The following is a 72,089-nucleotide window of genomic DNA, read 5'->3' on the forward strand; positions in this document are numbered from 1 at the left end:
TGTGCCATACAGAGACACCATACTACAGCACACAGGCTGTGCCATACAGAGACACCATACTGCAGCACACAGGCTGTGCCATACAGAGACACCATACTGCAGTACACGGACTGTGCCATACAGAGACACCATACTGCAGTACTCTGACTGTCCCATGATGACTCCTACTATGAGATCCAGAGTTTCAAAGGAAATCTTCCATCATGATAAACCAGGGACACTTACTCATAGATCCAGGCATTGTGACTGTGGTTATCTTCTTATATTTATAATCCATGGTCTCCTTCTTTCTAAAAGCAATGTTTATAATTATGCTAATAAGCCTGTAGGGCTCCTGGGGCTGTTACAGGAGCATATCTGAGCTGCAGATTCAGAGCATGTCTTCCCTCCCCCTTGCTCTCTCAGCACTTCCCCACTGTACAGTGGGAGGAGGAAAGTGTTCCTGCACAGTATATCAACCTGTGAAGCTGCAAGTCGGAGGGGCACTGTTAACACTCCACGGTGCCCTTCGGGCTCATTTGCCTAATGAGTAAGTGTCCCGGGTTTATCATGATGGATTTTGACAGTAAACTGCCCATGTTAAAACACTATTTTTTTCCAAAGTCCATTGCATGGATGAAGATGGCCAAATGTCTTACTCATCTTTTATCACCAATAACACAGAAGAGTCTCAAGTCGAACACTGCTCCCTTCAAAAAAGGAGACAAGGTAAAACATATACCCTTAAGATCTGTGAGGTACTGCAAAATATGATGGCACTATGGAAATAATAATTTTATTATTATTATTACATTAGAGCAAAGTGCTTCTATCTTCACTTACGTTTATTAACTTTTTCCTCCATCCCTCCATTCTGCTGAATTCTGTCTTGCTAGCAAGAGGAGAGCAAATCATTGAGGTGTCAGATTACACAGGGGAAGAGGAGTGAGTCACAGCAGCTAGACCTGCTCCCACCAGAAATGGCAAATTCGGATCAGCTGGAAAATGAAGATAACAAGTCCCAGAATTACCGGAAACATAAACTACTAATTTCTGCAAAGGTTGTGGTCAGTTGATGTGCACTTTAGCCTTATACAGTACATCCTTACCCTGAACCAAACCTTTCCATAGCATGTTTATTTGCATTGTCCACCTTCACATTTTCCTCTCCGGTATGGTCCATCCTTTGACTTGTTTTGTCAAAGTAATATTCCCCTCTCAAGTGACATTTGTTAACAATACAAATATTACCTTTGCTACAACACATTAGATATGTTTTCTACCTCAGGAAACTTCAAGATACCAGCTCTGCACTTGTTGTGCTAAATAGGGGTAAATGAAGCATTAAAATGGATCCCGATTTCGAGAAATGTGCAATTAGACTAGAAGTGCAGAGTAAATATGGTCCATGTGTGTGTACAAGTGTGAGAATGACAGACTGCAGCAGCCAGCTCAGTGATCTTTGTCCTGTTTGGGAGCTCTCCGCCTCCTCATATCCTTGTCACCAAGTCAACCAAGAGCAGATTATCTGTAAGGGTCAACACATTTCAACCAAACCTCCAGAAAATACCCCTTCAATAATCAATAGTCGTACTATCATACCCCGTATTGATAGCATTGTGATCCCGGCCAGCTAATATCTAACAATGTTCCAATTCCCCAGTAAACAGATCACAGAAGGTCAATTAACTGTGTCCTGACTGCGGCTGCCAAGGAAGCGGGTCACAGCTGCTACTTTTCCCTAAACCGGAGGAGACAAAACAAATCCCAAACTATTCTGGTCAGAAAAGTGATAAAACTACACAGGAGAGCCAACAAAATTCATTTAAAGGGATTGTCTCTTATCATCTCAGCCATTTTCACCATATGCTACCTTGGACTTTCTATCTTCTTCTTAAAAACTCATCAGCTACTTTTTGGAAATTGAGACTTGATGGCTTTGGTTTAAACAATTTGTGTTTAAATTATTGAGAAGGATCACACAAAATTTTATGGAAAAAAAAATTCTACTTCTCTCCATATAGTCCCAGGGTCAACATCTGAAAATAGTTTGTATGTTCTCTCCGTGTTTGCATAGGTTTCCTCCAGGTCCTCTGGTTTCCTCCCACACTCCAAAAAATGCTGGTAGGTTGATTAGATTGTGAGCCCCATTGGGGACAGGGACCGATTTGGAAAGGCCTGAGCAGCGCTGTGTGATCTGTAGGCGCTATAAAAAATGAAGAATTATTAAAGAATTATTAAAGAATTATACCTTGTTTAGTGCTCTGGTTGGCTGAGCCAACGGCTGTCCTTAGCGGTCAAATGCACAATGACCAGAACAATGGTGCTGGAACTGGTGTAACAACTGTTGGGTTCTTAAGTGATCACAAGAACTGAAGGCTGTGAGTGATCCATGTATATAGGGAAATATGTGCACCATATTGATTGCTGCTTCGTTCTCCTCTGTCATTCACTTTTATATGACTGTTGAAACTTCCAATATATCAGTCTCATTTAAATAATTAATTTTAAAAAAAATATATATAACCCCTTTAAGGATTGTCAAATATTATCCTTTCACAGCAATAATTCACAGGTTTCGAGATCCAAGCAAATAAAAACATTCAGCAGGTTAAAACAAAGCTCTAATAAGCTGTGCATCACACAGGAGCGAAGTGTGGAAAGATCCTACATTTACTAAGCAGTCTTCGCCAGGAGACACCAGGCACCAGGAATATCATTTTTAGCTGGCGACAGGTCCCAATAACCTATGCTATGCAAATTTTATAAATGCATTTGTCATCATTCTGAATCATTTCAATAGTTTAGATAAGTTAAATTTACATTACCCTGCTCCCTTCCAGCAGCATGTGCTGAGTCCCAGGGGAGGGATTGCTGCAGCCTCTGCGTGTGCCTATGTCTGCTCATGCATTCTTCCTGTACTCCACTCCACCCCCCTCCAATGCGCATGACAGGATGGGGGGAAGGAGCTGCATGGGTGTAGGGGATTGGAGACTGAGACACAAGCACACAAATGCTGCAGCTGCACCTCCTGGGACTCACCACATGCTGCTGACAGGGAACCAAGTAAATTGAAACAATTTTTTTTTAAAGGTAACCTGTCATCAGCAACCTGGTGACAGGTTCACTTTAAGTTTCAGACCCTGTAGCATCTTTATAGCTAAGCCTCTGTCCATTTGGTACAAAGCAGTTACCTACAAAGCAGTTACCTATGAAAATACTACAACTACACCCAAACCAAAAACATTTGCCAAATATCAGAAGTTGCAAAAAAATCTTTTTTAGAATTTTTTTTTCTAAAATGGTTGTTAACCAGTGTAGAAAGCAGCTACAAAGAACGTCCTTTTAAAGATGCTGAAATATTGAAGCATTTCACATCGGTACTATGTAATACTCCATTAGCCCTGTGGTGGCGCTGTAGGGAAATGTAACCTTTACCTTCTGCAAAGAACGCAGGGAAATCTGATGATCGGCTCATTAATCGGAGATCCTTCTAACGTAAGTGGATCGTGTGATTCCAGCAACCATAATCATACTGTATGTGACTTTTCTCATTATAATAGGTACAATTGTTATTATTATTTTAATTTATTATTGGTTTATTTCAGTTTATTATTGGTTGGATTAAACCGCCGCATAGAGAAAGTAATTGTCAGATGACAGCACGTGTGTCTTGGTGAGGTGAAGGACACCATTAAGGGAGGTTCCAATGATAAAGCTCCTATGTGTTATCTCCGATACAGATAGACCTCCATATGCTGATAGGTTTATCACATCAGGTGTACAGAAGGAAGCTACTGCTGCAGAGCACATGTTAGCTCAAGATGCTGCCCTAAGTCACTAATCATCATGATAATCACAATGTGACCCAAGGCGCCTGGCGTCCAGGTCTAAGACACGACTCACCTGTGTGACATACAAAGTGAGGGACAAATATAGGGAAATGGTCACTAAGAAAGAGTGAAACAGCTGCACTTATCTCCCATAGGACACTCCCATCCCATGCCCATTGCCAAATCACATGAGCCAAGGAGCAACCAATGTGACTGGAGCACTGAGGCCATTCCCTGCAGGTAGAGCTTACCTGTCAGCTAGCAGTGCAAACTTCACAGAGGAGGACTTAGCCAGCTCCTTATGTTTTCCTGATACTCTCACAGCCATGAACACGGATGACCAGTACTACTCCACAGCCCACATCTACAAGGACTCTTGTGCGTTCCAGAGGAGTCAAGGCCAGGACTATAGCCCGAGCCCCCCAGCATGTCTGTACATGGGACGACAGCAGCCCTCCGCCTACTCCAACTCAATGATAAGTTTGGATCAAGGAAGTCCCCCAGATATCTCACCCTACGAAGTGCCACCTATATCAGAAGACCCAGTTATGCCCCATCTTCACCATCATCACCACCATCATCATCATCACCCTGGGATCCCTCACCCCCAACAACAAACAATGCCTTATCCCGAAGACACAGAATCTGGACTCTTAGATGAACGCAACAGAACCATTTTACCTTTTCCGTGGATGAAATCCACCAAATCACATACATGGAAAGGACAGTGGACAGGTGAGTGTCAGGGTGGGATGGAATGGTAGGAAAACTGTTACCGCCATCCCTTGCCACATTCAGGGGCTATATATGTGTATATAGCTGTATATACATATGTATGTGTGTGGTAACATGGCGGTGGCCATGTCCATTGTAACATTGGGCATCTCCATAAGTAGAGAAATTGGCCCCCCACACAAAATACCCAGACATTATAGATAGATAGATAGTATAGGTTTTTGTATATTTGTGTGTTATTTATACCTATATGTATACATTGTAGACCAGAATATATTGTATACACACACAATATGCACATGTGTACTTCATGTTACTATATATTACAAAAACATTAACATAAATGACAATATAATACATTCAAATACGTACCCATAAAATATATGAATACACATATATACATAATACATAAACAATTAGAACATATATATACTATTCTACACTATATACATATGAGCATATAGAACACACTTCTATAGAGATACTTGTCTACAATGTATACATATAAGTATAAAGAACACACATATATAGAGATACTAGTCTACAATGTATACATATATGAATACTGAACAGTCATACATACAGATACATATACTAGGCTACAATATATACATATAGAACACACGTATATATATATATATATATATAGAGAGAGAGAGAGAGAGAGAGAGAGAGAGAGAGAGAGAGAGAGATACTAGGCTACTGTATATATATATATATATATATATATATATATGTATAAAGCACATAAAGCACACATATATAGAGATACTAGTCTACAATGTATACATATATGAATACTGAACAGTCATACATACAGATACATATACTAGGCTACAATATATACAGATTAACATATAGAACACATGTGTATATATATATATATATATATATAGAGAGAGAGAGAGAGAGAGAGAGAGAGAGAGAGAGAGATACTAGGCTACTGTATATATATATATATATATATATATATATATATATATATATATATATGCATAAAGCACATAAAACACACATATATAGAGATACTAGGCTACAATGTGTGCAGATAGATCAAATATCGAGCACAACTATATAGATACACTAGGTGACAATGTATACAAATAAAACAACAGTCATATATACAGATACATATATCAGTCTACAATATATACTTATAGAGCACACATATATAGAGATACTAGTCAACAATATATACATATAAGTCACATATACAATATAGACTTATAAGCATAAAGATCACACATATATAGAGACACTAGGTGACAATGTATAAAAATAGAGCGGTCATATATACAGATACATATACTAGTCTACAATATATCCATATATACATAGAAGCATATAGAATACATATATATGCATAAACTAATCTACAATGCATACGTCAAAACCTAGTTATTAGAAACAAGTAAACATATAGTCATGTATACAATATATACATGTGAGCATAAAAAAATTTATGCTTACAAGCATCCAGTGTACATATCAGTACACATAATATACATAACTATGCATACTCAGTAATATATATATATATATATATATATATATATACATGCATGCCATACATAAATGAAAGGATATGTAACACATACTTATCAGTGTACATTTTATACAATAGTATGCAATACATATGTGTAATACATGTAGCCATGTATATAGTAATCACATAGGACACAAAGCACATACACAAGGACTCATATACGGTAAGTGATATACAGGCAGCATATGTACAGTGCACATGTTCCCCATGCATACAGTATATATATGTAGGGATAGTATATGATGCATAGTCATGGTTAGTCACTTCCCCCAGTATGGTAGCAGCACCCTGTATGTCCTGGCAATGCTGAGGAGTGACTGACAGCTATTGGAACAGACTCTCTCTATACAGAGGGTTCAGCTCCAGAACAATATTGCTCTATCTCAGTGTACAATGTTATCACTGGACCCATTATACACTTTTTGTCACACCTGCAAAGCAAATATTTTTTTAATCACACTGTTCAAACATAGTTTTGAAAATGTATATTCTAGTAATTTTACTGGCAGATATGTACAATATCCTCTGCCCTACAACCCTGTCTACACAACATGTACAATACAGATACAAGATGGACTGTTAGCAACACAACATTACAGAAAACATACAATGTATGTGCATTACATGGGTCATCTGAATGGGAGTGTAACAGAATGATAGCTCAGCAAAAAAATGCATACACATAGGTAGATATATGATATAGAGATAGGTAGATGGCCGGAGATAGGTTATACTGTGTATATATATATATATATATATATATATATATATATATATATACAACAAACATCAAAATTAACACTGCCATCTATACAATCTGATTTACATATATATATATATATATATATATATATATATATATATATAGTGGTAAAGACTAGGATCAGAACTTATAAATGCAACAAATAGCAATTTTTACCATATCCTCCCCCGTTATGGATTTATTTTTTTTATCATTTGGGATTTAAAAATTTCTTGAAAAAAATCAGTTCATCCAAGAAGATATAAAATAATATTATGGTACAGTAAATTTGCACAATATTCTACTTTTTTTTTTTTTAATTTTAGAAATTTTTGGAAGGTAATCTGTAGCAGAAATAAACACATACGGCATATTTATTTATTTATTTTTTATTTTTATTTTTTTAACTGTAGGCAAGTGAAATAGTCATTTAATATTTCACTTCCTTCTTGGAAGTTATAATAATGGAAAAAAAAAAAATAAAGAGCATAATAAAACTTTTATGATACCAATACAAATGGAGTAGTGGACATCATATGATAGAAGAGAGCAGACATATAGATAGAACAAACATTAGAAATTATACAAATAGAAATAAGATATACAAAAAAAATGTCATTGTTTTCTACTTTCATTATTTTTTATAATCTTTTTTATTCTTTTTTAACGGGTGGTAAGCAAATTATGTTAATTTTAGCAACAAAATAAACTTCATAGAAAATTACTTAAAATCAATTAAATCTTGCGCTTTAATAAAAAAAATTTCAATTAATATTAATGGGAAAGATGTAAATATTTCTACACCTACATCATCTGCAGTGTATGAATATACTCTTATAATGTAATGTCGATTACAAGTGAATATTGGAAACGCAAATACATTTAAGAGCAATTTTAATCACAATAGAATATATTTTTGTAATGACCAAAGTGTAGGTAACATATGGAGGACTGGGATCAAATTTTGTTAATTTGGTATTATTGTATAAAAAATAATAGCAATAATACTAATAATAGTAATAATATATGTTAATCTAATGTTGGAATTTCTATAGACAAATTATATTTGAATTTCTGTTGAATATTTTACTATTTATATTATTATTATTTATGTCCATATATTTACATATAATCCAATATATAGTAATTATTTAGATTAGCTACTATATAGCCCGTGTAAGCAAAACATTAATTATCTATTATGTTTGTTCAGTTTTGAACCATAAAAAACTTTATTAAACTGTGATAGAGAATTCGATTGATAACACGGAATTATTTTAAAAAAAGGTTTAAAAGAAATTTTCTAAATGATTTTGAAAAAAAAGTTTGTTCTAAAAACTAAGTAAACAAAATTGAGCGACTAAAAGCAATGCCAACCTTCTGCGAATCACATAAGAAAAAATCACAATGGGGCCAATTTATCAATCTACGTGTTACATTTTTCTCTGGTGTTTTAGCTAATTTTGCAGCATTTTTGCCTGAAGTATGAGCATTTTTGATCAATTTATGATTTTTTTCTGCCATCTCTGTCCAGTAGGTGCCATTTTTTTTCAATTTTGGAGTGTTTTGTAGATTTGTGTGGTGCACAGCTTAGAGTGAGATTTATGATTTGCACAAAAATTTGCAAAAACTCGCCACAGAAAACCTGACTTTAGAATACAAGACACATCCAAAATGAATCGATCAGACTCCCTGACTCTCTTGTGTAGTGTGGTCAGTTTTAGGGGTAATTACTCCTACACCAATCAGATGAATTTTAACAACAGCCGAGCAATATTTTGATAAATTAGATGAAATGCAGAACAGCCAAAAACAGCTACGTTCCAAAAATGGACATGAATAATGAAAGTAAATATATGTAATATTATTCTAAAATTCTAAGATACGCAATAATATTTAAGGTTGTATATTTCATACCTGGGGCGGCAGCAATGAAAAGGCGGCACAGAGCAGTTCCATAATATTAGTCACTTTTCCCCTATTGTTTCTCTATTGTTTTGTATTGCAAGATCTTGCTCTCAATGAAAGAGATTTATCTTTTTTTTTTTAATGCATTTTTCTTCATATGAAAAAGTCTAAGTTTTTTGAGCTGTTGTGAATTTGCACATTTTTCTGACTTTTCCATATTTGCACCACAACTCACGTTGCACCGTTTTTGGATTCATTCACTTTATTTATCTAATGAGTCCAATTGTTTAGACTAAGGTTAGTTGTATTGGCAATCTACGACTTTTGAAAAATTCGCAAAAGACTGCGCAAAAGCTCGTCTTCGCAGGAGGCAGCAGAAGAACCAATTTTTTTTTTTTAAAAGTTGCATCCTCCACAAATCCTTAACACAAGGAAAATACAACTAAGATAAATTAGACTTAAAAACTAAACAAAAAATTCTCTAGACTAGATAGAGAATATAACCCCCCCCCCCCAATTATTTTTATCCATTGAAAAATAAACAGTTTTGGGTTCCATTGTATGGGGAATAAATAGATACAAATCCCTATGGAATGAATAGGCCATTGGTAACATTACTGTGTCTATGGTGATACACCAAGTTTCTATAGTATCACAATTTGGTTCCCCAATATGATACGGAATTGCTCTGTAGAGGCAATACTGCTTGCTGAGAATACCGCTATTATATAGCATTGGAATGTCTCCATACACAAGGTAACCGTACAGTATATAGCAGTGTATAGGTACCGAATAACAGACCACTACAAAGTGTATAAAATTATTATGTGCATTCACTTCGAGCCCACTTCTACTGTCACAGGGTTTATTTTTGATTTGTTATTTGTTCTTTTGCTTTCGTTTGTTCTTCTTCAAAAACAATGCGGCCATTTTGAATCAGTTTTAAACTGCCAATAAGGAAGGGCACTGATTTTACAGTAATTTTGTAATGATCAGAGTAAATATATGTAATATTTTTATTCTAAAATGCTATGATATGCAGTAATATTTAAGGTTGTGTTTTTCATACTTGGGGCAGCAGCAATGAAAAGGCGACACAGGGCAGTTCCATAATAGTACAGTAGTTGCTTTTTCTTTATTGTTTCTCTATTGTTAATTGATGTTAATTCAGTTACTCCTAAATTCAATATTACTGCATTCACAATAATCATTTGATCTTATGGTCTTTTAGTCCTTGTGTATTTTTACATATTAGTTGTCTAGTTTTTTGACTATAACCAGTTACTAGCAGAGGGTAACATTTACCTTGAGCCACAGTGTTTATCGCGTGAATGCGACAGACCCCCCTATCCATCTTTTAACCCCCCCCCATACTATAATAACAGGGTGCTGATGGGTTACTCTATATACACCATGAACTCGTGTGTTGCATGTTTGCGTTATACTGATTGCTATGTATTCAGAATCTGTATTTTCTGTTATCTACTATATATTTTTGTACCAAATATGGAATAACCCTACATATACAACTTATGGAAAACATTTTAAAAAACAAACAAAAACTATTTTGATTTTGTAGAATTTTCACATAAATTCTCCCGCCACAAAAAAAAAAGAAGAAAATCAATTAAATAAATATATTTCCCCAAATCTGAACTTAACTAAATGAAAAATTTTCCTGCAAAAAATCATAATAATAAAGAAAATACTAAAACTAAAAAGTTATGGCTATGCAAGTTTATAGATGAAAGTTTATTGGTCTTGTGGGGTAATATTGACATTTTTTAAAGATTTGACAGGTAAAATTTCTATTCTAACCTTATGTACTTTAATAGCTTTTTCCCCATGACTTTCAAACTTACTTCAATATAGAAAAAAGAATAGAATAGAACTTTATTAATCCAAATGTGAAATTGTTTGTACATCATCGCGGCTCCAGGCAAATTTTTAATGCAGAAAGTAAAGTATGCTATAAAAAAACACAGAAAGAAAAGTACAATAACACGACTACCTGGAGCAGATGCACCGGCAGCCGTCTGGAGTTCATCACAGTTTTTGGTGGCTGTAGGTTTTTTTTATTGCTGTGCTATGTACGCCATGTTTATTATATCCCGGTGGCACAATTTAGCTTCTTTTCCGACACTCACACCTTTCTTTTTACGCTCTATTTTGGCTCGCATTTTGAATCCCAAAACTTTTCCTGCATTTCTAGTTTCCCAATACTTTTTTTGCCACAAAATAAGTACAACAATGATTATGATGCTCATTTATATATAAGACTCTCATTATATATAAGATATCCAGTCACATATGTTGCACTTCATTGTCTAAACTAGAGGCATACATCGGTACCTACAGAAATACTGAGAAATATTTTGGTTTACGCAACAAATTTTTTACAAAACTTAGACCATGTTAAATACATGAAGTAAATAGCAGATATGACTCTTAAAAAAAAGCAACTAAAATTAGCCATAAACATAAGATTAAGATCACCTCTGCGCCCAGCAGCACCTGTCCTGCCCTTCTGTTATATATAGAAGCAGCCCTTGTTATTTTTGGAAATATGATGTAAAATGTCTTTCTGTTTATGGAACCGTATTAGAATGGAATGTGAAGGAAAAACCTTCCATATTTAGTTTCCATAAACATCATCTATAACAGAACAGCCTATCAGAAAGCCTCAAAATACAGTAGATGTGAACTTGGCCTAAATCTCAAGCGACCTCCTCGTGATTCTGCACACTTGGCGATAGATCCAGTGCTGTCTGTTGGTATTTAGAGATTTATCGGCAGATGATCGATGTGACTGCCTTGTAGAATAGGATCCATTGCTCTGTTCCCATTGTGTAAATACAGGAGCACATGAATAGCACCGGAGCATAAAAAATTAACCCTTGATGGAAAATGTACTGAAAACCTGACTACAGCCATACAATTTGGTGTAGATATGGAATCTAAATGAACTATATTGTCACTTTACATTTAGGCTCATGGTTGCTGTCCTTATGTCTTGTTGGTTGCATGATACAAACCTGGATGATTGCTTATATAATGTGCAAGTGGATGCAGTTACATGGATTGGTGCAGATTTGATAGGAGTTTTAGGAGCCAAGGCCAGGGGTGGAACCTGCAAAAAGTATATCCTTCATCTAACCCATTTCTTGTGATTGCAGCCCTTAAATGCATGAGTAAGTGTCCCTGATTTAGAGAGGTAGATTTTCTTTAATGACCATTATAAACTGTACCCTAAAAAAATGTAATGGATGCAAAACTGATAAAATAACTTACTAGATACTTTATATAAATCTCTTTAGATATCAGAGATCTATCAGGGATCTAGTCCGTTTTCTAGGGAATCATTTTATAAAGGACCAAAGGATGGAAGTTAAAGATCCCATGAAACATCTACCTATATCCATCCATTACAAATAGACTTTATTGTTAAAAAATCCATTATTTTAAACCAGGGGTCCCAAACTCATTTTACGCGGGGCCCGCTGGAGGTAGAGTCTGGGTGAGACTGGGCCGCATCAGGTTTTCCACAAGAAAAGCTCTTGCAGTAATAGCCCCCAAACAGTAATAGCCCCCCACACACACACACGAAGTAATACCCCCTACACACATAGTAATAGCCCCCACACACGTAGTAATAGCCCCCCACAAGTAGTGATAGCCCCCACACACGTAGTAATAGCCCCCACACACGTAGTAATAGCCCCCCACAAATAGTGATAGCCCCCCCACATGTAGTAACAGCCCCCCCCCCCCACAGTATATCTCTCACACACTTAGTAAGAACCCGCCCCACATTCTGCAATAGCTCTCCACACTTAGTAATAGGCCCCTTAACCCTCAAAAATAGCCTTAGTAATGCCCCAAGACTCCTAAAAAACACTGAAGAATTGAAAAAAAAAAAACAGAAAATAGAAAACTCTTTTAGGTCAAAGAATTGAGGAGAATTTATTTAATCCAGAATAAACAGTATAGCAATCCAACAAAAATTATTATTTTGCAACGTTTCAGTCTTATAAATTCAGACCTTCATCAGGCACGGATTGCAAGGTATAAGTGGAAATGGTGAGACGAGCACCCATCATTTCCATGCTTTTCCTCCTTTCCATCTGCGCTCCAGCGGTCATAGCACCGCATCTCATCTCCATTTCCATTTCTATACTGTTTATTCTGAATTAAATAAATTCTTCTCAATTTTATGACCTATAAGGAGTGCCAAGTTATCTCTTTTCTATAAATACGATGTAGTAGCCTACTTGTGCACCCATATACATCGAGTGACGCATATTTTCTCAGAATTAAAAAAAAAACCACACATACCTCTCCCCTCCTGATTCTCCTCTTCTCCTCCACCTGCAGGACCTGGCGCGGTGACATCACTACATTGCGCCTCCTACTGTAATGAAGCAGGAGACGCAATGTGGGGACGTCATCTACCACTGAGCTCCTGGCTGTGCTGTATACTGCAGCCTGGTCTCTGCAGAGGAGCAGGGAGCTTTCGGCTCCCTGCTACACTACAGTAATCATCCCTATTTGTGTCCGGAAGACACAAATAGGGATGAGAATGGGAAAAGATTCCCTAAAGTGAGACCAGTGTCCCACAGTCAGGGGAGGTTCGGGGCTTAGGACAAAAGATCTAGGGTACATGGCCCGGATCATTTGACCTAGCGACACCCCTGGGTGGCACTAACATTAAACTTTGACATTGAGAAGGAACAAAAAAATACATTCAAGTCCACGGAATTCTAATGGATTTTTTTAAAGGAACCATTAAATGACATAATTATAAAATAAAAATCTTTATTACTACAGCGCTATCATATTGGGCAGTGTTGTACACATCATGGAGTACATATACAGATAACATGACATTACAAAGAAATATCAGGGTCAATGGTGACACAATTTGCACAAAAAAATCTGGATTGAAAGAAATTAGAAAAAAACAACCCTTACAAACCGAAAAAACACACTACATGCAGCATCTGCGCATCATTGGCAGCTTGTAAACCTACCTCACCAGTAAATATTTGTATGTGTACCTTTTCCGGGCAAGATGTCACTGTTTGCCTAAGGCTCTGTTCACACTTGTCTTGGCTCATTTCCTTTAGGTAACATTTTAAGGCCGTAATAAACTATTATGACATCTCACAACTTAGTAAGGAGGAGGGGGCGAGGGGAGTAGTGAAAAAGCAAAGAATCGTAATGGATTATTTTTACAAATACATTTTATTGTATGTACAATTTTACTTGTGCAAACTTTTTTGTGTTCTTACTTGCTTAATTACTTTTTGGCACCATGTTGGTGTTTCCATTGCTGACTTCTACAGTGTGCGGGCCTGGTACACAGATGTGTCACATGTCTATACTTTGAGCGGTGGTTGGCAGTCTGGGAGTGGTATAAACAATACTTATAGTACTGTGCAAAAGTTTTAGGCAGATGTAAAAAAACAGCATCAGTTCTTCTAGGTACAGTATTCACACATAGATTATGACAGAGGGGCTGGAAACTTAGGAAGCTGAGCACCTGTGCCACAAATTCGTGCAGGAATAGGAACGGCCCTATATCTTGTGGTGCTGCCGCGGCCGACTTAGTCACTGTGCAGTGAAACATGATGGGGCACATTTACTTTCCCAGTCCTGTCGTGATCCCCGATCCGGACTGTCCGACGAGGATGAAGTCCGGCGCAATTCACCAAGATTGTGCGCCCAAGATCCTGCATGTGGCACTTCCCCTCTCAGGTCCGCCGGAGTTCACCTTCTTCTTCCTGGTGCATGTAAGTGCATGGCTTGCGACACAATTAGAATTTTAAATAAGCCCCGATGTGCTAGAAGTCTATAGATGTTTTTACATTACTCAGTGAACCAAACAGTTATGTTGATGGTGGAATTGAAGGGCAGATTCATAGGGGGAGATTTATCAGACGTGCCGATGGCTCACCGATCCCCCTTTATCATGATACAATCAGGGTTAAAGTGGTGTGGCATGGGGTGAGTGACTGGACTGCAGCTCCCTATTGTACATGTAATAGGGAGCTATCCAGGAGCCAGAATAGCCGACTTTTCTTAGTGAGCGGAGCCTAATGAGCCAGTTCACTAAAAAGAGATGTAATTCCCACAACTAATCAGAAGTATCTGAGAGGAGCCCATGGCAATCAATCAGAGCTCAGCTTTCATCTCCCCACAGCTTTTTATAAAATGAAAGCTGAGCTCTGATTGGTTTCCATGGGTAACTAAAACTGTTCTGATAAATCTCTCCCATATAGATTCAGTACAAATCCTGCACCGAATCAAATCTGAAATGTTATTAAACAATTGTGCTCCAATTGTTTTACAAATTGCTATATATCCCCCTCTAGTCCTCTAAAACAGTTGTCCCCTACCTGTTTGTATCCGGGGGCCTGCTGCACCAAAATTCTTTTTTCCCATGGACCGGGTCAGGTAATCCCCTTACCATGGTCCGTGAGAAGAAAATTGGTCACTAGGGAAATTATACACAACTGGGCAGATTTACTAAGGAAAAAATACAGCAATAACAGCTATGTGCTGCACACCTCTCTCATGGAGCTACAAACAGTCAAGGGTTGATCCAGTAAACCCAAATTGTAAAACATAGAAAATGAGTTCTGACCGGAGCTCCCGGTTCCCTTGCTTCCGTGTGTCTTTCTCTTCCAATATGTCAAAATAGAGCAGTTCACACTCCTCCAGCACAAATTCCTGAATCCTCCGATAAGAATATACCGCTATTCAGACCAACACTCCTGCATTTTTCTTGTGATCTCCTCCGTATGCAACATATGTTGCCGTAGATCGCAGGAAGAAATTCACCCGCAGATAGCGTAGTACAGTTTACACTCAGGATTTATTTAGATTAAAAACATACTCACAAAAGAGCGATAAAATGCGCATATAAAACTCCAATATGGGACGCCAGCTGCACTTTCTCACCCGACCCCGGGTTTCGCCCGGTTTGGCTTCTTCTGGGGCGTTCTTCTGAGGAGGTCTCAAGAAAAACGCAGGAGTGTTGGTCTGAATAGCGGTATATTCTTATCGGAGGATTCAGGAATTTGTGCTGGAGGAGTGTGAACTGCTCTATTTTGACATATTGGAAGAGAAAGACACACGGAAGCAAGGGAATCGGGAGCTCTGGTCAGAACTCATTTTCTAAGATTTACTAAGGGTCCGAATCACGCTTTTCCGACGGGTTTCCCGAAATTTTTCGTTTTGCAGCGAATTCTGCCGGGATTTTGGCGCACGCGATCGGATTGTGGCGCATCGGTGCCGGCTTTCACGCGACAGAAATTGGGGGCGTGGCCATCGGAAAACCCGACAGATTTGGAAAAAACGTGGAATTTAAAAAAACAATTTTGTCGCAAAATCAATCACTCACATGCACCAGGAATAGGTTGGGGAACTCCAGCGGACCTCGGCGCAGCAGTGACACCTGGTGGACATCGGGGACACGACCTCAGTGAATCGCCAGAATACCCGAATCCTTGTTGGAGAACGCTCCGATCCTGACAGGACCGGGTAAGTAAATCTGCCCCAATGATGTCACTCACAGTAATAATATAGTGATGTCACAGTAAGACATAATACACAGAGATGTCACAGCATAGGGATAATACACACAGTGGAGTCATAGTACAGGGATACTATACACAGTGATGTCACAGTACAGGGATAATACACACAGTGATGTCACAGTACAGGGATAATACATACAGTGATGTCATAGTACAGGGTTTATCCACACAGTGATGTCACAGTACAGAGATAATATACACAGTGATGTCACAGTACAGGGATAATACACACAGTGATGTCACAGTACAGAGATAATACACACAGTGATGTCACAGCACAGGGATAATACACACAGTGATGTCACAGTACAGGGATAATACACACAGTGATGTCACAGTACAGAGATAATACACACAGTGATGTCACAGCACAGGGATAATACACACAGTGATGACACAATACAGGGATAATACACACAGTGATGTCACAGTACAGAGATAATACACACAGTGATGTCACAGTACAGGGATAGTGCACACAGTGATATCACAGTACAGGGATAATACACACAGTGATGTCACAGTACATAGATAATACACACAGTGATTCCACATTACACAGATAATACACACAGTGATGTCACAGTACAGGGATAATACACACAGTGATGTCACAGTAAAGGGATAATACACACAGTGATGTCATAGTACATGGATAATACACACACAGTGATGTCCCACTAAAGGGATTATACATGTAGTGATGTCAGGTTACAGTAATAATATAGTGATGTCACAGTAAGACATAATACACAGAGATGTCACAGTATAGGGATAATACACACAGTAATGTCACAGTACAGGGATAATACACACAGTGATGTCACAGAACAGAGATAATGCACAAAGTGATGTCACAGTGCAGGGATAATACACACAGTGATGTCACAGAACAGAGATAATACACACAGTGATGTCACAGAACAGAGATAATGCACAAAGTGATGTCACAGTACAGGAATATTACATACAGCGATGTCACACTACAGGATAATTTACACAGTGTAGTGGCACTGGTGGAAATTGAAAATAATGTACAGCCCATTTATAGCTATAACACTGCAATACTGCATTCAGGGATATCACAATGAAAGCTTAGACATATACATTGTAAGGTGAGAGTGTGCAGTGGTGTTAAAATAGCAGGTTAAAAGGGTTTTCCCACAAACCAAGCTAACTTGCTGATTGGTGATGACACCCCCACAGGTAACAAAAAAGAGGGGTCCAAAGGGGTCCCAGGAACCTCAGTCAGACCCCCCATCAGCGCCCACCAAAGCCACCCCCCGCGCGCGCTTGGCCGTCTGCTCCATTAATCTCTGGGTGCAATGAGGGGTCCGACTGAGACAACTGGGGCCCCAATGGACCCCTCATGATCTGTGGAGATCTCATCACTGAGACTTGCTTTGGCAATAACATTGCATTTACATAACATTTACATTGCATTTGCGCAAACATTTCCTTTACATTGGGGGGCATTTATTTATTTGGGCACAGGGTGGTGCAGGAAGCGCACTATATTTTTAAGTGTGATATAAGTTTGTGGCGCAAGGGATTCATGATTTGGCGCACACACCAAAAGATTAAGAACTGTCTCCCCATTCAGGTAGGTGAAATAGAACTCCTTAAACTTGCTTTTAGCTGCTCTAATTTTGTACCACAAAACTAGTCGGAAAAATAGAAGAGCCGGAAAAGTGTCAGATTCACAAGCGGCGACAGAATTTTGTGCGAAAACACAGAACAAGGCATGTGTGTTGGAAAACAACCAAATGTGGCGCTGACACTTTATAAATAAGGCTCAAGAGGCGTAGCAAGGGGAAAAAAATTCTGCCAGTGCCCGACTGAAAGTCAATAATAAACTGCCCCGATTGGGGCACATTAACTAAGAACAGTGCAAACTGCAGTTCGCCTGTGTAGTGTGCACCAGATTCAGGATTTCTGGCGCACGTTCTTCATGAATCTGGTGCCATCTGCGCCCAAAAACAGAACAAGTTGTGAGTGTTTCAAAACCACAAATATTGTGGTGCTGACAATTTATAAATAAGGCGCAGCAAGGGAAAATACATTTCTTACAGTTTTCCGCTTAAAAGGTGATCATAAATGACCCGCAATGTGAATATAAACACAATAGGGCACATTTACGAAGGGCTTTGCGCCAGTTTTCTGTCGGACTTTGCATGTTCTTTGTAGTGCAGGTATTTAAGAAGTGTCCGCACCACTTTTGTGTTGCATGTGACCCTTTTGTGGTGCAGCAGCACTAGTCATCATGCGACAAATAAGGGGGCGTTCCAGTACTCAGTCGGATCGTGCGCCAGATTTATCATGCAAAGTCTGTCATCCGCACCATATTGCACCGCAAAAAATTTGGTGAACTATGTCTGGCCAGTGCAGGGAAGAGATAAATGATTTCTGCCACCTGTACTTCTAGAATCTGGTGCACGCTGCACTATACACAGGCAGACCGCATTTAGTGCAGTTTGCACCACTCTTAGTAAATGTGCCCCAATAAGAGTGATACTAATCCTACTTAGTAATATGATCCAATAGAAAATGATGAAGTAGTTACTTGAGGCCATTTCAATGGTAAAATGATGAAATTTTACATTTTAAAACTTTAAAACAGTTTTCATTTGGGAAGAGAAGATCTTTGTTTCCGGTAATGAAAAGGGAGGGTTTTTTTTCAAGTGCAGCTGCTCAGAGCAGGTTTTTTCGCAACTTTTTAGGCGCAAAATAATGATAGATGTAGAGCAAACATCTGCAGAACACCCAAACACTATGACAAATATTGCGCAGAGACTCAAAACCACTAAGTGCCATAGCTTAGCCTGCATCCAAAAAAAGTTGCAAATTAGAGACAGATCTATTAACTGCACCAAATTGCACAAAAACACACCAAGAATGACCAAAAAAATTATGATAAATGTCCCTCATAGGTTTACATTTCAGTAATATCACGTTTGCCATAACACTGGCCCACATTTATTAAAGCCCCTGCGCCAGTAGTCTGTCTGACTTTGCACATTCTTTTCAGTGCAAACTGCTTGTACAGGTATTCATAAAGGGCTGCAACACATTTGTGTTGCGGCTATACTATACCCGACGCGACACAAAATTCTGCACTGAAAGGGGCGTTCCAGTGCACAGTCTGACTGTGCAACACATTTATCGTGCTGTGTCCAAAAGAATTGTGTTGCATGCCCCAGCAGGGCAGGAGGCGCCAGATTCATGAAGAATGGGCGACACAGTTCATGGATCTGGCACCCCCTGCACTATACACGGGCAAAGTGCTCCTAGTGCAGATCTTACTGGTTCTGATAAATGTGGGCCACTGTATATGAGTGTAAAATCATCGAATTGTGTGAAGACGGCATCTCGATAAGCATAGAGAGATCACACTGTGTACTCCACAGTAGCAAATCTGACATTGTCTTCAGCTGATTGTCTGAGAAGATTAGCATAACACATTCCCCCTCCTCCTCCTGCTCCAGCACCTCATCTCTGACAGTGGAGAGGATCACAATGGTCAAATACTGGGACTGATATCTCAGCAACCATGGGGGCTAGACAGAAACATTTGTGATCTCCACATGTATGAGTTGGTGAAAGATCCTCATTAAACTGCACCTAATTTATCACAGTGGCCGATGGTTAATGATAATTTTGTGTGTATCTATATCTCGTACATATGTGCATTCAAGGATCCATCGCATGGCAAATACGGCATGGATTACTATTGTAAACACTGGATAGCAGGAATGAAGAGGACAGAGGACTTGTTTTAGTAATAGTTCCCACTTATACTACAAAAAGGGCTTCTCCTGGATCCAGAACAATGTAAAGAGGGCTCAAAGATGATTAAAAGTTTCATTAATGGTCAAGACAGAGAATAACCTAAATGGTCTAAAGACTTTCAAGAAACTTTGCAAAAGCTGGTAGAACAAGATTAAGTAAGAAGCTCTGTAGTATCAGAGATAAAGATTCCTTCCTCCATTCATGCAGCTGAAATTTCTGTTACTTTATCTTACTATCAAAATGAGAGCTAATAGAGGTACCAGATTGCATAGAAGTCTATGGAGAGGTAGGGGGGAGGAGTAAGAACTGAGAGAATGAAGAGATACACAGCTGGAGCTAAACAGGAAGTTTCTCTCTGACCCAAAATGCTTTACTCACATCATTACATTACTTCTCTATATATATTTATGTATATTTATAGATATAATACATATGACCCTGTTGATGTCACTGAGTGAAAACGACATGCTTTACTTTTGGGTCAAGATTGTAGCTTGAAGGGCTTTAATTCCCCTGTGATCTCAGATGTTTCTCCGGCTTCTATAGCCAGGCCTGGGAAGCAGGTTTAGAACCAGGACCAGTATTTTGGTTGAATAAGTGAGATACAACCTAAGGGTGCATTCACACAGCCGTCTGGGGGGATGTATTTGCACCCCCAAATTTGGGGCCGCATAAAAGTCTGCATAGACGGCAATGGTGGCACCGATCCGCACCGTACACGGGGAAAAGATAGAGCACACGATGCGAGAGTATGAAACATGTTGGATGCATCATGCTCTCTAGTGTGTAAGGGGCCTAACATTTCAGCTAAGCCATGATTACCATTCATCGCAGCTATTTACAGATCCGAAACTTTATGGTAATCAAAGGAGGAACTAGAAGTAATGTATGTCGCCCAGGGGCCTACTGAAACCTAGAACTTCCATACATTTGGTGTAGAAGGGACCTCCATCCCTTTGATCACCAATGTTCTGACCCCAATCGATCATACTGTTATCCCTTATTCAGTGAAGATAACCTAAATTTACCAAAATACCTATTTAACTCAGAATTGAGACCATAAAATGCTGAGGCTGTATTTTGTAAGGCTCCACCCCTGATCACACTTTAGTTAGCATTGCATTTCCTGAGCATTTAGTAAACATGCGATCGGGGTTGGAACATGGGTGAATGAGACCTCACAAGTCCCATAGGGTAAAAAAAATGAAAAAAACAGATGAGATCTATGTAAAGTACCTGACGTCAGATGCCTATGCTGTTTACTTGGCACGGCTCAGATTAATAAGTCTCCTCTTTTCCATATGGGAAGGGGGGGGGGATTTATTAAAGGGGTTGTCCACTTTCAACAAATAATTAATATCGTTTTTGTAATGAAAATTTATAGAATTTTCCCATATAATTTCTGTATCAATTCCTCACGATTTTCTAAATCTCTGCTTGTTGCCATTCTGTAGGAAGCTTCATTGTTTACTTCATGTGGATACACACCGGTGCCTGGTCATGTGATGTCACACAGGTGCACGACTCGTTATATCCCTGGTCATGTGATGTCACACAGGTGCACGGCTCGTTATATACCTGGTCATGTGATGTCACACAGGTTCACTGCTCATTATATCCTTGGTCATGTCTTGTCGCACAAGTGCAAACCTCATTATGTCCTCAGTCATGTGATGTCGCACTGATGTAGGGTTCGTTATATCCCAGTACATGTGATGTCACACAGGTGCACGACTCATTATATCTCTAGTCAAGTGATGTCACAAAGGTGCTCGGCTCGTTATATCTCTGGTCATGTGCTGTGACAAAGGTGCACGGCTTGTTATATCCCTGGCCATGTGATGTCACACAGGTGCACGGCTCGTTATATCTCTGGTCATGTGCTGTGACAAAGGTGCACAGCTTGTTATATCCCTGGCCATGTGATGTCACACAGGTGCACGGCTCGTTATATCTCTGGTCATGTGATGTCACACAGGTGCACGGCTCGTTATATCTCTGGTCATGTGATGTCACACAGGAGCACGGCTCGTTATATCCCTGGTCATGTGATGTCACACAGGTGCACGGCTCGTTATATCCCTGGTCATGTGATATCACACAGGTGCATGGCTTGTTATATCACAGCTCTAATTGGAAGTGGAACTTTTTCATGTCTTGTACAACATAAAACTGTGCTATTATGCCTAATAAATCCTAGGTGATAGACGTTGCTGTCCTGTGATGGTCAGATGTGGTTGTACTATGTTTATTCTAAAATTCTTGAAACGCAAGACACTGTCATACTTGCAATTCAGTGACCATTAGCTATAACTGTGGCAGAACAGCAATTCTAGGCAATTGATGCCGATTCCATCGTTTTCCCGATACTACGTGAACTTTCATGTTTTGTGTCATTGACTTTTCGAAAGCAAATCTAATCAAACAGAAGTCAGACCTGACAAATGATTATTGCATGAGCGTCGGGTTTTATTCAGGGACAATCAATAAATTCTAAAGTTTAATTGCTTAACATGAGAAACAAGATCATACAGGCTGGGCCGGACACCCGGAAGGAGCCAAACGGGAAAGTCCAAGGTCCTACAAGACGTATTGATTGTGAATGATGGGAACTCTGATCAAACTCCTGAATTCGTTTACATGTAGCCCCTCTAATAGCCTACAAAAGCCCAAAATGTATCTAGACATGGCTGCTAATCCACACACCTATCCACTGGGATGGGTGGGAAAAACTTGTAATTTCTGGCCTGTGTGCCAAGAATTGCAGCTTTGTCATCCGTTGGTCAGTGCAGTAATACAGTATATGGTAGAAGCAATCAGACCCCCAAAGGTTAAACTACCCTTGAGGTCTACTAAATACTAAAAATATAAAAAAGTTAAAAAATGAAATTAAAAACTCAGAAGTTCAAATCATCCCCCCTTTCCCTAGAACTGATATAAAAATAAACAAATACAGACGGCCCCCTACTTAAGGACACCCGACTTACAGTCAACCCCTTAGTTAAAGACGGACCCCTCTGCCCACTCTGACCTCTGGTGAAGCTCTCTGGATGCTTTACTTTAGTCCCAGGCTGCAATGATCAGCTGTAAGGTGTCTGTAATGAAGCCTTATTGATAATCCTTGGTCCCATTACAGAAAAAAATGTTGAAATTCCAATTGTCACTGGGGCAAAAAAATTTTTTTTTGCCTGGATCTACAATTCTAAAACATACAGTTTCGACTTACATACAAATTCAACTTAAGAACAAACCTATGGAACCTATCTTGTATGTAACCCGGGGACTGCCTGCAAATGAGAGGTATCCTCCCAAAATCCCAAAATGCCATATTTGTCTATTCGAATATAAAACGCTTATTCCCAGTGGTGAACCCTGTAACAGAAAATAGCACCAACATTTCTGAACTGCCACTTTTGCACCATTTCACAACTAATAAAAATGTTAGTAAAAAGCTATCAAAAGATTACACAGTCCGTAAAATGACGGCAATGAAAATTTCATCTCATTTTCATTTCAAAATTTGAGACCATACACAGGTCTTTACAGTGTAGTAGTATGAAGTTATTGGCATCAGAACAGTGGGAAAGAAGAAAAAATTGCATCCAAAAGTTAGAATTTTTAAAAAATCTATTGAAACATAATAATACCTGAATAATATGAATTTAGTATCTCTGTCATCATACTAACCAAAGGAATCAGCTCAGGTCAACTATTTTAAGAGACTGTAGCTTTATGGCAAATCTTCAGTTTGTATCCATCAACCTGACTTTATCATTACAAGTACTGAGCTGTGTCCATACATTACAGGATTGGGGTAGTAGTACTGAGCTGTGTCCATTTATTACAAGATTGGGGTAGTAGTACTGAGCTGTGCCCATATATTACAGGATTGGGGTAGTAGTACTGAGCTGTGCCCATATATTACAGCATTGGGGTAGTAGTACTGAGCTGTGTCCATATATTACAAGATTGGGGTAGTAGTACTGAGCTGTGTCCATATATTACAAGATTGGGGTAGTAGTACTGAGCTGTGCCCATATATTACAGGATTGGGGTAGTAGTACTGAGCTGTGCCCATATATTACAGGATTGGGGTAGTAGTACTGAGCTGTGCCCATATATTACAGGATTGGGGTAGTAGTACTGAGCTGTGTCCATATATTACAAGATTGGGGTAGTAGTACTGAGCTGTGCCCATATATTACAGGATTGGGGTAGTAGTACTGAGCTGTGCCCATATATTACAGGATTGGGGTACTAGTACTGAGCTGTGCCCATATATTACAGGATTGGGGTAGTAGTACTGAGCTGTGTCCATTTATTACAAGATTGGGGTAGTAGTACTGAGCTGTGTCCATATATTACAGGATTGGGGTAGTAGTACTGAGCTGTGTCCATATATTACAGGATTGGGGTAGTAGTACTGAGCTGTGTCCATATATTACAGGATTGGGGTAGTAGTACTGAGCTGTGCCCATATATTACAGGATTGGGGTAGTAGTACTGAGCTGTGTCCATATATTACAAGATTGGGGTAGTAGTACTGAGCTGTGTCCATATATTACAAGATTGGGGTAGTAGTACTGAGCTGTGTCCATATATTACTGGATTGGGGTAGTAGTACTGAGCTGTGCCCATTTATTACAAGATTGGTGTAGTAGTACTGAGCTGTGCCCATATATTACAGGATTGGGGTAGTAGTACTGAGCTGTGCCCCTGTATACAAGATAGCGGTAGTAGTGCTGATCTGTGCCCATATAAACAGGGCAGGAGTAGTAGTACTGTGCTGTGCCCATATATATGAGGATATAAGTAGTAGTACTGTGCCGTGTCCATATGTACAGGATAGGAGTAGTAGTACTGTGCTGTGTCCATATGTACAGTATAGGAGTAGTAGTACTGTGCTGTGCCCATATATATGAGGATAGGAGTAGTAGTACTGTGCTGTGTCCATATGTACAGGATAGGAGTAGTAGTACTGTGCTGTGCCCATATATATGAGGATAGGAGTAGTAGTACTGTGCTGTGTCCATATGTACAGGATAGGAGTAGTAGTACTGTGCTTTGTCCATATGTACAGTATAGGAGTAGTAGTATTGTGCTGTGTCCATATGTACAAAATAGGAGTAGTAGTACTGAGCTGTGCCCCTGTATACAAGATAGCGGTAGTAGTGCTGATCTGTGCCCATATAAACAGGGCAGGAGTAGTAGTACTGAGCTGTGCCCATATATATGAGGATATAAGTAGTAGTACTGTGCCGTGTCCATATGTAAAGGATAGGAGTAGTAGTACTGTGCTGTGTCCATATGTACAGTATAGGAGTAGTAGTACTGTGCTGTGTCCATATGTACAGGATAGGAGTAGTAGTACTGTGCTGTGCCCATATATATGAGGATAGGAGTAGTAGTACTGTGCTGTGTCCATATGTACAGGATAGGAGTAGTAGTACTGTGCTGTGCCCATATATATGAGGATAGGAGTAGTAGTACTGTGCTGTGTCCATATGTACAGGATAGAAGTAGTAGTACTGTGCTTTGTCCATATGTACAGTATAGGAGTAGTAGTATTGTGCTGTGTCCATATGTACAAAATAGGAGTAGTAGTACTGAGCTGTGCCCCTGTATACAAGATAGGGGTAGTAGTGCTGATCTGTGCCCATATAAACAGGGTAGGAGTAGTAGTACTGTGCTGTGCCCATATATATATGAGGATATAAGTAGAAGTACTGTGCTGTTTCCATATGTACAGGATAGGAGTAGTAGTACTGTGCTGTGTCCATATGTACAGTATAGGAGTAGTAGTACTGTGCTGTGTCCATATGTACAGGATAGGAGTAGTAGTACTGTGCTGTGCCCATATATATGAGGATAGGAGTAGTAGTACTGTGCTGTGTCCATATGTACAGGATAGGAGTAGTAGTACTGTGCTGTGCCCATATATATGAGGATAGGAGTAGTAGTACTGTGCTGTGTCCATATGTACAGGATAGGAGTAGTAGTACTGTGCTTTGTCCATATGTACAGTATAGGAGTAGTAGTATTGTGCTGTGTCCATATGTACAGGATAGGAGTAGTAGTATTGTGCTGTGTCCATATGTACAGGATAGGAGTAGTAGTACTGTGCTGTGCCTATATATGCAGGATAGGAGTAGTAGTACTGTGCTGTGCCCATATATACAGGATAGGAGTAGTAATACGTGATCATAGCAACCCAAGAAATCAGCTTGGATCAATATCTAAAGGGACTGTAGCATTTATAGGAGTTTTATAATGGTAGGGCTCATTATTGCAAATGCAGAACAAACATAGGGGCTTATTTACTAAGGGTCCGCGGATCGCACTTTCATTGGATTCTCAAAGTTTTCAGGATTTTTGCGCCGCTGTGACAGGTATTTAGCAGAGGATTGTCGCACGCGATCGGATTTTAGCGCAGCTGCGCTGACTTTCATGCAACGGAAATCAGGGGGCGGGCCGTCAAGCGACCTCACTGATTCGGACTGAGCACGGGATTTAACATTAAAATGTGTCGCAAGACATGCACTCACATACACCAGGAAGAAGAAGGTGAACTCCGGCAGACCTGAGCGGGGAAGCGACACATGCAGGATCTCGGGCGCACCATCTTAGTGTGCCTGAATTTTTGAGTAAGGCTACATGCACACTATGTGGTTTTACATGGACGTGCCTCATCCATATTTTATAATCTTTATTTATATAGCGTCATCAGATGCTATAGCGCTTTGCAAATCATAGGGGACGTCTAATATATAAAGCTGGGTGTATGTGTGTGAATGTATGTATGTCCGCTAAAGGAAACTGTACAGTCGCGTTTACAATCACCATTTTGCACCTATTAACCAAACCTGATACGGCGCTGTGCGCTATACATCGCTATGGAGAGGGCCGGGGGTGAGCAGCTCTCACCCCCTCTTCCTTTCCTCGGCACCGCTGTGTGCCCAACATGGTACAGTACAGCTGACACAATGGGGGTCATGTGTTACCCGAATATTTCCGATTTGCGCCGATTTTTCCTGAATTTCCCCGGGTTTTTGGCGCACACGATCGGATTGTGGCGCCTTGGCGCTGGCATGCACGCAACGAAAATCGGGGGGCGTGGCCGAACGAAAACCCGACGGATTCTAAAAAACCACCGCATTTTTTTAAAAAAAAGTGTCGCTGGACACATGCTTACCTTCACCCAGCAATGGATCGTGAACTCCGGTGGACCTCGGCAGACTTCAGAGCAGCAGCGACACCTGGTGGACGGCGGAGGAACTGCCTTAGTGAGTTGCCGGAAGACCCGAATCCACCGCAGAGAACGCGCCGCTGGATCGCGAATGGACCGGGTAAGTAAATCTGCCCCAGTGTCGTGTGAATGTAGCCTAAGACTGATCTTCATTGAGCCCTAAGTGATGTTTAGTTGCTAAGAAAAAGATTGTATCAGGTTTGGTTAAATTTATGAAAAATCCCTTTGTTTGGAAATATAGAAACGGACAAGGTTACAAGCTCAGTCCTCTCTGGATCACTTCACGTGACGTGATACAGAGCCGCAGTGTGGATTCGAATGGGTCCTGCATGGCTTTTGCATGCAGATGGAATCACTATGGCGGCTGCCACATGTGCATAGTCCTCATAGCATGAGGTTTAAACCACAGCATTATCAAGTGTTATATGCTGCAGATCTTTTTACATATAGGCGGTCCCCTACTTAAGGACACCCGACTTACAGACAACCCATAGTTACAGACGGACCCCTCTGCCCCCTGTGACCTTTGGTGAAGCTCTCTGGATGCTTTACTTTAGTCCCAGACTGCAATGTTTAGCTGTAAGGTGTCTGCAATGAAGCTTTATTAATAATTCTTGGTCACATTACAGCCAAAAGTTTGAAACTCCAATTGTCACTGGGGCAAAAGAAAAAAATTTGTCTAGAACTTCAATTATAAAATATACAGTTTCGACTTACATACAAATTCAACTTAAGAACAAACCTCCGGACCCTATCTTGTATGTAACCCGGGGTCTGCCTGTATATGGGAATGTATCATTCTAGTGACATACATTTGGGCAGATTTATTATTGTATCTGCGCCAAAAAAGTGTTGGGAACTCAAGTGTTTTTTTGCGCAAAAGTGTTGCGGATCATTTATAATGCGTTTGCGCCAGAAAGAACAGATGTTCCCAACTAGTGGGTGTGGCCTAACTTTTCCACATTATCCATCACATGTATGTGTATTTTGTCTGCATTTTTGGCGCAAATATTGGCGCACAGTAGACCAGGAATAGACCAGAGAGCAAAATGAAGACGCAGTCCATGTAAGATTTTGGCGCACATTTCATTACTGCGCCACTTTTATGCATCGGGCTGAGCTTTCCGGAGACTGATCTCCGATGCCGACAGTTGTGCTTGCACCACAATTAGTAAATCCCCCCCATTTTTTTGCCCAGAAATACATACATTTTTGCGACTTTTCTCATTCAATATTTTTATTATTGAGTTACAAAACGCCAGTTACATAATAAGCAAGTAATGTAAAACTCATTTTTTTACATTAATTTGCACAATTATGTTTGGTTACATATTGATAATAAGTAAAGTTTAATAAAACAAAAAGGAGAGGGAAGAAGAGGGAGGGTTTTAGAGGGTCGAATTTGCCACCAGGGGTTGCATGCCGTAAGGTTAAGGTCTCTATGCTTCAGATTATAGGTTGATTGCGACTTTTGACAACCCACTCGACTTTTTTACCTAACTTGCCCGATTTACCAAGCAAATCCAGACTGGGAGGTAGTAAACTTGAACACATTAAATTTCCCCATAAGGCACTTTAAAACAGACCCGTAATATAAAACAGAGTTATAAACTCTAACAAACATCCCCACCAGAATAAAAGGCATTGAGGCTTCCTGTTGGGTGTAAAAAGGTCACAGCTATTTATTTTTTAACAATTTAACAAAACTCCAAAACTTAAACGGCAATGTTATGATGTTCATTCTGGTGCCAAAACCGCAGCTGCCCGAAGCGGTTTGCTCGGCCGGACTCCCGGCCAACACTGCGTCTTCCGGGCAAATCTCGTTCCATATCTCAAATCTCCACCAATCTCTTCCTTTTTTACCGCCAGCTGTGACTTCACAGTATGGAATACAAAAGAGAGACATCAAAAACACCAAATAGTAACTGTAGGGAGGGAGGGAGGGACAGCTTCACCGGTGGCGCGGGCAAGAGGAAGCAGCACACCCAGGCACCAGCTTATAAACCCAAGGGGAGGGGAAACATCAGGGAGGGGGAGGAGAACCCAACAACTGAGCACTACACCCCTTAAAGTGCAAACGCCACAAAAATTCTTAAGTGCAACTCCTGGACACCCCCAGTCAGAGTGCACCCTCCATATTCAGTCGGGGGTACCCTGCAGATCTATGACACCTAAATTTTCAAGAAAGGCGTAAATGTTGGCACAAATCCTCTCCCTCCCCAGTGTAGGAAATACTAAGGATTTAGTTGCACCAAAATATACAACTTTTTCACTGCAGACATTAACGCCCCATGGGCCAAACTTTTCAAGGAGTCAAAGCTACTATGATAAATGTAATGTTCAAGATGGGTACCGACACAACCTTCCCCCATAGAATCCCTTAAACTGTGATTATTGGTGAGGCTGATTACACCTCACCAATAATGGGAATGGGGGCCACCCTCTTCAGTTTGGAGTAGTAGACAGAGCAGGCTGCTCCATTCATCCTCTATGGGACAACTAAATATTGGCAAGTATTGTCTGATATCCCTAGCAGTCCCTTACAATGAAGCAGCAGCCCACATGTTTGTTGTAGATCCCGTTCTTGTCAGACTCTCTTCCAGTCAGATATTTATCCCTTATAACGTGAAACACAGAGTAACAGTCTTATTTGAACTTAGCCATATCTGACCAACACAACCCTAATGTTTGTCAAGGCAGCTTGAGATGTTTGCAGATCTTCCAAGAATTCTTGCGCAATTTTTCCTCAAAAGATGTCAACATGAAGCTGAGGTCTAATTGAATACAATGTACTTATTACACTTTGTATTTTCCATCGCAGGTGGTTCGTATATGATGGAACAAGAAGAAAACAAGAGAACAAGGACAGCCTACACCAGAGCGCAGCTCCTGGAGCTGGAGAAAGAGTTCCTCTTTAACAAGTACATCTCTAGGCCCCGGAGAGTTGAGTTGGCCGTCATGCTGAACCTGACCGAAAGACACATAAAGATCTGGTTCCAGAACCGTAGGATGAAGTGGAAGAAGGAAGAAGACAAGAAGAGAGGACGAGGAAGTGATCCCGAACAAGACTCTGTGGTGTCCTCCGCTGATATTATAAAGGATGAGTCTCAGTGTATGGGGAACACTCCCCCCACCAGGGACTTAGTGTTATCACCTCCTCTGCCAACCTCATCATCCACACAAGCCGGCTCTATGCCATCCTCCAGACAAGCTGAGAAGCGATAGAGATAAAGCATCCCTGGTGACTCTGAAGTATTACAGTATATTGAACTCAATAGACTTGGCTAACATAGATCAGCCTATGGAATGGCTATGACTTGTACATGTGACCTATAGTTTGTGTAGTAGTTATTGACAATGTATCACCTTAGACATATTGAAAGTGTTTGGCAGTACAGTACGTAGCACATGGAAGAGGCACCATCCTCCATCCGGATAGAGACTATTATTCGGTATTAGCTTTTATTACAGAGCCCATTATTAATGATAGTTTGTATCCAAGCATAGGTATACCATACAGCACCTGGGGGTGGGCAAGGGGTCCTGGTAAACTTGGTCTAATTCAATTACAATATACATGCCATAGGTTTGGACTGGTCCATCATAGTACCACAACATCCTCCAGTGGGTCCAAGTTCTAAAACAATAGAGTCCAGCAGAAGATAACCCGATTTAGTTCTGTTTCTTAGGCACTGATGGAAGATGGATCCCCAGACTTGTTCTATCTGGTGGACCAAGAAACCCCCTTTCAACACTGGTACATACATGGTACATGTATGTACTGGTACATACATTGGTACATACACTGGTTCCACACCCAGAAGAAGAAACCTGAAGACCATGCTGTCCTAGGACAGTATACATGAAGTATCCATCAACTGTATCCCCAACTGTATTCTACTGAATCCCCAATTGTGTCCCTCCCCATAAACCTAGTAAAAGTATTATATGAGCAAAGGGGGTTTGTAGCAAGTGACTCAGGGAAATGATATAAGCAGTTGGCTTTGTCACATAGAAAGCTGAATTTTGCAGTACAATTGCCTAGTACGGGTTCACGCGTTTCAGTGCTAGTGATCACATGTGTTTGATCTGTCTCTAGCTAATTGAAATGGAAACATAATGGATCCCACTCATTCTTACCAGATCCTACAGTTCTCTGTTTTTATGGAGTAGCAGACTACTGTTCTGCATGCGAAACACGAGGGAAATCCATCAGTATGGTTCTGGATATAGAAATCCCAATGAAATTTATGAAGACAATAAAGGGATCCCTACAAGCCATTCCTACTTTGATGTACTACAGAAAAAGACCATATAAAATGGACTTATGCAATAAAATTGATGTATGAAAATTGGGTCCCGAGTGCCCATTGGGAATTATCCGACCACCTAAGTGTCCTACTGAGCCAACCCTACAGTCTGCAGATTGATGTGGATGATTCTACCAGCATATTTCACACTCCACTAGAAAGTTTCTAAGTTGGTACTTGGCAAGTGAATTCTTCCTTGTGTGGACACAATGACCAGGGGGATAGTCTGGTAACGCCCAGTGGACACTTAAGACCCAATTTATGCGTAGTGTGGGAATTTATCTATCTTTTTTGAGTACATTTCCAGCAGCAAAACTACGAAGTAAGATCTGTGTAGAAGAGTTTTGTCCTAACATAGAGCTTAAAGGTTTGTTAACCCTTCCAAATTGTCTATATTTCTGCATAAATTTGACCTAAAAACAACATCAGATTTTCACAAAAGTCCTAAAAGTTAATGAAGAAAAACTAAATCAAGCAGATAAGTCAAAATATTAGACTTGGATGATTTTTTATTAAGGAAACTGATCCATGCTCATAAGTTTACGTAAAAACTTTTGAAAAGTTCACAAAGTTTTTAGCAGTTTTCTGAAATGACAGAACACAATAATATAGAGTCAAATGTGAATGTGCAGCTTACTTTATTGTTGCCCCAGCTTGTTCCTAACATTTCATTGCATATGTAATGCCTTTATTTTCAGTGACCGTCAGACCAGCGTCATAACACTAGAGATTAATGTGAGTGTCCCAAGTAGTGACTGTGATACCTGTGATTGGCTGGGATCAGTCTTGCATCATGATCTCCTGTCCTGGACCTGAGCGGAGAAGAGATTTTCCATGGATGAATTCCAGTAGTATTTTCCACTTGCCATTATATGACTGTATCGTATGACTAGGATTAGTGTGTTGCTTTGTGGCACAATATTTGTAAATTGACTATGAGAATTAAAATGCTATAAATGATAGTAACGTCTGTATTGTACTATGACTGTGTTATGTGTAGAGTGATGAATGTGCATTATAAATGTGGGGGCGGGGGGAAAAATCAGTCATTGAAGATCCAAAACAAACACGGCCGATATTACATTATGTTGGATCATACTGACACATGTGACATCATTGGACCGGTGACATATTTAAATAGAGATATCAATTACATTGTCACAGACCATTGTGCGCCTGGGGGATGCAGAGGTTAATAAGGAACCCATTATCTAGAACCAAATGGGACCCATTGCAATTCCACAGAAATGTGACACTTGGTATGTTATGCTGCCACCTTGTGTTCAGAATGTATAGCAATGTGTAGGTCCATTGAATGAGCTGGTGGGCACATATCTTTATCTCAGAGCCCGGTGAAATCTGCGCAGCAGCCAATAGAAATACTTTTCTATCCTGCTTGTCAGGACAGGTGCAAAACCTCTACAGTCACGTGTTAGTATATCTAATGACAGTTCATGGAAATTGTATGCATGGCCGGCGCCAGCACCAGGACTACCCAGGCAAATGTCAGGGCCCAGAGCTACTGGGGGGCCTACATGGCCAAATCTCAGTCCCCAGCAGCCTGGCAGTGCCTGGTGAGGGGTAAGTGGGGGCTGTATATAAAATAACCATCTGGGGGTTGTTTGGGATGATAAACTAGGGAACATTTTAGGGAACATGAGACTGTTTTAGTTTCTCAATGCAAAGGGGCCCACTGAGGCTCTGTCACCAAGGGGCCTACTGAACCCTGGACCCGGCTGATTGTATGCTACTATATTCTCATATTCTACATCTCATACATGATGAGAATCAACGACGATGAGGTCTGTAAAAGAGGCACTTACATTTTGGTTTGGGTTCTCCCCTTTCCTCAAGAACTTTGACTCCAGAAACAATACTCCCTCAGTATATAGAAGTGGTGACATCACATTGACCACATGTGACAACTGCAGCCTATCAAAGGCCTTATAGGATTTTGGCTTCAGTTTCCAAGTGCCAAAAATATGTCACAACTGCAGTCTAGCTACAAAAGCCTAGACAGGCAGGGGCAGGAGCTGCAGTGATGGAACAGAGGGGAGAAAAAAGTAGAATATAAGTTTAGATCATTTCTGATTTTTCAGACTTACTTGCATCTGGACAGAAATATCTTCATCTAAAATAACCCTTTTAGGACTGGGTAATAGAAACACTAGAGGAAACGTGATGATCTTAGTGATCCCATTGTTTTTATGAGATTGTTTGTGGCATCAAACTTAAAAATGCTGCACAAGGCAGAAAATGTCATCCATTGTTGAGGTTTAGGACTAAATTAAAAGGGACCTGTCACTGTGATTTGAGACTCTCAACCATATATAGATCCTTATAGATCTTGGCTCCATGAACCCAGAGTGGTGCAACCTTGTTGTTTTGATAGCAGAAACAGGCACAGAAAGCACCAGAGTTGAGTGTATAGGTCACCATAAGACTAAGGTAAGAATATTTTTTTTTTCAGAGCAATTATTGTGACACTAAACCACAGATCTGTAGTTGATTTAGTGTCCCAAAGTGTCCTGACAGATTCCCTTTTAAACTGGCCGGACACATTATATCCCAGCCTTTTATAAATAGTAGAATAACGGCACCTAGTGGTCATTTGTGACAGTGCGTTCTGTAACAAAAAGGGGAGCATTTAGAACAATTTGCTAATAAAAACCAAACAAACAAACAGAATGGGGCACATTTACTAGGGGCCCGAACGCAACACTTTTGTCGGGTTTCATGATTATTTCCGTTTTGCGCTGAATTGTCCCGCCAGCTTGCATACGACAGAAATCGGGGGGGGGGGGGGGGCGTGGACGTCAGACAACCCGACGGATTCGGACAAACCGCGGAATTTAAAAACGGAATTGTGTCGCAAGATCAAGCACTCACATGCACCAGGAAGAAGCAGGTGAACTCCGGCGGACCTCAGCGCAGAAGCGACGGATGCAGGAACTCGGGCGCACGATCTTAGTGAATCGCGGCAGACCCAAATCCTCGTCGGACAACGCACCGCAGGATCGCGACAGGACCGGGTAAGTAAATCTGCCCCAATATTTAGAAGGAGATTTCAAATTGTGCAATGTATTTTAGCTTCAGTGATTGAATCAGATTTCCAATTTTCTCTGTTTAGTGTCCGGTAGTTATTGACCAATTTTTGCTGCTTTTATATATAAATTAATGAATATGTGTGAAAAAATTCAGTATACGGTACAAAGCATCAAACAGGGAGGAATAAAATATTCTACAACTCAGATTCCCAAAAATTAATTGTAATCCGTAACAGAACTGAAAAGTGTCATGCAGTTAGAAAATATCACAGGCTTTCCTAGAGAGATGGGTTTTAAGAGCACATTTGAAGCTTTCTAGGCTGGGTTTTAGTCTGAGGGTAGGTCATTCCATAGAATTGGTGCAGCTTTGTGGATGAGGGGGATTATTTTTAATTGTATTTGGATGGAGACCGGTAGCCATTGCAGTGTATCATACAGACTGGAGGCATCCGTGTTGTATTTGGTCTGAAAGACAAGCCTGGCTGCTGCGTTAAAGGGGTTTTCCCACGAGAGTAAATTTTCAAATTTCAACCCGTTAGTGATGTTTACACAATAAATGTCATGGTTTGTAGGGAAGAACCGTCTGATAGTCTATGGGCAGAGCAGAGGAGTCGCTAGGTCAAAAGATCCGGGGCTCGTGCACCAGATCTTTTGGCCTGTGCCCCGGATCTCCCCGGGCATCCTCCCCTCTCAACACGATCCGTGTCCTGCACAGATCGTGATGAGAATGTTTGCTGTCACTGCTTTCCCCAGCAGCTCAGCCTCCGTTGAATAATAGTCCCAAAGGCTGAAGGACCTTTGATGATGTCATGGTCACATGACCTGCCAGGGAAAGCAGTGCACACACACACAGAGCTGCATCTGTGAGGTGAGGGGGGAGACATGATAGGGAAGGTTGAGAATAAGGGAGGCTGTGTGGGGGCACATTACTTACTGGGGGCTGTGTGGGGACATTACTTACTGGGGGATCTGTGTGGGGGCACATTACTTACTGGGGGGCTGTGTGGGCACATTACTTACTGGGGGGCTGTGTGAGGCACATTACTTACTGGGGGGCTGTGTGGGCACATTACTTACTGGGGATCTGTATGAGGGCACATTACTTACTGGGGGGCTGTGTGGGTACATTACTTACTGGGGGATCTGTGTGGGGGCACATTACTTACTGGGGGCTGTGTGAGGACATTACTTACTGGGGGGCTGTGTGGGCAGATTACTTACTGGGGGCTGTGTGAGGACATTACTTACTGGGGGCTGTGTGGGCACATTACTTACTGGGGGGGCTGTGTGGGCACATTACTTACTGGGGGGCTGTATGGGGCACATTACCTACTGGGGGCTGTGTGGGGACATTACTGGGGGGCTGTGTGGGCACATTACTTACTGGGGGGCTGTGTGGGGCACATTACTTACTGGGGGGCTGTGTGGGCACATTACTTACTGGAGGGCTGTGTGTGAGGACATTACTTACTGGGGTGCTGTGTGTGGGCACATTATTTACTGGGGAGCTGTGTGGGGGCACATTACTTACTGGGGGGCTGTGTGGGCACATTACTTACGGGGGGCTGTTTGTGGGCACATTACTTACTGGGGGGGCTGTGTGTGAGCACATTACTTACTGGGGGGCTGTTTGGGGCACATTACTTACTGGGGGGCTGGGTGGGGACATTACTTACTGGGGGGCTGGTTGGGGACATTACTTACTGGGGGCTGTGTGGGGCACATTACTTACTGGGGGGCTGGGTGGGGACATTACTTACTGGGGGGCTGTGTGGGCATATTACTTACTGGGGGGCTGTGTGGGCACATTACTTACTGGAGGGCTGTGTGAGGAAATTACTTACTGGGGGGCTGTGTGGGCACATTACTTACTGGGGGGATGTGTGGGCACATTATTTACTAGGGGGCTGTGTGGGCACATTATTTACTGGGGGGCTGTGTGAGCCACATTACTTACTGGGGGGCTGTGTGGGGGGCATTATTTGGGGCTGTGGGGGACATCTCTTGGGGCGTGTTCACACGTGACACTAGGACAGGCCTCGGTTTGATCTCATATATTTTCCAGTAATACACATGTGATGGGTAACAAGCACCTGGTGTTGTTTAAATGCAAGACAAAGGGGGTCATTTACTTAGGGCCCGATTCACGTTTTCCCGACGTGTTACCCGAATATTTCCGATTTGGGCCGATTTGCCCTGAATTGCCCCGGGATTTTGGATGCACGCAACGGAAATCGGGAGCCGAACGAAAACCCGACGGATTTGGAAAAATCGCCGCATTTAAAAAAAAAAAAGTGTCGCGAAACTTGCACTTACCTTCACTAGGAATAGGCCGGTGAACTTGAGTGCATTCCGAGTGCAGCGCCACCGGGTGGACGTCGGAGGAACTGCCTTAGTGAATCGCCGGAAGACCCGAATCCACCGCAGAGAACGCGCCACTGGATCGCGAATGGACCGGATAAGTAAATCTGCCCCAAAGTGTGAGCGCAGCCTTACAGTATTTGGGGGAGATTGTTAGGGGCAGCACCAGGATAACATCAGGGAACCAAGATGTAGGGTCAATGAGGAACATAAGATGTGGTGATGTCTAATGGAGAAGATGGAGGACGTGTCACCTGCAGTCACTGGAGGTAAAAAGTAGGGATTTCTCCTGTGGTTTCTGTAGCTGTATATACTAGAAGTAACCGTGTTATTGGCACAACCACATGTGAGGGGGTTATGTACAGGAGTGGGCATTACTAAAAGATCGCAACATATGTAATGGGGCGCGTGCCCCGGATATTTTACAACCCTAGCAACGCCCCAGAGTCTGTGGACTCCCTGGACCACCCCGGGGGATAACGATGCTGGCTGAAACCCGGGAGTGGAGTCTAAGTGGACTCCTGGGTGCTCCAAGGGTGCAACTAGGCAGGACCACGGGAAGGCAGGACCACGGGAAGGCAGGACCTTGGGATGGCAGGACCTCGGAATGGCAGGACGTCAGAAGGACGGCTGGCAGGACCTCTAGAAGGACAGCTGGCAGGACCTTGGAAGTCCACTGGGATACAGGACCGCCACAGGATAAGCGGACCTCCACAGGATAACCGGACCTCCACAGGATAACCGGACCACCACACGATAACCGGACCGCCACAGGATTACAGGACCGCCACAGGATTACAGGACCGCCACAGGATTACAGGACCGCCACAGGATTGGAACACGGGAACACCACAGGAACATGGGAACACCACAGGAACACGGAGACGTCTGGAAACGCACAGGAAACTCAGAGGCGTCTGGAAACGCTCAGGAGGCTTTCTCTTCAGCAGAATGACCTGAAGATCCAGCAGGGGATGCTGGGAGTCGCCAGGCTATATAGCAGAGCCGGGAATGCCAGTGCCAATAAGGAGGGCGCTGGCCCTTTAAATTCTTAGAGAGTAGGCGCGCACGCAGCATAGTCAGGAGGCAGACCTGCAGCCTGGACGGGACCGCGATGGAGCCATCAGGAGCCGGGAGAGGTAAGTACTGACCTGGGCAAGCGGGGGCAGCGGGAGCAGACAACGGAGCACAGGTGCACCCGCGATCCGCAACATGGATCGCAGGGGGAACCAGTGCCATGACTCCAGACCGGGGCTGGTCAGCGCACGGGTGCACCCGCGATCCGAGACATGGATCGCGGGGTAACCCATGACAATTGAGTTACAGTAATCTAGATGAGAGTGAATCAGAGCGACAATCACCGTTTTTGAGATCTGTAAGAATTGTAAGAAATGGGCAGATTCTAGATGCTGCTACAACAACTATAAATATCAGCTAAAATCCATTGTAAAAGAGACCATGTTGACGTGTATCAACAGAACCTGACAATTTCAACGTGATCAGCCAACCATCTAATGTGTATGGGGTAATATTGTCACATCCTCAATGCCAGATGGTGGAATAGAAAGGGATTTGAGATTTAAAAGTATATATCAGATAGACAAGCCACTAGCGGGGTAGTGTCCAAAACTGATTTGAGTGGGAGCAATCAATCATCCAGCATTTCATAAGGTCTACTGAATTTCACCTAATTCTCCAATTTATATTAACACTGCAAAATATACAAGGCTGCAATGCTGTACACAGGGCTCCCACTAAGAATTTTAGGGTGCCTGACCTGCAAGTTTTGTGCTCCCCAACCCCCACATTATTTTCCTATATTATACTACTAGACTAAGACATTGCACTGTAATGAGATTTCCCTCCAATGCAGAGTTTTTAGATGTACTGATGTTTACTGTATAAAAACAGTAATACAACAAAACTCGCTGCACATAAAATCTATAACATAACTAAATCTGTTGGCGCTAAATAAATGAATAAGTAATTATTATTAGAAATGCTTTAGTGGTTCCAGCCGCTTCTTTTCCATTAGTTATAACAATACAACATAGCAGTGCGATATAATCGATGCGTAACAGATATATTAACAGTGCCCCAACAGTAGCCAATATAGTAACAGTGATCCCACAGAAGGCAATATAGTATCAATGCCGCTGTCAGGCTCCAGGGGCAGTGGACACACTGGACCACCGCAGACGATGACGTAAGCTGACATCTGGGACCGGAGTCTAAAGTTTTCACCAGAGCCCACCGAGGGATGGTCTTGCTGCGGCGTGATACCGACAGGTCGTTCCACAGCAGGGGAAATCACACTAATCGCGAAGGTCATGGGAACAAGCTTTTTCTAAGACTGTTAGGCACAAAGATCCAGCGGGGTGTTCAGGAAGAGGCTGGTATATAAAGGATTCTGGGTACGGCCAGTGCCAATCAGCGGCGTGATGGCCCTTTAAATTTTCTAAAGCCGGCACGCATGCACCCTAGGAGACGGGGAAGCACACACAGCCACCGGAACGGAAACAGGAGCGAGGACAGGTGAGTCGGAACTGCAGGGCGCCGGGGCACTTGGAGAAGCACCTGTGAGCCCGCGACCCGAGACAGCACCCATGACAGCCTCCAAAGAAGCAATAAAGTAACAGTGCTCCCACAGTAGACACTAGTAACAGGGATCTCACAGTATCCAATAAATAAACAGTAAGTCATCATCTGCTCTGTACTCCATGCTGCCTGTCTGAGGTCTATGGTGTGAGGTTGTGGCCTCCACTGTCTCCGATGTAAGCTAATGTAATCTGCAGGTTGCTGCAGCAGAGGAGAGTCAGCACATGAGTCTGCAGGGGAGAACAGGCTGCATTGGGATTAGCATCCTTCCTCTGTGTATCTACATAATAAGCTTAGTCTTCTATATGGATGCATATGTGTGGGATGGCCATGCAGGCAGCCTGTGAAGAGAGAGGGCAGGAAATGATCTGCTCTATCACGTGAAGTGCTCTGTCCGACCACAGTGCTACACTGCAGGGAGTAAGTTATCATGACTCCTGGGCCCCCTCTGCTAGCTGGGCCTGTGACAGGAGTCCCAGTTTTCCCCCGCTGATGATTGTCTTTACTGTACATATAAGTAATAGCCCTATACCATAGTTCACCCATTATGGTGAGTCCCAAAATATGCCCCCATCCACCAAAAATCAATAAAATTAATTATATCATAAATATCATAAATAAGCAACACATTATCAATGAAATCATAAACAAGCCCAATTGATTATATTATAAATAGTGCTTACATATGAATTATATGCAGCACCATCCATTTTGCATTAGTATATACAATACAATAGTACTTTGCTGGCCCAGATCAACCATATTATAATCATGGACCGTCTCTGAATTGACCCGTTCTCCCCAGTTTTCTGAACCATCCGGTGCTGAGAACCGGGCTAAACCGTTGCAGTGATGTACACATTACACTGGTGTCTATGGCAGAGAAGGGAGTTATACACTGCCCATGGGACATTGGCGTCCTGGCGCAGGCGGTGAGTCACATCACACACTTGGGGGAGCATGGGAGGGTAAGTACAGTTTTACTTATTTTATTATTGCCGCACTAGAGCTATATACTGAAGGGCTGGAGCTATATACTGGAAGGCTGGAGCTATATACTGGAGGGCTGGGGCTATATACTGTAAGGCTGGAGACAGATGTATACTGGGGGCTGGAGCTATATACTGGAGGGCTGTGGCTATATACTGGGGGGCTGGAGCTGTATAGTGGAAGGCTGGAGATGTATACTGGAGGGCTGGGGCTATATACTGGAAGGCTGGAGTTATATACTGGAAAGCTGGAGACAGATGTATACTGAGGGGCTGGAGGTATATAATGGAGGGCTGGAGACAGATGTATACTGGGGGGCTGGATATAGAAAATACTGGAGGGTTGGAGTTATATACTGGAGGGCTTGAGCTATTTACTGGAATTCTGGAGAAAGATGTATACTGGGGGGCTGGAGCTATATACTGGAGGGCTGGAGCTATATACTGGAGGGCTGTGGCTATATACTGGAGGGCTGGAGCTATATACTGGAACGCTGGAGACAGATGTATACTGGGGGCTGGAGCTGTATACTGAAGGGCTGTGGCTATATACTGGAATGCTGGAGCTATATACTGGGGGGCTGGAGCTATATACTGAAAGCCTGGAGCTATATACTGGAGGGCTGGAGAGAGATGTATACTGGGGGGCTGAAGCTATATACTGGAGGGCTGGAGCTATAAACTGGGGGGCTGGAGCTATATACTGGAAGCCTGGAGCTATATACTGGGAGGCTGGAGACAGATGTATACTGGGGGGCTGGAGCTATATACTGGAAGGCTGGAGCATATACTGGAGGGCTGGAGCTGTATACTGGAGGGCTGGGGCTATATACTGGAAGGCTGGAGTTACATACTGGAAAGCTGGAGACAGATGTATACTGGGGGCTGGAGCTATATATGAAGGGCTGGAGACAGGTGTATACTGGGGGGCTGGATATAGTATATACTGGAGGGTTGAAGTTATATACTGGAGGGCTGGAGCTATATACTGGAATACTGAAGGAAGATGTATACTGGGGGGCTGAAGCTATATACTGGAGGGCTGGAGCTATATACTGGAATACTGGAGAAAGATGTATACTGGGGGTCTGGAGCTATATACTGGTGGGCTGGAGACATATGTATAGTGGAGGGCTGGATATAGTATATACGGGAGGGCTGGCGCTATATACTGGAGGGCTGCAGCTTTATACTGGAGGGTTGGAGTTATATACAGGGGGGCTGGAGCTATATACCGGGGGGCTGGAGCTATATACTGGAGGGCTGAAGATATATACTGGGGCTGGTTATAGTATATATTGGGGGCTGGATATAGTATATACTGGAGGGTTGAAGATACTATATACTGGGGGGCTGGAGCTATATACTGGAGGGATGGAGCTATACACTGGAGGGCTGCAGCTTTATACTGGAGGGCTGGAGCTATATACAGAGGGGCTGGAGCTACATACAGGGGGGCTGGAGCTTTATACTGGAGGGCTGGAGCTTTATACTGGAGGGCTGGAGCTATATACACGGGGACTGGAGCTATATACACGGGGGCTGGAGCTATATACTGGAGGGCTGAAGATATATACTGGGGCTGGATATAGTATATAGTGGAGGGTTGAAGATACTATATAATGGGGGCTGGAGATTTATACTGGGAGGTTGGCTATGATAATTAGGGGTCTTGCATATAAATAACTGATGAGGAGGGTGCTGCATATCACTTTGCAGAATATCATACTAAATTGATTTATGAGTAGGTGATTGATTGTGTATTTCATAAGGGATATGCAGTGTTGGGGGGCACTATATATTATACAACAAATTTAGGGTGCTGTATTTATTATTAATTAAGGGGGTTATATATTATATTACAGGGCACACTATAAATTTTATTTAAAGTGTAACATATAATATAATAATTTCCTATTAATAATATGGTAGTGATATAGTGAAAGTCGTCCTTCCAAATACGACCTGTGGGCGAAGTGGGCGAAGGGTGTTGTTAGTTGTCAGTATTTTTTGGTTAGGACATTGGTCCTTTTTAGGGTTTGCCTGGTAAAATTGGTGCACATGATGTAGGGTTAGAGGTAACAGGCTGCATCTGTGTATTTAAAAACTTCAGACAGGTAGGGGGCCGCAATCCCTCTACATCCCCGGTAGTAGATGTGCCCTGGACCTTGCCTCACAAATTGATACCTAAAAAAGATGTCAGAATTAATTCAGACTCTAGACCTTAGTACTAAATTAATTTGCCCTTTGGACCAGAAGCCAACATTTCTGAACTCATAATACAAACCTACATCAAAGTCAGAGTCTAAATGAATTTGGAGGCCAGACTAGACCCCCTTAGATGGTAGTCACAGTGGTTGCCGTAAAGCTTTTCCAGACCAGTAACTAGTTAGGAAGAAGGTTATTTTACCAGAGAACTATCCCTGTGTGAATGTGGCTGAATAGGTTATCATAATAGGTTATCAATAGGATATACATATATATATATATATATATATATATATATATATATATATATATATATATATATATATATATTTATATATATAACACCAACATAATAATAATTAAAACAAATAATAATAAAACAATGTACACGAAAAAAAAAGACAATAAAGAGTAATATCATGGTGAGACTGAACAATATGACTGAGGACCCTGCTCCCAAGAGCTTACAGTCTACTGCATTAAAAATAAAAACTGATTTGATCCATAATCTGGTGGGGTGAGAGGCAACTACCACCCTATTGTTTGTATTATCACTTTGGAAACTGCAGATATTTAGCATTGTGGTCCATACCATACAATGTAACAATGGCCCCATACAATCCTGGGGACTTCTGTTCAGTATAAATTACTGTCATCCCCGTGTAATGTCACTGTTTCTGGTGTCTAGTTATAGTTTTTAGTATCACGTGAAACAAATGTGTCTGCTGGATCTGATAAGAAGGTGAGCCTGAGACTTTCGGTCTCCAGTGTAGGATCTGACATGCTGGGTACAGTATCAGTCATGTCAGAGCTGGCAGTCGCCATACAGGTGACAGGGGATCCCCCAGTCTCTGGTATCAACCTGACACCTCCGATCCCATTGTAAGCCAATGCCTGGGACTCGTGCAGAGGTGACAACATAGCAGGGGGTGTCCCCAGGATGTCCCCTGCTTGTCCCCAGTCCTCTCACCTCCATATCAATGCCCTGCATTTCACACTCACACCTTCCCTTTGAATACAGTAGCAGAAGCCTGGTCACATTAGGAAATTGCAGGGCTGTGTTACTGGTCCAGGACAAAGCTCATAAACCTGTCACTTTTATTGTCTGGAAGGTACAATGTTACGATCAGTATGATATAATTTAACCACAAGGAACATACAGAATGATACAATGTAGCCATTCGAATTATAGATTGTAACCATCAGAATGATACAAAGTAACCATCAGAATGATACAATGTACCCACCAGAATGACACAAAGTAGTCATCAGAATGATACAAAGTAACCATCAGAATGATACAATGTAACCATCAGAATGATACAATGTACCCATCAGAACGATACAATGTAACCATAAGAATGATACAATGTAACCATTGCTGCAATGCTCAATAGAGTAGTGCAACACTGCCATCTAGCGGTGACAAGGGGAACGTGATGAATGTGATGTAGATGATAGACAGATCGTTAAAGGCAGGGCACTGAAAGTTGGAATTTCCAGTGTGAAGAAACATGACCTATAGAAAGTGCTTTATGGCTGCTCTTATAGTTGAGAAAGAATTTGTCATAGAGAATATGAAGTAACAGATCAATGCTCTCTGATCAAATGATATTCACCGGCTCAATTGTGGGTTGAGATTCAATGATAATCATAATTATTATTATTATTATTATTATTATTATCTCCATACCCACTAAATATCAAGACCCCCTTGTACTAGCACGATGGATAAGTTTATCCCCTAGTATTACTTCACAGCTACAGGATATTTTTTAAATTGGAGATATACATCAAGAATTGCTGTAATATTAGGCATGGGTCACACAGGAAATACACAGGAGGTAAGCTGCTATAGATTTGATGGTAACTGACCCTCTAGAACAGGGGTAGGGAACCTATGGCTCGGGAGCCATATGTGGCTCTTTCTATGGCAGCATCTGGCTCTCAGACAAATCTAAGACACACACAGCGATGACCACTGGATGCAGACCGGGATGTTACCACTGCCGGCGTCCTTTGTGTGACCAAGGTGCAATCGCCGCACCATTGCATAGGTGACAGTACCTGTGTTATAATATAGAGCAGCATCCACTCCTCTCTATGACCCAGGTGCCATTCCCTAAGCAACGATGGCAGCGGCATCTATTGGGGAGTCTGTGCTTTGGCTACCTATCTACTGGATAGTATTTACTGTGACTACCTATCTAATGGGGGGATGTGCTGTGGCTACCTATCTACTGAGGGCATGTACTGGGGCTACCTATCTACTGGATGGTATGTGCGGTGGCTACCTAGTTACTGGGGGCCATGAGATGCGGCTACCTATCTACTGGGGTACCTACTGGGGCAACCTATCTACTGGCAGCATGTTCTGTGGCTACCTATTTACTGGGGGGCATGTCCTGGGGTCACCTATCTACTGTGGGGCATGAGCTGGGGATAGCTGTCTATTTGGGTGCACGTGCCGTGGCTATCTATCTACTGGGGGCATGTCCTGGGGTCACCTATCTACTGGGGGGGGGGGGGCATGTGCTGTGGCTACATATTTACTTGGGGCCATGTACAGGGGCTATCTATCTATCTACTAAAGGGGAAGTGCTGTGACTACCTATCTATTGGGGGACATGTGCCGTGGCTACTTATCTGCTGGAAGACATGTGCATATTGTTTGGCTCTCACAGAATTACATTTTAAAATATGTTGTGTTCATGGCTCTCTCAGCCCAAAAGGTTCCTGACCCCTGCTCTAGAATATACAATAACAACCTAGGTCTTCTCTGTGGCTTTTCAACCCTTCTCATGTTGACATAACATTGATATGCTGCTTTTTTTGCGGGTGACAAATTGGGCCACATTTATCAAAATTAGTGCAGTCTGTACCATGTGCAGTTGCCTGTGGAGTGTGCAGGGTGCGGCAGATTTATCAAAACTGGTGCCCGGTCTTCATTTATCTGGCACCCCCTGCACTGCTCGGGAAGTTTGCACCAACTTTTTTTTTGGTGCACCTTTAACATAGAGCATGCAACACACTTTTATTGAGCCTCAGTAATAAATGTGGTGCACGGTCCAACCCTGCACAGGAACGCCCTTTTAGGTGTAGGATTTTGTGGCGTGTAGGGAATGGTGCAGCGGCGACACAAAACTGGCGCAAACACTTCAGAAATTCATGAGCAAGCAATGTCCACATTCTTTTCAGTGCAAAGCCAGGCAAAAAAACTGACACAAATACATTAATAAATGTGTAACTTTGATTTTAATGCACATGAATGTGTTTTCCAAGGATCCATGGGGAGGCTGAAGAAAACTCCTAATCTTGTCCATGTTTGTGGCCAGTGCCCTCCCATAGAAGTCCATAAATACAGATGACACATGCATGGCACACAGGTATGCTCCGCTTTTTCTCTCTATTTGCGGATCAGTTGCTATTTAACATCATTTCCCCACCCATAGCTGTCTCTATTGGATCCACAAAATCAGATGACATATGGATGGTTTCGCAGATGTACAGCGCAGAAACTGATTGCACACTGATATGGACGACAAAAATGGACTATAGATCCCTTAATGCGATTGGTATCAATCCTATCCTCCATGCTGAGACAGTAAATTAGTCGGCTAACCCACAGCAATTACACTTTGTGTGCCCTCAGACTAAAGGGTTTATGTAACAGAATTTTGGGTATTAAAGAGTCTATATCTTGGCTGAATGAACAGACGTTTGTGGGTTGCATATTGCAGCATGGTGGGTAGTGGTTGGCTCAGTGGTTAGCACGATAGCCTTGGAGCGCTGGGGTCCTGGGTTCAGGTTCCATCCAGGTGAAAATCTGCAAAGAATGTTCTCTCCCTGTTTGTGTGGATTTCCTCTGGGTGCTTCGGTTTCCTCCCACACTCCAAAACATACTGGTAGGTTGATTAGATTGTGAGCCCCAATGGGGACAGGGACCGATTTGGCAAACCCTGTGCAGCGCTGCATAATCTGTAGGCGCTATATAAATAAAGAATTATTATTACTCCATAATACTGGTGTATGGCTATAAGTTACAGAGTCGTGGGGTACATTCTGTAACTTCTGTATCTAGAGAGTTTCTCAGACCCTTAAATGTTCCACATTATCATTGTATTAGTCAGCCTATTCTAGATCACTGAGGCAAGTAGCTATGACCTGTAGATGCTAAACTGGACCCTTACCATTAGGGGGGGATTAAGACGGTCACATGCCTTGGGCTATTTGAAAATTTTGGGTCATTACAAGTCTAAGTACTCAATAGCATTCACTTCATTCATATGGTAGAATATGATAGAATCAAGCTTCTTGGGAAAGGAGAAGAGTCCCTTTTGTTCTCTTTTAGTTCTGCAGTTTGAGAACCTGGTCCTGGAAAGACCTAGAAGGTTGGAGGTCCTTTTCTTTATAGCAATTGGTATAGGTGGTCAACCTTGGGCCCCGGGCGGCTGTACAAATTGCCTATAGTATAATACACTGTTTGCCAGGTATAAGAATCCTTAGAATCTACAATGTTACCTTTCACACACATCCTTGTGTAACCTACCACCATGTAGAGTTTTTAAGTTCAGACTTTACTTTCTGATGGCTCTTCCTCAGACTTTGTTCTCTTGCAGATGCCCCTCCCTGGTATAAGTCAATAAAGATATCAGCTGAATGACTCAAAACAACAGGAGCCACACAGATAGGACCCTCACCGCTAGAAGGAAGCCGACTAAAACGGGGATGGGGGGTTGGGACACAACCCCCATATCATCCAAATGTGGCCCTATAGATAATTCATGCATAATAAGGGATAAAATGATGGAGGGAAATTGATGAAAAAGGGGACATCATATCCTATGGAACTACAGTATATTTTGTGAGCATCCTCTATTGCACCCACAACTCTTCTGCTTGATGCCTTTATCATAATGCGGAATGGAGGAACAGATCATTTTGGTTACAAACTTTATATCACAAAGTCATTGTAAATGACAAGAGCAATTTATAAGTGCCTTAAACCAAAAAACAATGTTGGGGCTTGTGGAGTACCAATAGCTCCAATGGGGTTCCTTTAAAGGGAACCTGTCACCAGGGACCTCATTTTCACTAAAGGCAGGTTACAGAAGCCCATTACAGCTGCATTGCAGAAATGTCTTTCTGCTCTCTCGAAGCATTTGCATTACAATATAATAGTGTGTTATAACTTACCTTGCACCTGACAGAATCCTCTGTTTAGTCCCAGGGGTTGGGCTTTGATTTGGATACATTACAAAAAACAACATGTCACTTGTCTGTGCTGCAGACTCCTCAGCTCTCAGCCCCCACCTTTGTGCTCCTGCTCCTTCCCACCTCCCTCCTGCTCCTTCACACAGCTCACAGCCTGGTGAGCTGACATCAGTGGGGGAGGGAGGAGCTGTACAGGAGCACAAAGGTGGGGGCTGAGACCTGAGGAGTCGGCAGCACAGACAGGTCACATATTGTTTTTTTTAAATGCATCCAAAGCAAAGCCCAATTTCAGGGATCCAGGTATGATGGGCCTCTGTAACCTGTTCTTAGTGAAAATGAGGTTCCTGGTGATAGGTTCCCTTTAACAGCTGTTGGCTGAGGGCTCTGGCTGCATAATAAAAATTAACATGCCTGATCCTTCCTTCCCCCAATATCATCTGTCAAGGAAGAGTCAGCCGGTCCCACTAAAATCAGGATGTTTCACCTATCTGTGTATGAGGGATAGACTAAAATGACAGACATCAGGGAACTGTGAAGAAGAAACAGCGCTGCCATAATTGCTTCAAACAGCTGATCTGTGGGGGCACCAGCTGTAACACCGCCAACACTCTGAAACTACAGAGGTTGTTCCCCCTTTTCAATCCACAGGATAGGTTACTGTAGGCTGATCGGTAGAATGAGGGTCCCATACTTACTTATGGCTGGAGCAGTAGGTCAAGCAGGCATCCTGTGGCTCCATTCAATAGTATGGGATTTTTGGAAATTGCCTAGCACAGCGCTCAGGTATCTTCTGTCCACTGTAATACTATTGAATGGAGTGGCAGGACACATGTTCATCCTGCCACTCTACCCATTGAAGTAGATTGCTGGGGGGTCTCATTCTAGTGGTTGTTGGGGGTCCAAGCAGTTGGATCCTCACCGATCAGCTCCACAGAAAAGGGGATAACTTCAAATGTTGGTACAACCCTTTCAAAGACCTATCCTAAGTATAGGTGATCAAAAATAAAATAAAGTCCCTTGAAATATATCGATGACTTATGCATGTCGTCAATATTTAATCAGTGGGGATGAGACCCCCTACCTTACCTGACCGTACAGCTTAAGCAGGGCCCCTAGACAATGGTCGGACCAATCTGCTTCCACTTCCATGTACCATGATGGGTGAAGGTGTTAGGTGTCTGACCCTGCTGATCTCGTACTGACCTCTAGGTCATCAATATTATTCAGCCTTGTAAACCTTCAAGCTTCATTCCTATAGAAATGGAGGATCTAATATTTACAGCCGGTCCTCTGTTCACACTGCTCTTATAGAGAATAGCAGGAGGGACAATAGTGTAAATGTGTACATTGCTGAAGGACACAAAGACCGCGGCACATTTGCCTGTGAATACCTGTGTGTAACATGCTGATTCAGAGGAAGGAAGGAGCAGAGCTTGCACATATATCATAAAAAATCAGGAGTTCACACTCCGGCGGGAAATAGCTGACATTCCAGTGCACCTGCAGAATGGAGCATTGTAATAGGACCGGGATATGGGATAGATGGAAGCGGGAATGGACAGTGCACCTGTCCCCATGTGTTCTCCTAGGATTGTAAGGCTACAATCTCCGGGGGAATCAGTATACATACAGTAATAATATATACATACTGTATCTGGGATCTTTATCCTATATACAATATACATCTGCAGCATTTCCTGGTCTTGTCTGTCAATCACAGCATTTCATGAACTCTTATGGAGGATGACCTTTAACCCTGGCACTTGTAAGCTATAAACAATGTATAATGACCAGACTGTATAAAAACATTTTATATACACCATTATCACATGTGCTATGTCTTTGTGAGTTTATCTGTATGCTGTTCTTAGGCTACAAACAACAGATCCATTTTCTGGCCCATATATCATCAGTGTGTAATCCATTGCTGAGCCATTTATGCACTAAAACTTTTTGTGTATCATCCGTATATCATCAGTTTTTGTGGATCAGAATGCTGGAAAGTGATGTCACTAGCTTGTCGCATGCTCTTGAAGTGTCCCATGTGTGACTTTAAAGGGATTGTCCACTTTCAGCAAACATTTTATATGGTTTGTGTAAGGAAAAGTTATATATTTTTCCAATATACTTTCTGTAGCAATTCCTCACAGTTCTCTAGATCTCTGCTTTCTGTCCTTCTATAAAAAGCTTCTATGTTTACTACCAGTGGATAGAAATCTGTACATGGTCATTTGATGGACACGCAGGTGCACAGCTTGTTAGTATCACAAAGAGTTATCAAAGCTGTGTTATTCTAACGGCTAGTGCACCTGTGTGACATCACATGACCATGGTCAGATTTCTGTCCACTGGAAGTAAACATAGAAACTTTCTATAGAAAAACAACAACCAGAGGTCTAGAAACAGTGTGGAATTGATACAGAAAGTATAAAGGAAATTGTATAACTTTTCCTTACACAAACAATGTGAAAATTATTTGCTAAAAGCGGACAACCCCTTTAAGGCTCCATTCAAAAGTCCCATTATGGCAGCCATGAGCTTGCCACAAAAACAGCAGCTACCTCACCATAAACATAGACACGTTGTGGTGAGCACACTGGGGCACATGTATCAAAATTTTTGCTTGCCCTTTTCTCTATTTTTTGTGACTTTTTCATTGTGCATGTGGTTATTTGCAATTTTTTGTGCATAAAGCAGTCTCCTTTTCAAAGCTCGTCACTGTCTAGTTATCTGCAGAGTTATCATCAGAATCCAGATGTAATAGTTGCAACATTTTTAAAAAGTCGTGAAAAAGTTGTAAATTTTGGCGTAAATCTGCATTTGCCCCTGACCAGGCGTAGAAAAATCGCTTGGAACTGATTGTGACTTTTGTTTTGAAAAGTCGCAAATTCACTCCACATGTATCAATAAGGAAAAAACACTAAGATAGTCCTGACCAATAGAAACCCCCTCCAAAAAAACAGACGGACAATGCCAGATTTATGATACATGTGTCCAACTGTGTCCCTGTGCACCTTGCCCATGACCTGTGGCTGAGCCACAAAAGTTAGGGCAGGTCCTATTCCTGTCGCACATGAAACTATGGAACTGCTCACCCCTCCCCTCTCCGCCCAGCTTGCGGCTCCTGTTTGTTCACACGGACCTGGGAATGCAGCCTTATCATGTGATCCACAAATACGGACCGCAGGTGGATGATAGGTTTGTGTCTCCCTGAGGGTGATGCCACACATGGCGTTTTGAACCCATTTTTGGTCCGTTTTTAAGCAGTCCGTTAAAAACGCCTGCGTTTTTTGAAAACGCATGCGTTTTTGACCAGTTTTGATTAAGATAATTGGTAAAACCTTTCAAAAACGAATACGTTTTTTAACGGACTGCTTAGAAACGGACCAAAAACGGGTTCAAACCGCCATGTGTGGCATCACTCTAAGGTGTCCGTATTTTTCTAACTCAATGGGAAAGCTCAAGACACAAACATGGTCAGGAATAAGATTTCTACAGCCGCCACATGCATCTTTGAAACACACTTTCATGTACAAGGGTCTATTGAAATGAATGCGTCAGTGTTTATGGAGCCGGGGGGGAAGGTGATGGATTGCCATTAGGAATAAGATGGATCTTGTATGGTACATGGTGCACCCCATGTCATGTAGTTACACACCCCACCTCCCACGTGCTACATGATGACAGCACTTATTTCTGCTGAGCTGGCTGGACATGTAATCTGTTGCTGTGGAACAATGCTGACTTTTGAACCTCTACCCACTGTGCAAACAGAAAGTGCGCTCCACATTACCACCAAGCAGTTTATTGACAGACGTTACACGGCAACACGTAGCAACAACAAGCAACTTCTGAGGAAAGGGATCAATGATCGGCCTGATAAAGGCCTGCAGCTACGGCAGGGGCCAGAGCACTACAGGTGCCAGCTTCAGCTCAGCTCTTGTCAATGGGTTTAACTGGGAACAGGGTTTCCTGAAATCCTGCGTTCTATGTCTGCTGTCATTTTGACCTGAGCTACACTTAAAGGTGGAAAAAACTTGGATGTGAAATAGTGCATCAATAATATGTCCACGGCAGGATATGTACTGGTGGCGAAGCCACACTTGGAATCCACACTGGTAATGACTAAAGGACAAATCATTAACATTTGCTTTGCTGAATCATCATCAAATTTTTCTATGCCTACTTTTCAAGTCCAAATCAAATCAGTCTCAACTGTTGTTCCAGTTGTTCTCCAAATAGGTGTATAACCCCCTATAGTCCTCTAAAACACAGATTTTGTGTTGTTCCTTTTCCATAGTTTTTTCCATTAATGTTAGCCAGACATGAGGCTCCTCGTAGCTGCGCTCCCTCGTCTGAGAAGCCGGCGTTGTGTGCATGCGCAGAACTGCAGGCCCCCGGCTACGTGGCCACTGCTCCGAAGCCGGAGCTACTGCGCATGTGCAGAACTCCGGCTTCTCGGACGAAGATCTCAGGTTAGGAGGAGCAAAGCATCTGGTTTGGCACCACCGGATACTATAAGGAGTGCTATGAAATTCCTGTTTACTATAGGAGGAGCAAAGAGGCTACTGGGGCGTGGAGTAGCCGCGACATGTAGCCTCAAGTCCGGCTACTCCACGCCCCAGTAGCCACTTTACAAAATGTACATATTAGGGCAATGAAGATTTTTAAAAGTTAGCCAGGACATGAGGATTAGCTCTAAAAAGGGCTATCCATACGTCCCATACATGCACCTACCACCCATTCTACCTTTATAGGTTTTTGTGGTGGTAGATTCCCTTTAAAGGACCCTCAAAGGTCCTGAAATGGCTCTGGTATACGTGTGTATCCAGGTTGGAATGACCCATCAGTGTTCAAAAGGGTCTTCTGGTGGGCATATGCTCAAATACAATAATGGGCTTCAGAGTTCCTGCAGAAGGCATCCTAATTTGAAGACTGCAAGGAGTTCATGGAGAGAGCACTCAAGAAAACCCAGTCTGACACTGTGTGACGAGAGCCAGAACACATGTAGGAAGTATACAGTGCTGGAGGTCCGTCTCTATATTGTCCTGTCTTGCCATGGGACGTCTAGAAGCCATGGCACCCAAATCTATATAGTAATATGCTTCTGTATTTAAGAAAATCTCCATTCCAATGGGAGCAATAAGAACTTCAGTTTTCATTATAGAAATACCCCCTTTTAGCAGTAGGCTTGATTTAGCAGAAGATGAATGTCAATAGAGGACACAATGACTGATAATTCATACCTGAACACCTTTTTGGGAGAGAAGACACCCCCATTACGGTGCCTATATTCCTTTGCTCTACCAGAAACATCTGGGAGGTAAGTAGCATCAGTATACAATTTATATTAGCCCAGTTTTATATCGACCTTTATAAAAATACTGTGACTTAAAATGCAGAATCTTAGTGAATGACTTACTATATATCCTGTCCTTCTACACGTGGACAGGCCGTGCTTCTCACATGTCATATATAAGTGTTTATAAATAAAGGATAATCACTTTACGGCATCCGTGCACATTGTATATTACCCTCATATAAGATGAGTTGTCATAAAGGGTAACTATTAAAAAGGATCTCTCCGCTTTACGTACATGTCTCCAGTAGTAAATTCTTGTAATCCTCAAGTGTTTTTTCATATAATTCTATGTCATGGTGCGTCACTTTTTTCTTTCTGAAAATAGTTGAAAAAATTGACAACTGGGTGTAACCATTCCCCTCTTAAAGGCACGTGTCCCTACATAATCTGAATGGACACTACCAGAGAGTATAATGACCCCAGTATAAAAAAAACACCCAGTTGTCAGTTCATTCATCAGTTTCAAGAATGAATAACCGAGGGACAGCACATTGCTAAGGTGAAAGTAAAAATTATCTAGAATTACTATGGTTTGTACAATTATTTACTTACCCATATCCATCAGTTACCTTCCCACCAAAAATTAGATGAATCCGGAGGAAATTAACCAGAACCTCCCAATCCAAAATCAACCACTGAATTGATGATCAAGTTTTATAAACTTAAAGAAATCAGAAATTGGCCTAATAAACCACTAGCAGCATGTTATCAAACAGCTGAGCAGCTTCTAGATGATGTTTCTTTCATGGCCTGGTGTGGTGACATCATCCGGAAAATCAACTTTGAAGTGAGATTTGAATTGGTTTTATAAAGTCAAAGAAGCAGAGAGATTAACAATGAAGTCAAGCTCTCCCTGCCTTAGAATGTCCCCTTCACTGTAATTGATGGTCCTGTGTCCGGGTACATCATTGATCAGATCTACTGAAGACCGGTGAATTATGTCAACTACATGGGAAGAGGTGTTCAGAGAAAAGGAGAGCTTGACTTCAGTGTTTAACTGTACACCTCCCTGGCTTTATACATCTAACTTACATCTCTCTTCAAAGTTGATTTTCGGGATGATGCCACCAAGCTGGGTCATGAAAGAAACATGTTCCAGAAGCTGTTCAACTGCTTGACAACATAATAGTAGTGGTTTATTTGGTCAATTTCTGATGTTGGGTGTCCTTTAAAATACAACTTATATATACAACTTCATTCGATTATTATATGTAGTGCCTTAGCTAACAAATTTCATAGCTTACAATTACTGGTAACTATGTAGAGCCATAAGACAGGACCAATAAGTTACTCGGAACCTGACTCCTATAGACTGCTGTCCTTTGCCTTACTCACCATTGCCCTTAGATGTATCAATACAATTTCAAATGGCGCAAAAAAAACAGAATAGACATAAGTGTGGTTGGACTTGGCTGGTGCATTAAGGGGTAGCCCACACTATTCCTTCAAATAAGTAAAGGTCATTAAAAATAAGTCTGCAACAATGCGGAGCAGCCCCTGCCAGTGGAGTTCCGATGGAGTGACGTCACTCAATCTACGGATCGTCCAAAGGAACACTTCTCATGGACACGTTTCAAAAGTCACGGCTTTCTTTGTCAGGAAAGAGAGGTACAGTATGTGTGCCACACCAAGACGGTCCTATTTATATAGAGTTCGGTAACTGCGATGGATTCCAGCAATGTTTGCGGGTACTAAACTCTATATAAAGAGGATCGTCTTGGTGTAGCACACATACCGCTCTTTCCTTACGAAGAAAGCCATGACTTCCGAAAGTGTTCCTTTGGATGATCCGTAGGTTGAGTGACGAAACTCCAACAGAACTATTTAGCTGGTCACAGTGACCGGCCGGGGCTGCTCCGTATTGGGCCACCTGTAGGACCTCATCTAATGCCAATTTCTTGAATGCAGAACCCTCTTTGGTTCATTCAGGTGATTAACAGGAATTTGGACTGAATACAATTATCGCTAACTGTCATTTATATTACTAGGACAGCATAGGTGTAGTTGGGGGACGTATATACGGCCGCCATATATAAGTGCCCATACACCGCCAATGGGTGCAAGGGGCGGTACAGTGCTGCACACGTGCGACACCGACCCGTACTCAGGAAAAGATAGGACATGTCCTATCTTTTCCCGGATTAGGGCATAGTGCACCATATATCTCTTTAGAGAGGCTCGGGGGCGAGCAGCTCTTACCCCCTCCTCCTCGTCTGTGCGCCAAACGCGGGCAAACGCTAGTATGAATGGAGCCTTAGATGTATCTTTAAGAGTTTCCACAGCTGGTAAAATAGCAGAGTTTGCCTTTAATGAAATGCATCAATGAAATGCTTTTTTTTTTTTTAAACAGAAAAATGCTTTATTACATCATCTTCACCGAAATAGGTTCAAATAATTTAAAATACAAAAAGTTGTAAAATTATATTCAGGACAACAATTAGCAGGGACATTGTACAAAACACACAGTAAAAGGTGTCATCCCCAGGACCTAGCAGGAAATTTGCAACTTTTATGTGTCCTGGGATCTAAAACTATACTAAAGGGATATTAACGTTGTGTAAACTTTGTGCTTGTAGCATTATATTCCAGTTTGTGATTGGAAAGCCAATTGTATGTGTTAATATAAATATTAACCCTGTGGATTGTAGAGCATTAGAAATACATTACTGCTTCTCCTAACAATAGCTCCACATGTGGCCACAGGTTGTGTATGGTACTGCAGGCAATAACATTAAAATTATGGATCCCGTAAATGTTGTGCTATGTAAGAGGAATGTATCTAGTAGAATTGGCATAGCCTAAGGTGCCTGAGTGTATGTGCCTACTGGCTCCAGCAAGTTTTAGGACCTTAAAACCTAGAAACAAATATTAATTAACTGGAATATAGTTTTCTGAATTTTCTCCATCAACCTGGCAGAGATAGTTCCATAGAAATCCTGCAGAAGATAGTAACTGAAGTGGGTGCCAAGGGTTAGCCTTAGAGGGCCTATAAGGTATCTCTTCCCAATTTTGAGCAACCAGTACTTTAAAAAGTACTTTATATTTGGAGGTTCTGCTACTGATTTTCTACAGAGTGGCTCCTCTGGGGCGGTGCTCAGAAAATGGGTGGGGCTTAACAATGTTTTTTGTGTTCCTGCAGAGGAGGGAGGAGCCTGAGGAAAAGGAGGTGGGATTTTTCCATTTCAAAATAAGATATAAATATATATTTTCTGCGTTTAGTGTTCCTTTAAAGAAAAATCTACCATCAAAATCCATCATGATAAACCAGGGACACTCATAGACCCAAACACTGTGACTGTGGTGATCCTATTATATATGTTATCCATGGCCTCCTTCCTTCCAATATCAACTTTTAAAATTATGCTAATGAACCATGGACTCTGGGGCAAGTTGAGTCCCTTATGCTTCATTTTGATAGTAGATTTCCTTTAAAAGTGACTTGTCATGTTGAATTTTCACTCACTACTCTGTTCATCATAAGATTCACGCCGTATAAAAAAAATTCCATATAGCTACAGATCCCTCATCCCAGGCTTGAAAGCATTTTACTTCCCCCCACACACACAGTGCTTGTATTATGGGATGTAAATAATCAGTTTTCACATTTTCTCCACATATTGAGGACAACCTGAGCGATTCTGCTTATCAAGCATTTTCCATCCATGTAATTCCATAAGTAAACAAACGTCCCTGAGAAGAGTCTTTTTTTTTTAATTATTTTTTTTTTTACACAATATATTAAAATTAACCTTAGAATTTCAAGTCCATTGTCCCAAACCTTCATAGTCTTAGAAGAATGATTCCTAAAAGGAGGAGGAGATCCTGGGTTTTCTGGACATGCCCATAATGCTTCTTTGGTCTACCCATAAGGGTACTTTGGACATCCATACAGTGCTCCATAAGACTCCTATGAGGGCGCCCTGTAAACAGAGTCTTTCCACTCCAGCCCCCACCTATAGGCTCTCAGTCCTGGGGGTGAGGTGGCTTTGGCTTCATAGTCAGAAATTAATAAGTGTCAGTTTCACTGAGCGACAGGGTTTGCCATTGTGCCCGACAAGGGCATCAGGTGACCCAAAGAGGGAGCTGGGCTGAGAGGGTCTTGATCATTCTGCCCATTCTGAGTTTGCTGAATCCTTTTCTTGTTAATTTTTCTTTCTTTGGCTCTTCTGTTCTGAAACCAGATCTTTACCTGCAAGGAAGAGACAATTTATGTTAAACGTTTTTTATAACATTGTATATGTTTAATTCTTTTCTACTATCTACATTCCATGTTAACCATCCAGTACATTTTTCTATATTTAGTATAGGAGTAAATCAGAGCACCCTGTCCTTATTTTGGCTTACAAATACTGATGCAAAATACTGACCAAACTACCGCCACATAAATCCCTTTTTTGAAATGCCATCATACATATACGTTCTCCAAAATACCACAATACATGTACATTCTCCAAAATACCTATATATATATATATTCTCCTAAATACCGCCATAAATATACATCCTCCAAAATACCACAATACATATATGTTCTCCTAAATACCTTCATATATATATATATATATATATATATATATATATATATATATATATATTCTCCTTAATACCGCCATAAATATACATTCTCCAAAATACCCCAATACATATGTATTATCGAAAATAATCCAATATATACACACTCTCCAAAATACCCCCCTACATATATGTTCTCCAAAATACCACCATACATATATGTTCTCCTAAATACCCCCATACATATACGTTCTTCTAAATACCCCCATACATATACGTTCTTCTAAATACCCCCATACATATATGTTCTTCTAAATACCCCCATACATATACATTTTCCAACATACTCACATACGTACATGTTCTCCAAAATACTCCCATACATGCATGTTCTCCTTAATACCTTCATACATATATGTTATCCTAAATACCCCCATACAGATGCGTTCTCTCAAATACTCCCATACATATACGTTCTCCAAAATCAGTGGCGTAACTAAGTGGGGCTTGACCCCATAACAGACTGCATAGGTCACCCATCCCCCTTTGAAAATATACATGTTTATACAATCATACACATTTGCATACAAACACATTTCTACTGTTACACATACATAAATTTATATATTCATGCTATATACAGCATAATATGTATATAATAATGTATTTCTTACATTCTTCAGTGTAGCAGGTCGTGTGGCTGGGCCCCCTGACACTACAGGGCCCCATAGTGGCTGCCACCACTGTAGTTACCCTCTGTCCAAAACACCTCTATACAAATATGTTCTCCAAAATATCACCATATGTATAGTATATGTTCTCCTAAATTCCTCCATCTATATATGTTATTCAAAATACCCCTAATACTGATATGTTATTTTAAATATCGCTATATATATCTCTACCTCCAATACTAAAAGTTCTCCAATATACCACTATATGGATATGGTCTTCAATACATTGTCATCTGTCACCATGATTTACCTTCCCAAACTAACTGCCCACAAGTGCCCCCCATGTGTTTATTTGTATTGTCCAGCAGCTCTTTCCTTACTTTTAAAAAGAAAAAAAAATTAATGTAATTTATTCTAAAAATGCTCCCATTCTGATAAATTTTTTATTTTCAAATATTTCTATACTCAATTTTATACATAATATTTATATACTACACAATTAGTTTTTACCGTTCTTTATATAGGGCCATCGTATTGTGCAGATCATAAATGTTGAAGTTATAATTTTTCCGATTTGGATGGAGAAATTTTGTTACTTACTAGAAAAGGGCAGTCCCAAAAAAATAATAAAGAATTTTTCCATCAGTTCTATCTATTATTTTAGAGTCATAATAATAATTCATTTTTTTTATATAGCGCCATCATATTTTGCAAGTCGCTGTACAGATCATAGGGGCCTGATTGTATCTAATCATTTCTATTGTTTATATTTCAACTACGGTATTTATTTTTATTTTTAATTTGCTAATAGTTTAAACTTGAAAAAAAATGCACAGAAAAACATTAAAGGATATTTTCCACTGTGATGTGGAAGCAGTATGTTATTAGCACAATAAGTCACTTGTTATTTATTGACACAGACATGGCTGCAATACTGACCTAAGTATCATTAATATACACCAACCCCAAAAATGAAGTACATGTAGGACAGGCTAGACCTGCTGTACAGCCCCCCACCCCTCCTCACTCAGGAGTAGCCTGTAGGATGTATAGGGAGGACATGCAAATCTTCACTGGAAATCTCAACATTTACTGTGATACAGATTTTTAATGCTATTTTCAATTTGCACTGACATCTGCAATAGGAATCTGCAAATGTAATTCTACGGATAAAAAATGCAACGAAATCTGCATGTTTCTAAAACTTTTTTGTAGCATGTTTGGATGCACCATAATTTCCCACTACCGTTCCTTACCATCCCGTTGACATCAATGTAATTTTTATCTGAAAAAAGTGGAGTGTCAGGAGCCACTCGCCTCTTCATTGAATAACATAGAAGGTTTTATGGATACTTTCTCCTTTCTTGGTCTAGAACAGGTTAACAGACTAGATAGAGGTGGGGACTTGTTGGAGAAACTCCGCAAATGTGAGGCATTTTGGATATTTACCCTTAATTCCCGCACCCCAAATGGTATGAATTTTAAAGATAACTTGATTTCTATATATTAATTATGTTACAATTTTGTCTCTTATACAATACTGTATGTTAAAAGTGTAATATAGATGTTTTTCTATGCATGGATATGAGAGGATATGACACTGTACTTGCATGTTCTATGATTGGCTTATCTGTATTTTAAATATCTCGTGTCTAGAACTAAGGGGGGACACCCTCCAAACGCGTTTGCGATTTTTGTCTTGCCATGATGTGTTCAACTATGTCTCAATAAAGGAATTCATTTTTAGGAAGTGAAATGTAATTTTTATGTTTTCTGTTATGGCAGGTATCCATTATCCATGCCTTTTTTCAAAACGGAGGAAAAGTACTGCAGCCACCGTCATTTTGTTCTGCAAAAAAAAGTACGGATAACGGAAACCTGCCTAAACGGAACATGACAGATGACATGAAGTTTACATTCATGTCTGCAGGATCTTTCATTGAAACTTTAAAGCTGTGTTCTTTCCTTTTTTTACAGAGGTAAGGAATGGAGGTTTGAATGAAATTTGCCTTAGTCTGCATATTCTCAACAACTATATCTATCATCATCTATTCCAGATTAATCTATCACATATTTATGCTTCTATCTCATATCTGTGTATCTGTCTAACCATTTATCTCATATCTATGTGTATAGCTTTCTATTATCTACCTATTCTATGTCATAATCTATTCTATATTAATCTAGCTCATATCTATCTTTCTATCCCATACCTGTGTACCTGTCTATGACATTATCTCATATCTATGTATATAGCTTTCTAATATCTACGAATATATCTATCATCATCTATATATTCTATGCATCTGTCTATAAAACCAAAGAACAGCAGTGCACTAATAGTTCAATAGAAAAATATGTGGGTGCTTTATTCAAAGGCAATGTTTCGGTTTCTATTCAGGAACCTTTGTCAAGCCTATGTATCTGCCTATCCTTTTGGCACATATCTATGTATATAGCTTTCTAATATCTATCTATCCATCTACCTCCATATAGATTGTGAGCTCTCATGGGCAGGGTTCACCTTCCACTTATTCCAGGTCTCTGTAGTTCTGTATTTGCATTTGTTCTTGTCTTAATGTAACGAGAATCCCTTATCACTTGTACAGCACCATGGAATTAATGCTGCTCTACAAATAAATACAACTGAACTCATCAGACAATACCCCCCCCCCACCACCACCACCTAATATCTGCTTTTCACAGGACCTTCAGCTTCACTCTACCACCATCCTCTCTTCTCACAACCACATCCAGGACTTCTCCAGTGCATCTCCCATACTCCGGCACTCTCTACCAAAATGTGTCAGACTGTCCCCCACTTTCCAAAACTTCAAACCTAACATGAAAACCCACCCATTCAGCACATTAACTGCTCTGCTCCCTCACCTCATGTCTCTATCTCCCCCCATATAGAATGTGAGCCTCCACAGGCAGGGTCCTCCTGCCACTTGTCTCCTGATCTCTGTAATTTAGTATTTTGTACTTGCACCTGTTTTTGTCTTAATATAATGTATGTGACCCCCAAAGAATTAATGGTGCTCTATAAATAATAATACTAATAATAGTAATAATAATAATAATACATCTACCTATCTCATATCTACCTGTTTTTCTATCTTCTAACTATCCATCTATTTCATTTATATCTCCTATCTATCTGTCTGGTAGTTTGTCTGTCTATCTATCTATCTATCTATCTATCTATCTATCTCACATATCTATTATCTATCTATCTATCTCTAGTCTACTTATCTGTCTATTATCTATCCAATATCTATGTATCCATTTACCTAATAAATATCTCCCATATATCTGTATGTCCCATGTCTCTATGACTTCTACATCTATCTCCCTCTCTCAATATATAATGTCATCTATGTGTATATTGCACACCCTGCTTGGTAAGTTATTCTGCAGTACAACTGTGCCCCCCTCCCTTAGTAATGGCCAGTGTTGTGCTATGTGGGTTTAGCAGCTCAATATGATTGATGCATATGTGATGTCCTCTCTCCCTGGCTCATTTATAACCAGCCCATGTCTCTGGCTTATTATCAGGGGCTATTACTGGCACATTAATCCTGCTCATGGTCACATACCTGCCGCTCAGAGAGACCCAGGCTGACAGCCAGCTCTGCCTTCCGCCTGATGGTGATGTATCTGCTGTAGTGGAACTCCTTCTCCAGCTCCAGCCTCTGGTGGTCAGTGTACACCACCCGGTACTTGTCCTTAGTCCTGGTCTTACCCCCTGTAGGAAAAGAGAAATGTATTATAAAAAGTCACTGTAAAGGAGAAAAGAGGGGAGAGAGAGCAATATATAATTTATTGCCTCACTATATACCATACATTTTGTTAATATTTATCAATTATCAATTGCATATTGGTACCTCGATGAAAGAATTGTTATATATATATATATATATATATATATATATATATATATATACTAATCCTGAAAGTGTATATATCTCCAATGAATCTTGGTGATATATTCTTCATAAATGTAAAAATGTAAATAATGTGTAATGTCAAGAATTGTTTTTTTTTTTTTAAGTATATATGTATATAGATATATATTGATAGAAAAAAATAGCAGGACAGACCTAAAGTCCACGAAATATAAAGAAAAAAGAAAAAATTGCTGGCAGTACTGCAAGGAAATGTGAATTAAAAAAAAAATGTGAGTTTTAATCCATCAAGTTCGAAATGAGATACTAAATAAACTAAATTTGATAAACAAACTGGATGTTTGGATGCGTCCCTGCTTGGATGTTTTGGGTTTGGTTCTGATGTTTAATGCAGTTTATGAAGCCAAGCGCCTTGCATTATGAACGGAAAAAAAACATCATCGACTGATACAAAGCTTTGCTTTTAAATACCGCATCACAAAACCTGATCCAAACATGGTGCAGATAGAATAGATAATGTTTGGAAATAGTAAAAGATCATTGTACATATGCTCTAATGAAAACATTTAATGCAGGACTACAAAAAGCAATACTTGTAAAAATGTAAATATAGTTTTCTTCGCTGAAAAAAAATAAGTGTTTCATTCAGATTTTGATTGTAATATTTTACTGTAGCAGTGATGCGCTACTACATATTATATACAATATTGTGTAGAGTAGTCGTAGTCGTGGTTGCAGAAGAAATAATGGTATAATATGAATATTACATTTTATTATATTTATATTATAGAAGGGATATTCTACCTTTTATTCGATACTATATTTTATAGTCGTAGTAGTAGAATTAATCCCATAATAGTAGTTTTACATTTTCCTATATTCAGGTTCTAATTCTAAATATTATACTGTAGCAGTGATAGTCTTCGGTATATATTTTATATAGTGGTTGTGAACGTAGGTATATTAGAAAAAAATGTAGACTGGTAATAGTATATTTATTATATTCAGATACTTATTGTAAGTATTTCACCGTGGAAGTGATATTCTGCTGTATATTCGATGGTTTATTGTATATTATATGTATATTGTAGTTTTCTGTTCTCAGTACATCCATATATTCTATATGGCTTCTATGTCCTTCTTGTCCTCATCTTCTCATTAATCCTTGCTCCTCTGTAGATTTTAAGGCCTCTCCATATAATGGCTCCCATATTACAACTAATCACGGTTAATATGATGGCTGCTGTAAAACGCACAATTACCGCGCAGTAAACCTCTCATTCCAGTGTGCTGAGGGCTTGATAAATGGGTTTTACTGAGTCCAGATCCTCCATCTCGTCCACATAATGGACTTTACATAGGTCTCAGTAATACTTGATCACCTGGTTATTCACTTTTACATGACAAGGATATACAGATTTATTGTATTATTTATTGCATATTATATTATATTATACACGTGAATGTGCATAATGTATATTGTATGTAATATGTTTACATCTGGATAATACTAATAATCAATTTAATCTGCTGCACATTTTATTAATTTTAAAAAAATGTATATTTATATCACGCGGAGAACTTCAATTCCCATTAGATCATATGGATCCACTTGTAGTTTATTAACTGTATCTGGAACCTTATATGTCCTCATACCACTTATTTCTCTGCTTTGTGGAACTATCAGTCCCGGCTATGTCACCATTTTGCTAGAATTTTACCTTTTATCGTTTTCTTTAGGCCACTGAAATCTAATTACATTAAGATTTTTTTTTAATTATTATTTATTACTGTTGGATAGAAAATATATTTATATATTATTTCCAGTGTCTTTGTATCTTCACAATCATATAAACCAAGATTTTATAGAATTTTGTAAATAGGGCTACAAAACCCAGCTTGCTCCGGTAGATGTATTTTGTTGGGAAGGTAACAGTGTTAAATATCATTTGTAGGACTACAAAGTCCAGCACGTTCGTTTGTTTTATGTTGTTACAATGGTTACATCCCATTTGAAAGGCTTGTGCGCATGTTGGGAGTGATAGTTCAGAATGTCTGTCTCTACACTATGTATTTACATCACCACTCATAAGGCTGGGAATTTCTGCAAATTGCTAGAATTATTCAAAATTTTTATTCATTTCTGCAAAAATGGAAAGTCTCCTGGCTGCAGGATAAAAGCTCAGGCCGACATTTGTTCTCAATGGATAATTCACACACAATGTATAAGCTATAAAGGTCTGTGTGTGTGATAAGATCTTATGTAGTGCATTGTCTGAGGCTGTGTCATCCATTCATTAGCACTGCCCAGTCCCCTCTGATCCTGCTTGTATCTACACAGGGGGTCTTTGTAGTGCTTTGTCCAAATCTACCTGATCACAGATAGCCTGGTGGCTATTAAACACCTACTACTAGATCAGATAGAGCTGATAGTAGTAGATCCTGATAACAGGAGCACATAGCTGACATGTCTGCTTATAGACCATACGATATATAGCTACTATGCATATGGATATAGACATGGTATACATCAATTTAATGAAATGAACAAATGTCCCAGTATATGCTTGGAAATGGGGTCTGTGTAGGGCATTTGCATTGTGGGAAGAGAATCCCAGTGTAATCCCAGTGCTACAAATCTCTATTTACTGCTATGTGTCCTGTCCTTTCCGGTGACAAGAATGGACAATGTTCCTGCAAGGTGGATATCAAAGCTATGCACCCATGACAGATGGGAGAGTGCAGAATAGCACCCTGTCCCTGCATGTCTGCTATCAGTCTGCAGCTCAAAGGGGGTATTTACATGACAAGGGACAGGGCGCCTGACTTTGTCGCCTCTATAGGGGAGGACATCAGAAAAGAAAACTTTACACTGACCCTTCAACTTTCCCCATATCCCCCCCTACATTACTTCCACACCCTGAGCATCAAAGATGGTGGAGCCTAAGGGGGAATTATTGCTTTATGCCCATATAAATTATATAAACATATTATGCCTATAGATTGTAATACACGTAGATGCATATAATGCCTATAGATTGTAATACACGTATATGCATATAATGCCTTTAGATTGTAATACACGTATATGCATATAATGCTTATGAAATGTAATACATTCCTTTCCATATTATGTCAAAATAATATATTACATTCATATACATATCATGTATTTATGTCTAAAGAATCTACAACATTCATATTAATATAATATCTTTATAAATGTATCCTTAATATCTCTATCTATTCAATGCACATGGCCATTTCATATACATATAATATCCATAGACTATAATGTATTCACCTCCATATGTTTCACTAGACTTAAATGCATTCATATCTATATTATATCTATAGTCTATAGAATATATTGTACTCATATCTATTCCCTATATTCCATATTTATAGACTTTAAGTACTCATTTCCATATAATGGATTCATATTCATGCCCATATAATGTCTTTATACAATAAGTCATTCAAATTCATATTTCTGTTCGTATACGTGTTCAATATACGTATATAGTGTGTGTTTATAGATTATAACGCATTTATTTCCTAACCATATCACGTCTATACTGTACCCATATCTATATCGTTTATATAAGTTTTATAGACTTCAAGCTTTCATGTTCATATAATGGATACATCCTATGTTTCAGTTATAGCCTTTCAGATCCATAAACTATAATAGAGTGTAGTATATGTCTAAAGCCTATACTGCACTCATATTTATTAGGTCCATAGACCTTAATACATTAATATCCTTATAATGTCCATAGATTACAGTGGATTCATTTCCCCCCCAAAATCCATGAACTTCAATGTCTTCATACCCATATAGCCTAAATAATACATTGCAGTCAGATATATACAACTTAAGTAATATTCATAGATTTTAAGAATGCATATCCTCATTATATATATATTATATATAGACTTTAATACATTCCGATCCATATACAGTCTATAGAATACATTCATATCCATTCACTCTCTAAGTATTTGAAGCCTTTCCTTAACTTCATTTATTCCATGTACTTTTTTGTTAACGTCCATATAAAACTTGTACATTTTATCTATATTATGTATACATGTCCATAGACTTTAATATTTATCCTAATTTCCGTAGACTTTATAACTTTCATATCCATATATGAGTAATATTTAATATACACTCTAATGTCTAATGTCCACACACACTATTCATTAACTCTGTCATTACCATATACTTGTTAATGCCAGGTCACCATAGCGATGTTTACAGTATTCCCTTTATTATATCCTCTTGCTTCCTTTAGTTTTACAATCATTGCCCTTATCTCCAGTATAAGATATCTGGATTTATACAGAATACAATGTAATTATTGATGTCATAGGTTGTAGAAGATAAGTTCACATATGCCCCATGTCATTGCATCTACATCAGAATGATGGACTTTACCCTTTACATGCGAAGGGCATCACATTCATTGCCCATTTCCCAATAAATCAATCAATCCTCATTGTGCAAGGAGAGGAAATCCCTATATATAGCTGCTGACCCCTTGTATGAACTGCTAGATATTGGCTCATAGATATAAGCAATGGAAATGACTGGGCCCAAGATTCATGGGAGAATAAATAGTAAGAAAGATCAGTAAGTGATTTATAATATATTCTGCTCCCAGTTGCCTCAGATGTGACTTTTCCACTATATAAATATGTATAAACCCCATATAGGTCCATGAAATGTCTTCTGTTGTCACCCTGCAAAAAGAGGTTTCTAGTACATGGACAAAAAAATAAAAGTTGACAACTTTCTATAACCATGTCGATGTCAATATTCACATAGGTTGTCACCCAGTTTATCTAGAAAGTTTAAAGAGAAATCTGTGTACCTGTGCAGTGATACATCTATGCATTTGGAGGGGTACAAAGGCAGATTTGGCAGTTAAGGACCCTTGAAGAGCTGCCATGGATGTTGAAATGTAAGTCACCCAGCTTTCCTAAGTACGGATTAAAACTAAGTAGAAACTGTACGGGCAATCAAGATAGAGAAAAAGAGAGACAGATAATAGATGAAAAGGTAGATAAAAAAATATATAGATGAGACAGGTAGATATAATAGATATAGATATGTGGTAGATAGATAATAGATGAGATAGATATATAGATATTTAATAGAGAGGTCGATGTAAAATATAGATATGTAACGGGAAGATATGATATAGATGGATATGGCATAGATACTAGAGACACATATAGTATGTGTAAATATATTTTAAACATAGATTGATTCATCTACCCATTGAATAAAATCTGTTCTTACCAGAGTTCCCCTGTGTTGCTGGTTTTCTCATCCAGTCATAATGTCTCCGGTGCCCATCTGCCCCTCCTGGTGATATTTGAGGTTGGTGCCCGGTTGGCAGAACACTAACACAAGGTGGTCCCTGTACTTGCCCAGTTGGGTAGTCAGACACCGGACTATAGCCCAGGCTGCCCCCTGGAGAAGGATTTAGAGGGGTATGTCCTGTGGAGTAGGGTGAGTGACCCCAATCTTCTCTGGTGGCTCCATAAGGTGAGATCCAGGCAGAGGATCCAGAGGAAGCAGCTGCAGTGTCCAGGCTCAGTCCATGGTAGCCCCCATAGTCAGGGTACTGGGGGGCAGTGGGGTAGTTGTGCACCCCGGGGTGGCCCCGCATGGATCCAGTGTACATGTCCTTATCCAGGAGGTAACTGACATACATGGTGGCAGGCTGGTGAGGCTGGTGCTGCACTCATGCCCTGGCCCTGCTGCACTCAGTGCTGGGGATGGGACTCCATTGGCCACCACTTACATGATTACACTGGTTACAGCCTGTATTAGTAATGGCAGGTGACGTCAGGCCAGATAGCGCCCCCCCTCCTGACACCATTTGCATGTGAAGGAGATAAGGAGAGGGCAGAGACCTGATCACAGAGAATACTCAGCTCTTTATTGTCTCAGAGCTTCCTCCTTCCAATACAAACTCATGCACTTTACCCTCCAGTCCCAGGTTCAAAGGGCTCAAGTCAATAGAAGCTAAAACCAGGGGGCAGCAGACTGTAGCCAGGACAGGGGGCACAGCCCAGGAGGTGGTGGGCTACCAGCTCTATGTACATGTGTATATAGTGTACACCTCATACTATATGTGTATCACACATAGATGCAGATCTGTACAGGAGTGACAGCTAATACTATTACACAACACACAGGAGTATATACTACTGACAGCTGTTTCTTATAATCTGTGTCAGGACTTTATATGTTAATACAATTTTTGTAAAACGAACTCTATCTATGAGATATGTATTTATCTCATATCTGTCATCTATCTATCTCATATCTATCTATCTATCTATCTATCTATCTATCTATCTATCTATCTATCTATCTATCTATCATCTATATATCTCAAGCTCTCTCAATTTTCCCATCTCGTGTTCTATCTATCTATTACTGAGCGTGTTTCATATTCAATACCTTCAATGGTCATAAAAGATACTAGAAGAGAGTTATCCTGATACTATATTGCTTGTATCTTCCCATATCCAAAAAGACAAAAATGGAAAAATAGCAGGGGAGAAACGAATAGGAGTACAAGACAAGTGACAAGTTCATATCAGAATTTGCCAGGCGAGTCTAAGCTATTTCAATATGTTTCTAAAATTCCCACTGAAAGAGACCTTACAATAATTTCAGACCCTCAAACCGTAGCGCTGGTGGATCACAATATTCCTAGTAAAATCGTATATAAAAGAAGGGATCTATCAATCAATCAATCAATCAATCAATTTATCTATCTATTCATCCATATATATATATATATATATATATATATATATATATTAGTATATATTATGCTTGCATGTGTATAAGTTATATAAATGTTTAGATATGACAGTGCACACGATCAGACTAGGTCCTGGATTATCTGATTTTCACCTGAGAGTTTAGTAGTTAATGTTTTAGAGATTGATGGAAATCTATAGGTTATGGACAGAAATAGAAATAAAAGATAGATGATGGATAAATATATAGACATCATATAGATAATATACATAGCACTACTATACCACATGTATAGTTAAATATGGGAGGGAAAGGTAGATATATCGTCCGATTACAGAGCCATAGGAGATATAGGTAGATAAAACGAAAGGAGAAAGACAGGTGGATCATAATAAATAAATAAAAAACCAAAATAAAAAGAAATTCGATAAAGATAAAGCCAGATATGGAAATATACATATATGGATGGATAGATTGGAAGGAGACGCGTTTACATTCATACACAGATAGAAATAGATAAACAATAATATAGGAAAAATCAAATTATAAATCTAAAAATATTCCAAGTTTTGAGCATGATGTATGAGCCATGATTTTTCTGTATTGCGATTGGATGTAGTATGTTTTTTTAATACTCCGTTCGGAATGTATTATACAAGAGATAGGAAGACAGAGATAGGTTATATTTCTACGCATATATAGATTTATATAGATATGATATAAATAGATAGTTAGATAGATAAGAGATATATTAATAGATTTAGGTGGATACCTACAAGTAAATGCATAAAACATATAGAATCAGCAGATGATGAGAGATGACACTTTTCTACAATCAGATTGCAGCTTTTTCTTCTATTTGTCGATTATTTCCAGGAACCTCTATGGTTTCCATGATAGAAGTCACAGAGCTGAAGTTTTCTTTAGTAATCCCTTGTACATATATCACACCATCTTGCATTCCCACATAACAATTCCTAAATTTCTATTCTTCCTACCATTATTATATATAATTTCCCAAGCCTCAGCCCTGCTGTTGTCCTCCAGGGGCCATATTACATTTATTACTAACCTCTATTACACAGCTATCACTACAGACAACTGGAGGATAGGTCCATTATATCATTCCTGTAACATTTATTGCCTTTATGGCAGCTACAACATGAACCACTTAAAACCAATAGTAATTTATGGGAGGTCACACTATACATAGACACAGATTGACATATAACAACTAGTTTAAGACAAATTAGATTTGTAAAAATAGCGGGTTGTTGATACTTGTAGTCATAATGTAGGTAATACAGGTTGCACTTCATATGTAATAGTGTAAAATGAATAATGGTGATACTACTACTACTACTACTATTACTACTACTACTACTATTACTACTACTACTACTAATTAGTGATGATATTATCAGCCATATCACTAATATTTCTATAATACCTATAATCAGGTTTATGTAAAAGTACAAAAAATAAATTAAACATAAACAATATTTTGGACAATTCTACTTATATTAACAATTTACTGACATATTTCTTTGTCTCTCTCTCTCTCTCTCTCTATGAAAGTTTATTTCCTTTATATTTTTTTTATATTTTTCCTTTCTTTCCCTGTTTTATTCTGACTTTCTTTCTATCTCTAAATCTATTTATCATTCTAACATTGATAACATTGATGGACACATAGATGACACATAGATGATGTTTTCTGTCAGATCTGTACTGGTGGAGTGATATATATTACTACAATCATTACACACTGATCTTATTGAATGATGGTGTTTTAGGATGTTACTTTGCTTTTATGATGAATGCTACAAAAAATATAAAGGTAAATTAATTAATATAAAGGTAAAACTTAAACATTTTGTGTTCTGCGCCTGCCATCATGGGAATTATTGTCCCTCTGATGTGTCCCTTCTCATATACTTAACATGTTCTTCTTAGATCAGACAGTATGTCTATTTTTCTCCATTTATGCAGAAAGGTTTATGCAATTTTTTCGAGGTTTTTCAGCGCCCCTTACCACTTTAAAAAAAATGTGCAGGCAATAGGCAGGTGTTAGGATGGGTTCACATCTCATATTTTGTATAGGCTCAGCATATTGCCTCCAATGGCCTCTTTCCTTCTAAAATTAACTATTAAAATGATGCTAATAAGTCTGATTCAAAGGCTATTACAATGTCTCCACCTTCCCCCTCATCATTTTCCTCTCCTTCTGTCTAATGTGATCTCACACAGTGGGAAGAAGAAGTGCTCCTGTGTAGAATAGCTACAACACAGAGGGGCTCTTTTAACACCCCCCAGAGCCCTTCAGGTTCATTAGCATAATACTGAAAAGTTTATTTTAGAAGGAAGGAGGCCATAGATAACAAATATAACAAGATTACCACAGTCACAGTGTCTGGATCTATGATTAAGGATTCCTGGTTTATACATGCTTCATTTTGATGGTAGATTTTCTTTAAGGCGAGGGGTGAGACTTGTCATAAACTAGGTGCAAAACACTGGGTTTGATACATGCACCTAGTATGTTAGTTCCTCTGTCTTGTTTGAATCCAGAGGCTGTACCCCTGTACATGTCTAGTCCTGTACATATTTAGGCTTAATTGTATCCCTTCTAAGCAATGCATCCTGGACAGATACACTGTAGCAAACTACCGGAAAGATGTGTCCTCATAGAGCATTGTCTAGATACAATTGTATCGACTTCTGAGCTAAGAGT

General features: G+C 40.4%; 2 protein-coding genes across 2 annotated transcripts; one reads left to right on the forward strand and one right to left on the reverse strand.

The window, feature by feature from the left end:
• Positions 1-4,092: 4,092 nt before the first annotated feature.
• Positions 4,093-32,623, forward strand: PDX1 (pancreatic and duodenal homeobox 1). The gene is made up of 2 exons (XM_072132980.1): positions 4,093-4,547; positions 30,201-32,623. Exons 1-2 carry the CDS (start codon positions 4,139-4,141, stop codon positions 30,602-30,604), a joined length of 813 nt encoding a protein of 270 aa, XP_071989081.1. The 5' UTR covers positions 4,093-4,138; the 3' UTR covers positions 30,605-32,623.
• Positions 32,624-56,102: 23,479 nt separating this feature from the next.
• On the reverse strand, positions 56,103-68,374 carry CDX2 (caudal type homeobox 2). The gene is made up of 3 exons (XM_072132981.1): positions 67,874-68,374; positions 62,254-62,402; positions 56,103-57,657 (listed from the first exon to the last, which is right to left on the reverse strand). Exons 1-3 carry the CDS (start codon positions 68,289-68,291, stop codon positions 57,490-57,492), a joined length of 735 nt encoding a protein of 244 aa, XP_071989082.1. The 5' UTR covers positions 68,292-68,374; the 3' UTR covers positions 56,103-57,489.
• Between the last annotated feature and the right edge of the window lie 3,715 nt (positions 68,375-72,089).

Source organism: Engystomops pustulosus, chromosome 2, assembly GCF_040894005.1.
Source record: "Engystomops pustulosus chromosome 2, aEngPut4.maternal, whole genome shotgun sequence".
Classification (NCBI taxonomy): Eukaryota; Metazoa; Chordata; class Amphibia; order Anura; family Leptodactylidae; genus Engystomops; species Engystomops pustulosus.

What these genes read in the sequence shown, in the direction of transcription:
- CDX2 (XM_072132981.1), bottom strand. Translation starts at nt 68,291, where the DNA reads ATGTATGTCAGTTACCTCCTGGATAAGGACATGTACACTGGATCCATG. An exon ending in AGCAACACAGGGGAACTCTG is followed by an intron (nt 62,403 to 67,873) that starts GTAAGAACAGAT and finishes CTTTTCCTACAG; the next exon opens with GGGGTAAGACCAGGACTAAG. An exon ending in TGGGTCTCTCTGAGCGGCAG is followed by an intron (nt 57,658 to 62,253) that starts GTATGTGACCAT and finishes TCTTCCTTGCAG; the next exon opens with GTAAAGATCTGGTTTCAGAA.
- PDX1 (XM_072132980.1), top strand. Translation starts at nt 4,139, where the DNA reads ATGAACACGGATGACCAGTACTACTCCACAGCCCACATCTACAAGGAC. An exon ending in ATGGAAAGGACAGTGGACAG is followed by an intron (nt 4,548 to 30,200) that starts GTGAGTGTCAGG and finishes TTTCCATCGCAG; the next exon opens with GTGGTTCGTATATGATGGAA.